The 72,089-nt window shown below is 40.6% G+C and overlaps 1 protein-coding gene across 2 annotated transcripts; it reads right to left on the bottom strand.

The window, feature by feature from the left end:
- Window positions 1-1,321: 1,321 nt before the first annotated feature.
- Window positions 1,322-44,005, bottom strand: RASGEF1A (RasGEF domain family member 1A; the record flags this gene model as incomplete). Of its 2 annotated transcripts, none has more annotated exons than XM_079535479.1 (13): window positions 1,322-1,346; window positions 2,286-2,358; window positions 2,637-2,760; window positions 3,623-3,814; window positions 4,764-4,843; window positions 5,138-5,240; window positions 6,092-6,184; window positions 6,395-6,469; window positions 6,758-6,979; window positions 10,399-10,536; window positions 15,376-15,504; window positions 21,695-21,871; window positions 43,964-44,005. In XM_079535479.1, 13 exons carry the CDS (start codon window positions 44,003-44,005, stop codon window positions 1,322-1,324), a joined length of 1,473 nt encoding a protein of 490 aa, XP_079391605.1. The 2 variants fall into 2 exon arrangements, with proteins under 2 accessions (XP_079391605.1, XP_079391606.1); XM_079535480.1 differs by lacking the exon at window positions 43,964-44,005 and adding an exon at window positions 23,448-23,474.
- Window positions 44,006-72,089: the final 28,084 nt, after the last annotated feature.

Genomic DNA, 72,089 nt, shown 5'->3' on the forward strand with positions numbered 1-72,089 from the left:
GGACATGATGGGCATTATTTCTAGCTATCAATGAGTTTATAGATCATCTCTAACCTTGACATAGATCCAAAGGCTTGATTAGTTCCTTATATTGTTTTCCTATAGATTTCAGTGGGTCCTGCCCCAGACTGTCATGGCTTGCAAAACACTAGAACAAGTTCATGATGTAAGTCAGTCTTTGCTTTGGTCTTGAAGTCCGGACTAGCATTTTTGAAGGAACCAAGGGGTTTAAATGCCCAAGTCAGTAGAGATGAGCTCTTGACCCTCTTTGGCAATTTTAGCCTTAGTTGGACATCTGAGTTAACTTCCCTCTCCTTTATTTGTGCATGATTATTTTTTTTCTGTAAACTGTTGGCAGAAATACATATTGAACCTGTTTTGCAGAGATAATCTAGGTTAGACATCATTCTCTTAAAAAAAAAAAAAAAAAAAAAAAAAAAAAAAATTTAAATCCCTGATTTTGGAAAGGAAAACACAAACTATTCTGACAATCAGAATTTGAAGGATAGTTCCCAGAAGACGTGTGCGAAGTCACACATGCACACACATATGCACACACAGACACACAACCCTCAGTAGTTACCCCATCTTCTCTTTAAATCGTGTAACAAAAATACGTTTGCTGCACCATCAATGTCACAGGCAGGTATACTCTACCTCACGTGTCATATTCTTCATTTTAATTAAAAAGTACGTTGTGGCTGGTTTTGAGACATCCATATTTTTATTTTCCTTGCTTCCAATCCAGCGTAATAGAAGGTACACTACACAATGTCAGTACCTTGTAAGGCACTATTTTCTGATGTAGGAGAGGAACAGGCTTACTGCAGATGTCTAAGGCCTTGACTCTACAAACACTCGTATGTACGATCGCTCTCGCCGATTGGAATGAAACCACAGGTAGACACACAGAGTGTTGTGGAGGCTATTGGTCCAATGGAGTATTTAACACCGGCTCTAGTTGAGATGTGTGTTTTAACTTTTGTTTGTTTTGGTGGAAGTAATAAAAAATAAAAATTTGGATGCTGATAGAATAAGGTCTCCCCAGGGATCCCACCTCCCATGATACGCTTCATCTCTGAGAACAGGGCCCTGCCCTTTTTTTTTTTTTTTTTTTCTTAAATAAAAAAACAAAACCCTTCACTTAAGTGCCTTAAGGTTGACATGTGAAATATTTACCACATTTTGTTTCATAAAAGGTACTGTATATACAAAACAGACCTCAACCAGTGAGGTCATCTTAACTCAGTCCAAGTCTTTCAGGTTGTAAAAACACATTCATTCTGTGTGCTTTGAAGTCTGCAGATCAGATCCAAAAATCTCAGGCCCTGTTAAGCAGAGTAGTCCTAGAGAAAGAAGTAATAGAAATAAAAAAGCTTTGTATTGTGATAGTCCTTATAGTTTTGGTAAAGGTTGGCAATGGACCTGTCTTTCTTCCATAACTGGAAGCCTTTCTTCAAAGGCTGTTTATGGGGGAGGAGTGATAAGAAAAGGGGGAATGGTTTTAAACTGAGCCAGAGGAGGTTAGGTTAGATCTTAGGAGGAAGATTTTCACCCAGAGGGTGGTGAGGCACTGGAACAGGTTGCCCAAGGAGGTTGTGGATGCCCCATCCCTGGAGGCATTCAAGGCCAGGCTGGATGTGGCTCTGGGCAGCCTGGTCTGCTGGCTGGTGACCCTGCACATAGCAGGGGGTTGGAACTGGATGATCATTGTGGTCCTTTTCAACCCAGGCCATTCTAGGATTATATGAAAGGGTTGATTTTTCAACAATTACAAATTAGTTTATCTCTCTAAATTCCAAAATAATACTGACTTGACATAAAGATATAACCTTTGTAGCCTTCAGAATGTGCTCAGGCAAGTGACATAAGTTCCCTTCTCGTCTTCAACTATTGCTTGCAGTCCAATAGAGACTCAAATACAGACTCTAGGGCTATGTTCTCTCATGGTCTCAAGCAGTGCTCTTGGAGCCTGAGTTGACTAGAGAAGTTTTATCAGAATTCTATATAATTTTCAATTGGATTTGAATTTTGAAAGAAATGAAGTACATTTAGGCCAAAATGGAATTATTTACTGGATGGACATGCAAGCAGGCAGGAATCTTTTCACTTTTTCAAAAAAGTTTCTTTTCACTTTTTTTCCAAAAAAGCTCAGTCTTTTGTACCTGTTTTTTGAGGTTCTCAGGCTGCAGATAAAGCTGAGTTGAATGTGCGACAGTGCTTATGAAGAGTTCACAAGCATGTATGTGTGTCTGTAAAAATCTCATGCTGAGGAAGCTTCTTACCTGAGTGTTTTCCAGCTGTCTTTTTCCATGTGATTTTCTGGACCTTCACTTTCAAAAGATGCAATAAACAGAGCTGGTAAATAAGAAAAGAACAATTGGATTCTTTAAATGAAACCAATATAAAATAATATAACATATTGCATATATTTCATATGTTATATGAAATATATATATATAATATAACATTTCATATAACAGTTGTAATTTAAGACTTTACTAGTGAGGTTTACTCCTATCAGGAGCCAATGTGGAACTGATAATACATGCTTATGAAATATTGTTCTTGTCTGCTAACTGTTCACTCTGTACTTTAAATAGGAAAACGATATAATGTTCAGTAAGGGTTTTTACCTTCTTCACTGTAAATGGGTGCAGTGAGTAGATAACTCTGGATCTTCTTGTCCTTTTCAAAAGGACACTCGACCTGCTTCCATGTCAGGAAATCGTGAATCTGTCTTGATATTTCCCAGAATTTCTGCATGAGGTAATTTAAAAAACTTTACAATCACTTTTCCTTCAAATACTGATTCCTCTCTGTAACTTCAGAGCCTCTGTCTCATTCTCATTCACGTTTCTGCTCTTACTATCCTTTATTCCACCTCTTTCCTTGTTGTTCTTTCCTATTACATTTTTAAGACGAAGAAATTTCTCTGTACTGTGGCCGTTACATAGCTTTCAAAGTTTGGGGTTCTGAACGTATCCCAGGAGCACAGCTGGGGAGTGACAAATGTTTACTGTTCCAAACAATTTTCTTGTATTTGCCTTTGCATTTTTTATTTAATTTTAAAACTTGCACGGGTGTAACCGTCCTTGAAGGCATCTCCCTTCTCAGTTGGCAAAGATAAGATTATTTAAGTTCAGTTTTTAATTGATTAACTTTTTAACATTTGAGTTTTGGCTTCAAAATTCTTATTTTTCTTAACCATCTTCATCTATCAGTTCTTTCGTTACAAATATGATTTCACCTCCTTTTGTATTCATACAGTTCATGGTTTGCAGTGTGCTTTTTTCATTTCATAACTAACAGAAGTTAATCTCTCTTTAACTCTGTTTTAAAACCCTACCTCTTAACTGAAGGCAATTAAATGCCAGCAGTCCTGTGGATTCTCTTCTACACATGCAACTGTGTGTGGTTCTGCTGGACACAGAATACAAACATAGCAACTGCAATCACTGGTCTTTCACAGAAACTTGGTATTGAGACCTTAATATCACTTCCCCTGGATGGTGGTATCATTTAGTCTAGTTGACAGCAATGCTTAAACATCTGACATTTGAAAACTGTAATGCATAGTGTTTGTCTAAGCGCTATAGATCTTATAAAAACCAAACCCTACCTTGAAGTTTATCTGCCCATTGGGTAAGCGGTTTGTGTGTATTTTGTGCAGGAAGTAGATATCTTTGATAAACAGGTTGAAAACTGGGATGACTATTTTCTCTCGATTGCTGTTGGCAGTCTGAGATCGCTGTGCTGCTCCTTGCAGGGCTGTGCGGTAATTGCAGAAGTTGCTGGATGGATCCATGTGATGCTGTTTTTATGGGGGGAAAGGCAGTCATGTCACAAAAACGACTTAAATATTATTTAAAAAAAACCAAAAAACAAAAAACAACCCTGATATTATCGGAGTACGTGCTGTATGCTTTCACTGGGTACCTTTTAAGCTTATAAAATAGAGTACCTTATGTTGTAATCAGGTCTGGATTATCACAGAAATCACAGGATGGCCAGGGTTGGAAGGGACCTCAAGGATCATGAATCTCCAGCCCCCCTGCCACGTGCAGGGCCACCAACCTCCACATTTAATGCTAGACCAGGCTGCCCAGGGCCCCATTCAACCTGGACTTGAACACCTCCAGGGATGGACGGGGCATCCACAGCCTCTCTGAGCAGCTGTTCCAGCACCTCACCACTCTCTCTGTAAGGAATTTCCCTGGATTCAGAAGTTTTGTTTCCTAATTCTTGTCTTGTTTGAAAGGAGGGTTACATAATAGCTTTACTCTGTGCTTTCATTCCATTGCTAACACGAAGATGAAAAGAAATAATAAATGACTACTGGGGGGTAAGAAGAGGCAATTATTTCGACTTGCTGTCGTTAATCTAACGATTGCAATTAAATTTAGTTTTCATTCAGATTCAGGCCACTAGATGGAGTACTCTAATCAGTTTTATGGGATGCGAAAAAGCATTCACTTGCATGAAGAATGTAAGGTACTTTGATGCTGGGGAGGTAAAGATATGATAGGTAGCCTGCAGAAGATATGATAGCCTACAGGAAACGTACATTAACTCTTCTTTTGCAGTTAAGCAAGAGTTTTGGAATTCAGGAAACGCTCTCCCTGATGTTTATATACAGGTGACCATTGACAGAGGTCACAGATCTGTGAGCCTCTGTGATCTCTGACTTGATTTAATCCAGACCATCACTGTGAAATTACTATCTAACGGATTTCTAAATCAAGTCTGACCTTTACACATACCTCTAACACGTCGAATTTGGCAGTTTTGACCTTGGACCAAGTTTTCTTTAGCCGTGCCACAGGACTCAAGTTCATGCCAGCTAAATGGTGAGAAAAGGCACAAAACAAGCAACTGAGTTGAAGGAACATAGGGTTAATACATACTTTTATGGCAGCACCTTGCTTATACTTTGGAAGGCAGTTCAGCTTGACAAACAGAAGATGTAGGTAACACCCTACCACCACACACAAGCATTCCTCTGTCACTGATGCGTACTGTGCCTGTAGAAGGGCTGGTATGGTGTGGTCAGCCAGCTTAAGGCAAGTATAAGCGTGGTCCTGACAGTTGGTTGCAAAATGTGGTGCCTTTTGTCATCTGTGTTCAGGTTACTTACAGATAATAGCCATCATTGAGTTGAAGTTTCCAATGTTGAAGCACTCTCTTGCCACATCAATGAAAAATTCCACCATTCTTGTACGCTGTTTTTTCTTTACAACCTGGAAAAATAAAGATCTGTTAAGAGGGAAGGGGTGGTCTGAATTTTGGTTAGCATTTTTGGTTGAAGGCGTTATTACAAGCTGATTGAAGAGAGGCTTCAAGGCTTTATCTAGTTAAGCAATCTGAGTATGTAGGCCTGAGGATATTTTATGAAGATGTTTTTTTTTATTAAAATAGTATGTGAGGCCATTACCAATTATTTGCCCAGTTGTGGAAGAGTGTAATTCACTTCCATGTCCTAATGAACTCGTATGAACAAGCCGGACACCTCTCAGCTGCTTCCCATTTCTGGGAAAGGGGCACAACATCAAGCTGCTATCAGAAGAATCTATGTCAAAACGCTTAAACCTAAGGAGGCAGCAGCAGACAGTCTTAAGAACAGGGTGTGTAGCCTGGATGTGAAGAGGAATAATGGCCACGTCTTGATATTCTTTTCCCCTTATATTCTGTATAGATGCCTATCATAGAAATTCATGCATGCATTTGAAAATAAATATGTAACAATTTTTTATATTCTGTATAGATGCCTATCATAGAAATTCATGCATGCATTTGAAAATAAATATATAACAATTTTAAACTTCCAACTCAAACTCCATGCAACTTCCATCTTGCTACGTGTCTGTTAATATGGGAGCTACCCAAAACTGGAGAACACTTGCAAGGGCAAATATAGCTGTGAACTCTTAATCTTCTGCTCTTAAACAAAAGCATGCAAATAATTTAATGCTTGAATGATGCAATTATCTTTAATTACATTGCTTCTGTTTAAATCTCTTTTAGACCACTACCTACCACTTGTGCTTAAGGACAAGATTATTTTTCAATCTTATCTTCTGCTCGTACCTACCCTGCAAATCTCAGTGGCCACCAGCATGCTAAGACAGTTGAACCAGTTGTCATAGGCCTCCAAATTGTAGGTTTTGGTAACATCGCCTCGGCACTGCAAGAGAAAAGACCATGTATTTATTAATCTTCATTGTGATGAGGTTGGTATACCAAGGGATACGCTTTGTCTTGTTCAAAATCTTATTGGATTTTGTTTAAGGCACGAGCTTAAAGAAGGTTAGAAAATGAAAACCCTTCATGCACAAAGCATGCAGGAATCCTGATCAGTCTTTACTTCTGTTTTTCCCTGTACCCCTTCGTGTACCTTGTGATTATCCAGAGAGTCCATGTGGCTGACAATCTGCATCAGATCCTCTGGGTAAATGTTGCTCACCCGTTCCTGAGTCAGAAAGATTAGAGATTGTCATTGTACAGGCAGACAGAGTTCAGTGCACCAATAAGACCTAAGTTATTAGGCAGTTTTATAACTTTAATATTCTTTAAGCTTTCTTTACTCATAAATACCAAGTGTTTATATGGAAGTTATCTAGATGTTCTCATTCATCACTTGGTATATTATTTAATGAACGCATTAGGGGCTTTCACTGAATCCTGCAGCAAAATACAGCAAGTAGATAAATACTTAATAAATGGAAAACAAAATAACTCACGCAAACTTATGTCTCACCAGTTCAATATGGGTTAGCTGTTGTGCCAAGATCAGAGGGTCACAGCACACACTCAGAATGTCCTTTTGAGTAGACTGTGGCTTGGTTTTGAGGATGGTGCCTTTGTCTGTAGCAGGTTGCCGGAATTTCTCTTTGATTTCCTGGTACTGGCTCCGTGCAGAGAGAGCCATCAGGAGATTCTGTGTCATCTGGCTAATGATCTTTTTCACCGTGCCATTTTCCTATAAGAAAGCCAGACACAACTTCTTATACCATATAACTTTTGCATACATTTATATGCTTAGGAAGGATACAAACAGGAGGGGGATTGACTGTTTACGAGGGTGGATACTGATAGGACAAGGGGGAATGATTTTAAACTGAGACAGGGGAGGCTTAGGTTAGATATTAGGAGGAAGTTTTCAGCCAGAGGGTGGTGAGGCACTGGAACAGGTTGCCCAAGGAGGTTGTGGATGCCCCATCCCTGGAGGCATTCAAGGCCAGGCTGGATGTGGCTCTGGGCAGCCTGGTCTGCTGGTTGGTGACCCTGCACATAGCAGGGGGTTGAAACCAGATGGTCATTGTGGTCCTTTTCAACTCAGGCCGTTCTAGGATTTAAATGAAAAGCCTTCCTATTCTGATCAGACTCCCTGATGATCAAGTCTACTTGGCAAGTGTAGAATCCAGGGAATGCATATCACATCCAGAAATATAGCCCTAAAATATCCCCAGTGTGGATTTGAAAAATTAAACCCTCCACCGATCTAGGCATATCTGTGTTCTTTGATAATTTAAAATGCTCTGTGCAGGTTTTATGTCCTTATAGATCCAACCCTTAGATCGGTAAAGCAAAAAATATATAACCCACCCAGTCAGGTTTGGTTTTGTTTGATAACTAAAACCACTGAATTATTTTTGCAGCGGGCTCTTTGTGTCCTACAGACATTTCCTTCTGAAGTCAATCCCAAGGAGCTAACCTTAATTGCATTTATACTCCTCTGTCCCTCCTGTTGCCTCTTCAAATGACTTGAGTTCTCTAACCTAGCACTCTCTGTTGCTGGAAAAACTAATTATTAACAGTCCTTTTCCTTTCCATTATGCTGTTGTTCTCCTGCTTTTGTGCAAATTATTTCTCTTGAAATTAGCCACAGGTTGAGATCTTAGCTTACAATACGCTGTATTGCTTTCTGCCAGTCAACTGGATGCACTAGAAAGAGCTGCAATGACTGTGATGGTTCAGAAAGCCACTAATGTGCAGTGATAATGGAAATTATGTAGCAGATGTGAGAGAAGATGACTACCAAATACTTGTATATTGCATGCTATAATTAAGCAATAATAGTGTCAGAATGTTGCTTTACAAGGCAATAATCCAACTCCCAAGTGGAATAAAATGAAAAGCTGGAAGCAGTGTAGCTCATCTTGATGAGCAACTGGATTACCACTAAACAGCAGCTGGCTGGAGCCATTTTGGATATTGTGCTACAAGTGCTTAGAAATGCCGAGGGAACATGGTAGGGGGACTAAAATAGAGAGCTAATTCTGCTCTCCCCTATACTGAGCTTTCTGTTGAAATCACTTGACCTCAGCTGCTGTGCCCGACTTGCCATGCCTCTGTGAGGAGAAAAACTTTCTGGCTTTGGATCGTAGGGAATCAAATCTGAAGGCAGGTGAAATTCAAATATATACTGGGTGTAAACATATGAAGAAACTGCAGTGATGTTAAAAACTATGGGTTACTTAAGCTACTGGGAATTTGTCATACCTTAACATTTAGACCAAAGCTCTTAGAGAGTTTTGGCTGTTTTCTTCTTTTCCTGATCTTACCCTAAATTTTCTTATAACTTCAGAAAATAAAGCTGAAAGTTTCAGCTGCTCTGAGCAGGTGTGACATGGCGTTTAATTTCCAGTGTCAATGTGTTGAAAATAACTTGTCTGTGTCTGTGTTCCAACAGTCCTGTGCCTGATACACAGCCTTGTATTATGAGGATGAGTGTGACTGCTGTGTGTCAGTTCTTGTTTGATTCTGCTATCATCTATGTGAGAATAGTGCTCTACAGGGATTGGAAAAACTTTAATATAGTAACTTAAAAAAGAAATCTGAATCGTTACTGTAATTCCTTGCAGAAGCACAGTATGGCTCTTTTCTTAGAACAGGAAAGAGGCAACAAACTGAGAGCAAGAGCTGCTTTTATTTTGTCAGTATCGCGTTCTGTCTCCTAGAAGACAGAAGTGCATAGCTCTTTCCTGATGAACTTGCAGCTTTGTGAAGGGGGTAAATAATATGATGCTGTAATTAATGAACATCATCCCAGGAGCTTCAGACACCAGCGTGCTGAGCCATTCTGAGGTGTTTTCTCCTGAGTGAGAATTTATTCATACATACAAGTGAGAGGAAAGGGGAAAAGAAGGTAAGGTCACAATGTTTTTCTAGTTTAAAATGGTGGATGAATAAAATGCCAAGATATACATGCTCAACAATCACTGTTTTGCCAAGTTCCCTCTCACAGTTGCGTGTCTGCCAAGGTACACCTCTCTGTCCTGTTTACAAGGGAATAGAAGGCATAATATAATCCTATCTGCTTTTCTCTTACTAAGGCAGTGACATTTAGCAGCAGCCAAGTAAACAATTTTGCTGATGCAACACAACTGACATATTTCCTTTTGGCAACCTGGTAACGCCTGTCACTGCCCTACCACTGATTCACACAGTGCTGAAAAACCTGTTGCTCTTCATTTTCTCTGTGCTTGGATCAACAAAAACAGCATACAGTACAATTGTCTTCCCATTTCCTGCTAATTGTTCTCAAGAGTATCTTGAAGTTTTGGCCTTCAAAAGAAGGAGAAATTTCTGCAAAGTAACCCTTCATGTTCACACAAACACATTACAGATGATTCCCTTGCCCTTCTTGGGAGTCCAAGGGTGCTTTTGTTTCCCCATCCTCCCCCCTCCCTAGACTGTAAACTCAGACCTGGTCGGATTAGTGACTGGCTGGCTAGCATAGCTCTAAGAACATCCTTTGTGAAAATACTGTGCGTGGCACCCTAGAAGTCCCTCATAAGTATCGTTTTGAGCTGGAGGACACTGACCTATCTCAGGTGGTGAGGTGCTGGAAGAGGTTGCTTGGCAAAGTTTTGGATGCCCCATCCCTGGAGGTGTTCAATGCCAGGCTGGATGGGGCTCTGGACACCCTGATCTGGTGCCTGCCCATGGCAGAGGGTTGGAACTACATAATCTTTAAGGTCTCTTCCAACCCAGGCCATTCTATGCTTCTACAAACTAGTTGATGTTTCTGTGGGACCTGAATGCAGAGCAGTAGCAAAGCACAAAGGATGGCATGTAATTCAGTATGCAAGTTAACTACATCGTGCCATTAGCATCACTGTTCTTTCCTTTCTCCTTCTGCATCTTTTTTCATATTGCTGTGAGTTTTGTCTCTTACGCTTGGTGATTATACATAGTTCTTGCTAATGGACCATTAACTTAATTACTCAGCCTTTGTCCTGCAGCTACAGGGCAGCCTAGTAGCTGCTGCTGTAGTCCATTCAGAAAACCCTGTGTGTAGGACCAACAGTTTGTGCCGCGATGAATCACCTGTAAAGGTGGACACAAATACTGTTTTCCAACTTAACGTTTTTTCTCCTGCCCCTCCATCCCTACCTCATCACACTGGGTGATCCTGTGAGCAATCTCCTTCAACTCCTTCATGGATTTTTCATCTTGGAAATCGTAGGGGAAAGTTTCAGTCCATTCCTTCAGGAGCTGGATGATTTTGGCAGCGAAGGACTTCAGCTTTGCCTAGAAAGAAATACGGAGTTAATTACCGACCATAGACCTTTCTGACAGCAGAACCTGATGAAGGCTTACATAAATTTAGACAAGCTTGAAAATACTTTGCACTCGTGGCAAATGAAAGGGAGAAAAAAGAACACACTGAACTTGAACCATACTTCTGAACAATATGATTTAGCCCCCGTTCAAGATAGCTTGGTTGTGTCTCTTAGCAAGTGCTTTGAAGATATTTTCAAGGTTAATTGTATAGAGCCAGGAAGATGACAGGATAGTTTAAGCATCTTATTTGATTAAAGCCAATGGGACTTGAGTTTGATTTCTGCCATCTGGGGCAGTGGTACCTTCATGTTTCATTTCAAATGCATACCTAATGCAGCATGTACCATGTATAGCTTGTGAGAGAGGTTCATAAAGACACTTCTGTTCTACAGAATTTATCAGACCCTCCATATGAATCTGTGTATCAAAACAGTAGGAAAGGTGGGTCTGTGTTCTCTCCATGACATCCAAATAAAAATGGACTTTGAAAATCAGTATTGACTGTTACTCAAAAATATATCAATGACAGAACAGGAAAGGACAGCCATTTTTTAAGTTCTTCTGTTACTTGTGAATATTCTAAACCTTTCCATCAGTTAGACCTGAATTGGATGCCAGTAGTGCAAGTAGTATAGATTTACTGAGGCTGCTCTCTCCAACTGAAGGAGCACTCTTGCAAAACTGGGGGAGTGTGCTAAGAAGACTTAAAGAATAAAAAGAATCAAAACTTAATTCAAGTTATATTTATTTTCCACCCAACTTGTGATACACTGAGGGGAAAATGGGGAAGCTTTCATCTGTTTACCTCCCTGCTTGCGTAAACTGATGTTCCATTAACAGCAGTTCCTTCTCCTTATCTGCAATACATTGCCCTTGTTGCATTCCTCATCAGCAACTTAGGGGTTACAGAAGGTGATTTTGGCATGTGTGCGTTGCTACAAGAAATCAGTGAATCGCCTTCTAAGACCAATAGATAATGTTTTACAAGAACTGATGGAGCTTCCTGACCAAAAACATCATCGATCAGATCTGAAAGTTTGGTTTCTGTGAGTGCTGCTGCTGTGGGACCCAACTTCAACATCTTTCCAGACAGAGTCTGAGTTCTGTATTATAGCTGTCAGTCCACTAAACTCCCATTGTCATCTGCCTTGAGGAAAATACAAGTTATGCTTGTTCACTAGAGGATGTGTGGAGCCTATAATTATTAAAAGAATGAATAATTCTGTTTTGATATAACTAATTAGCTAGCCAGTGTGCTTCCATTCCATCAGAGCTAACAGAGGAGGTACATGCTTACTGCACTGATCATCAAAAGCTGCTTCAAAATTCCTCTTGATGGTATTATTATTTATTACCTTTTGGAATTGAATATGGGAGGATGGGGGAACAAAGATCCCCAAATCCTCTGGCTATGATGTGAGCAGCTCTGTGTGAACACTGACTTCCTATTGCACATAGCAATGCTCAGCAGTCACTGTGATTTGCTTTCTTTGCAGCAGATAGCCAGGCATCCTTTGCAGGACAACAGCAAGCAGTTTTTCTCTTTGGGATTACAGGTGTAAAAGGCTCATTGTTTTATCTGATGCTATTAATGCTCAGGGAAAGCAGATGTACTTTGAATGCAACACTAAAGCCAGTAGCTCAGCAAAACATGAGATTTCAGTTTCAGGTGCATTCTAATGAAGCCCAAAGCAGCATGACAGGCTTGCCACCTGCAATCTGTGGTAACCTAGATAGAAATCACAGATACGTGGGCAACGGTGTGTTTTTCTTTTTGTCATGCTTGCAATAAACCTACAGCTTCTATTGCTGTGCTCCAGGTGTCAGCCTTTCCCAGCAAGGCCTGAGTTCTCTGAAATCTAGGGGAATACTTCTCCCAGAAGTACTGTTTTGAGAAGAAAAATACCTCTGTTAAGTACTTTGGTCATCAAGTAATACTGTACAAGGGTTTTTGTTCTCTGTGACCATCTTGTTTGAGTCCCTCTAATTTCTAACATATTTCTAGAGAGTTCAGTTTGACGTGAAGGGATGAAATTAAACTTGAGCGTAGCTATAGTGGCAAGTGTATGATAATTGATATCTTAAACTGTGAAACCCTTTGTTTTTATGTTTGTCCAGAAGGGTGCCAAGATATCCCATTTTTCTTTTTAATCTGCTTTTCTCTCAGCTGTTTTTCTTCTGGACTTCTCTGTTAGCAAATGATGTCAAAAACAAATGAACAGCACTGTGGTTCCTAACCTCAAAACCTGGCTCGTGGCCACTTCTCCAGCTCACACACTACCCGGGCAACAAGTCAGCCAGCTTCTTGTCTTAGTTTGTTTATGCAAACCTTTTATCAGACATGATCAGAGCTGCTTTAACTACTTCTGCCAGCCATTTCCTGCTTTGGAGCCACTTAATTAGAAGGTGCTGGTAGCTGATGATACTCCAGTGAGTTATGACAGTGAATAAGTAGAATGGCTTGGAGCTGAGAATTTCCATGCTGCATGTAAAATGATCTTGTATTTGTTTAAAAACAAATGTTTGCAAATGCTAGGAGCTTTTTATTTCCTGTAAAACATACAGGTGCTTGCTATGGAGGTCTGCAAAGGAGTGATTTGATTGGGATGTCAGAAATCTTAGGTAGTGTTTTCCAATCATGTTGTGTTTAGTAAGCAGGAAAAGACTAGAGTTCATACTAAGGGGGTAGAAAGGAATCAAGGGCATAACAGGAAAAGCACCTAGAAAAGCATGTAAATTAAGGCAGCCTTCCAAACCTTGTGTTTTATCGTCACCTTGCTGTTGGCTCTTCTGTAGGGCTGTTTCCAAACTGCCAGCAGAACGTCTGACATTGTGGATGTTTTGCAATATGAGCAGCTCTATTTCACATCCTGTTGTTAGAATGTAATGCTATTTCGTGTCAGTGTGGAAGCCATGATGTTTCTTAATACATTTGCTGAATAGCCACAATCACACTACTTTAAGTTATCAGAGGACTGGAGCACCTTTCCTGTGAGGGAACTGAGCTTGTTTAGCTTGGAGAAGAGAAGGCTCTGGGGAGACCTCATTGTGGCCTTCCAGTACTTGAAGGGAGCCTATAAACAAGAGGGGGAACGGCTGTTTACGAGGGTGGATACTGATAGGACAAGGGGCAATGGTTTTAAACTGAGACAGGGGAGGCTTAGGTCAGATCTTAGGAAGAAGATTTTCACCCAGAGGGTGGTGAGGCACTGGAACAGGTTGCCCAAGGAGGTTGTGGATGCCCCATCCCTGGAGGCATTCAAGGCCAGGCTGGATGTGGCTCTGGGCAGCCTGGTCTGTTGGTTGGTGACCCTGCACATAGCAGGGGTGTTGGAACCAGATGGTTATTGTGGTCCTTTTCAACCCAGGCCATTCTATAATTCTATGACTTATTGCCCAGCTTCTCTTTTGGTTTTAAAACTTTTAAGTGTATTATCATTCACAGAAGAGTTGCATCTTGTAATCCTTTATTTTTAAATCCAAGTATTGCAGATGATATATTTTGATACTAACTACAGACAGCTGTCAATTGTCTTCACTTTTCTGTAGATAGCTTTACCCCTTGTTTCAGATGGTCCCAGAATCTCTTGCAAGTTCCTACCTCTGCTGTTTAGTTAGGCAGAGCTGAGGAAACACTGCCATTTACAGTGTACCAGGTTTGGGGTGGTAAGTTGTGAGCCTTTTGGGGGTGGTGATGGGAACTATTCTAAATGCAGAATGATAGTTCTTGCATCTGTCCTCCCTGACCCCATAACCAACATAGCTACACAGCTGCTTAATGAGCGGATGAGGTAACCAACCTGCATAAAAGTCAATCTGCATGAAGTGGTTTGTGTTGGTTTTTTTTATCCTGTGGAGGAATGTTGTGATATAACATGAGACTGCAGAGCAGGAATAGTAAGTAAGAAAGAAGCCCTTAGGTCAGTACTGATGTCAAAAACTCTGTTGCCAAACTTCAAGGGCTACTTTTCATGCTCCCTACTTGGAGTCTTGCTGCTACAATGAGAAAAAGAAATGGGACTATCGATGTGCTGAGAATCAGGAATGTGAGCTTATTATTTCTCATAATAGAAGAATGGATCTAAAATAAGCACAGGATTTGAACAGTTCAGATCTTTTAAGTATTTGCTGATTTCATCCTTGTTTCTGCCACTTACATTTGCATCCCAGCTGGGACTATTCTGGTACTTCATCTTTAGTCAGGTCCTTCAGTGCACTTTCTCCATATGGGGAGACTTAAATGGATATCAGTGCATATCATAAACTCACCCAGTTGGGTTTAATCAGTTGTGGTAAAGCTGTGTAATCAGATGTGCAAGCATAGGCTACTATTTTAAGTACTGCATCCCTTAATTTTCATCAGATGAAATTTCCTTATTTACCATCACGCTGACTTGTAACGCTCCATCAAAAACAGGTTTTATGCACCTACAGCAGAGCTCTCAACTCTGAGAACGTGACAGGGGTGACTGCAATAAGATCCCAGACAGACCTTGCTTGGCAAAAGCCCAAACAGCTTGCTGGGCAGGTCTGTGGCCGATACACATTGCTTTAAGCTGCAGGTCAGTGCTGCATGCTGGAGCAAAGTTGCATTATTTCCAATCTGAGCTACTACACAACCTACATTAGTAGTTCTCAGAGAAGCAATAGAGCTTCAAGGAGGAAGACCCAAATAAAAGCATATTCAGCAATAAGTGCTGATGACGATTTCAATTTATTCTTTATCAATCTATCTAGCTTTACAACGAAAAGGAAAGGGTGGGAAATAAATGCCACTAGCACTGCCAGCTGAAGTGGCTCATTTACCTTTTCTGCCTCGGTCCCGGCTTCCAGCTGCTGCTTCTGTTTAATGCAGATCTGTCCCACTTTAGCCAGGAGCTCATGTGGGTGAATGAAGACTCGGGAGCTCAACAGGAAAGTGAAGATGTAAGTCCTCTGTGGGAGCAGAGAGGGGAAAAAGCAAGTTTGAGTAACCAGTGAGAATCATCTGTCTTCCCTGGAGACTTGTAACAAAAACTAGTCTATAAAACAGGAATGTAGCTTTCTGTCATTAAACTTTGAGTAATTTTTCCCTCTTTCAGAGATGTCGTGGTGTTTTCTAGCTCTGCATTTCTTCTTCACAGTAGACTTTAAGAGTGCTGCTGTTGTTTTCAGAATTCCAAACGTAATATGCCTAACTAGTTATCACTCACCAAAAAGACAAATGAAATACATCCAATGTAGGATGTTTATGTCACACAAATACTGTAATTTCTTGATTTCTTCGGAAGTGATTGCCGTCCTTCAAGCAAGAGAAAACTGCTTTGTGTGTGTTCCAAACCACAGATATAATTTTTTCATGTATGGTTTTTTTCCTTTTTCCCCACAATCATTGACACAATCTGTACCTTAGATTGAGGCTGTATGACAATAATTCAGTTTTAGGCGTGACTTAATTGGTATGGGGCCTGTTTCAGACTCTCCTCAGCATGAATAGTGCTAGGAAGTGTCAACAGTTATTATTTCTCATTAGAAATAGCCTATTTCCATTTTAAAAGCTGTAATGCATTATATTCCAAATGATACTCTGTGCAGTCATATTGATGTGAGAACGAATGCCTTCACGTCCTGATCTTGCTTCAGTGTTTCAGACTTGTCTTCTGTATTGGATGTAATTGCTAGAGTAACAATAGTAGCATCTCAATAAGGACTTCTGTCTTCCTATTGAGGCTTTCTGACAAAATCTGTAGTTGGGAAATTGTAGGGCATCTCCTTGACTACAGATTTCATTTACCCTATGTTACATTTGCAAAGCGTGCTGTTGCTTTGCCATCTGCACGTGGTATATTAGAAGTGTGACTTGGCAGACCACAGCCAGGTGTGCCAACAGTCAGTGAACTACCTTGGATTAGGCAAGGAAACTTAGGCCAGATGTCTAAAACATAGCACCTGTGCTATTAACAACTGAATTTTGCTGCTTGTAGTCTCTATAGCACACTTATAGATAAACAGTGATATCTCAGACTCCAGAAAAGACTACGGAGTTTCTCTTTAACTACAAGGAATTGCTATTAAAGAAAAATATTTCAACTTCTCAAGTACCTAGAGCATAAATCTAACACTAAAATATGCCAAATATCAGAAGGGAGGGGAAAAAAGAGTGTTTTTTTTTGTTGTTGTTGTTTTTGAAATAAATGAAGTTAACTAGAAATCAATGTGTTGAGAATGTGCGAGTGCATGAAGTGTGTAATAGATTAAGCACACGTCTCTGGAAAATCTAGCTCTGTCCCAAACTTGTGGAGGAAGCTAATGAAGAAACAGACTGTGATACAGCAGAGGCGTTTAAAATATGCGTTCTGATTTGAACATCAGGCTGAAGAGCTAAAATGATTCACAAAACAAGACACTTATCAACGTATCAGAACCTTTTATGCTGATGTATGTGAGAATGATCCTTCAACTGATACAACCCACATTGGGAATTAAAACATGAGAGAGAGCAGTGTTGGTTTTGGGGGAATAATCTGTACCTGGTTATCTTGACTTCTTTTTAGCCAATTTCTGTGCTTGTTTCTATCAGTGCATCCCTGAACTTGGAACTGTGAGTCTGGCCTATCTGGGAAAGGAATTTAGCTGTTGGATACAGCAGCTGTTGTGTGAAAATGTCTGTTCTGGAAACATGAAGCAGCTCTTCATAGCTTTTACCCTATTTTCCATTTAAGGAAGAAAGAGGTGAAAAAACAATTATGGACTTGTGTACTTTCATCTCTTCCCCATGTTCATGTGTACTTGGGAGTGTGGAACCCTGACAGAAAGATGCCCGTACATTGAAGTGGCGAGAAACAGAAATGCAAGCTGCCCTGCCCTGTCAGTGACCTTAGCTCTGATAAACTGGATTTTTTTTTTTTTAAGGAAAGATATAATTTTGCTTGTTGTACTAATTCTAGTGTTGGTCTTCTTGGTGGGAGCCTGTTTGATGTGGCATAGTGTTTGTTCAGAGTAACTGCAAGAAAGCCCTGCTCAGAGTACATTCCCCTGTTTTTGCACTGTAAGAAGAGAGCAACCTAGATGACCTATACTTCTCTTTGGTCTCTGATAGTGCTGTGTATGATGTCCAAAAAAGTGCTGAATTGGAAAGACATGCGAAGATACGTGGCCATAAAAGCACAGCTTTCCGTTCAAGGCTTGCTTTCTCTCTTAATCCATGGCATCTGCACTGGACATGTGCAGTATTTTTCCAGACCACACTGAACTGCTAAGTTTTAGAAACAAATTATCATATTTCTGGAACCCATCTGCTGTACTTTCACTCCACTTTTCAAGTCACATTGCTGGGATTGGGCTCAGTTTGTTGGCAAACGAAATTGTTCTTCTATGGTCAATTAAGACACACTGGTTTACAATTCATGAGGATCTGCTCTTATTCCTCAGCTTGCTTTTCTTTTTCTTTTTTGATACTAGTGTTGCCTATGCTGGTTAACAGCAAGTAAGAAATGAGTTGAACATGTCCTAGAGCAGGGCTGAGCCTCATCTCTGCCTCTCTGCTAATAACCACTTCCTGTCCAATAAGGAAAATTGAGGCTGAACTGAGCCATGCATTGCAGCTTAGCAGCAGGTCACAGTTGTTAGGAATATGGTTGTAACGGACAGCAAATACTCCATACGAATGTCAGATGTCTTCTCTAGATCATGGATTTCTGTTACTTGTTACACCTGTACTCCACTGTAGGCCATTCCATAAGTAATGCCTCTTATTTATTTCCATGGAAGCTACAACAGATATGAAGAACTCAGTAACAGGATTTGATAGAGACACATGTTCAGCAAGCATCAGTGAATGTCACCAGATGCCATTTTTTCCATGCAGAGAGATTTAACAACACACCTTTGCTTCATATGCACTTCCATGTCAGACAATGTTCTGTCAATGCCCCTCTGCTGCCATCTGTCACACAGCAACAAAATGTAATGGAATACTGAGGGGAAGGTTCAGCCTCTACTGCCATACCACCAACATCTGCTTCTGGCATTGTGGGTCAAGATAATAAAATAGAAGGCATTACTTTCAGAGCAGCCCTCATATATTAGCAAGGTGTTATAACAGTGTAAAGACCTACACTCTTCTCACAGGCAGTCCCTCGCATGTGAAGACGGTTTGGAGAAGGCAATTTAGCTAAGAAGCAGGCAGCTTTGATAAAGACTGATTAAAAATGCTTCCATAAGCTGTGAGACTGAAAGTTAAGCTCTGCTTACCCCATAAAAGTGACAGGTATTTGAGAGAAAAGGCAAAAAAAAAATTCCTTTCTGCATTTAGAACAACTTAGCTGCCACAAAAAGGGTCTTGTGCTTTACAAGAGAAAAAGAAGGCGGATTCCTTTAGTGCCTAAAGTTGTTGCTAAGAGATGAGCTGAATTATATTTAAAAAAAGGCAAGCATGCAAGACTAAAGGAGGAATTGTTACTCTCTGACCCAAGAATGTACTGCTGTTGTCCGGGGAAGGAAAAAAAAGAAAAAAATCCCTTTGTGCGCTCATTGCTCAGTCTTATGTTTGTGAAATATTTTCTTAAAATGTTTTTTGCTTGGGCACAAGAGTTGCAGACTGATACATTCTATTCCTAACCTCTCGAACTCCTCTGTCTCACAAGTATACATTTTCCTGTGAGCTGAGCAAGTCCCTCTACACAAACAAACCTCAAAAGAGCAGTATACAAATGTAGGTCCTTATCTTTCCTGTCCTTTCTCATCTGTCTCTTGTCCTGCCAACATGGCAAATACATTTTTGTTTTCCTCTGTAACGAGAACAGAAAGATACTGTTTTGCTTTCTCCTCCACCCCCTTTTTTTCCATCTGGAAGGTGACTACAATCTTCAGCTTTGTGTGCCTTCTAAGCATTGCTTTCAGCTGTATTAATCTGGAAATTTGCAGCAGTACAGTAATTTATAAATGTGTTTCCTTGAAACTAAAGGTAACCTCTGCTAACACACCGAATATCTTCTCATGATGGAACTTAACTGCTGGTGCCTTGCTATCCTTTTGTGCGTGTGCAGCCAGAGACGTGAAGCTGGGAGGTGCTTACACCTTCCTCTTGAGCAAAAGGTATTAGTCCCCCTACTGACAGCACCTCGACACTAAATGGCTACCGCTCTAACTTCCCTAAAAATAGAAATGGGCAAGAAATTAAGTATAAACAGAAATCTGAATTGAAATCCAAAGCTTGCATTTGGAAACGACTCAAATACAGTTCCATCTCTGTCATTCAAAGCTTATTCATCCACTTGCTGTCAAATTAATTCTTTTAACTAAATTGGGTGATCTGATTTATCTAAAAGAATGTGTCCTGCTATATAGGAGATGAATTTGGTTTAATACCATTTTCCAGCTCCCTGTCCCAGGAATTCCCTCGATTGCTTCTGCTGTATCACTCAGCTGTCAGTTTGCTGTCCATTTGAACTGCAGCCTCCTGATGGGCTCTGTGCTCACATGGACTGTGATGTTCCCTTGCACGGGTTATGTGAGAGCACCATGGAAACCAACAACATTCCAAAATAACTCACAGATCCCTTAAGTACCGCTAGCTTTATGGAACCATTTTCAGACTAGTAGTGTTATATATAGATTCTATGTTACAATAAGGGATGTACATTAACAGCTACTTAAAAAAACTTAGTGATATTCCAGAAATCCAAGCAGCAAGTAACTACATTAACTAGTATTAAATAAAAGGAGCTGGAGCTGATTCCTTGGAACGTTTGCCTTTGGCAGTCTAAAGCTGTTTAACTGGTATACTGAATTTTGTGTTTCTCTTTGAGCTCTGCCTTCTTTCTACCCCACGTACTTGGGGGTGGAGGGAAAGTCAAGTGGAATGCCTAAGTACGGACATTCCTCTGTGCCTTATAGAGCATTTGGTACTTAGCATCTATTGAAGTTAGTGCAATTGTACATAAGCTTAATTAAATGAGAGCTTTAGGATTGAACCAGAACATTAAGACACTCTGATTTTCTCCTGTTTTTATCTCTCACTAATAATTGCTTGGAATTCTGCTGCTTATACCACTGAACTCGTGGGGGGTCTCATGTGGAAGGGGAGTGTATTTACTGTGTATAGTGATTGGAAACTGGGTGGTGTGTATGTGAGAGCTTAAGTAGGTTTTATTGTGACCAGTGTTAAAGCACAGTGAGTAAGTTCTGTGCTGATGAGATGGAGAAACGTTCCATGAGGTACAGGCTAGAATGGCCTGCTCTGCCACAGTTAAGTTCTACATAGCAGTCAACACTGACTGCAGACTCCTGTCACTCTGTCAGTCCTAGAATGAGTTGGGTTGTTTCTGTCATGCTGCTTTCTCACAGGTCGGATGGAATATACGCTATATAATCTGATTTTTGTCAGTTTGTTTAAATAATGTCTTTCATTGATGGGTACAAAGGGACGTTTTAAGTGATAGTGTGATCACTCAGTAGTATCACTCATTCATACTCTTACATCATGCCCTAGAATTACCAGCAACATTTACTTCGGGGGACTGCAGTGAGGACATCTAATCATTGCCAAATCATTTCTAGGCTCAAAAGTGTTATTACAGCACTTGCTGTAATAAGAAAATGCACAGAATATATATAAATATATATAAAATACACAGAAATGTATTGAGAGAGACAGCATTTTAATTACAATCAATGTGTTGTATTATTATTATTTTTTTTCTGATGATCTAACTAGGAGATGCATAGAAAATTAAGGGGAAAACAAAACAAAACAAAAATCCCTAGAGCTGATTTCAGCTGAAAGAATTGGTCCACTTCCCTAGGTAGGAGATGGTTAGACGTTAATCTTGGCTGCATTAGAGGTAAAGCAGCTTAGAGGGACTGAAAATTGTGGCTAATGCTGCTTTTAATTGGCTCTCAGGGCACCCATTTGGGTTCACATGGCTTTATCTCTCTAACAGGTGTTCTTATTAAAAGGCAGAAAGGAGCATCCCTATTGAGTAACATATTTAGTGAATGAGTATTACAAGCAAAAGAAATGCTTCTTTAATCTACATCTTAATCATGATTTGGATGGAGACAGAATTTCTTTTGTTTAGGATTCAGATTGGCGCTATCTTAGGAAAACTACAGGAAGAAAACAAACCTTTCAGTGCCTACTTACATCTGGATAATAGTCCATGGTGGGTACCAGGCGCTCTATCAAGGCCTCCAATGATCCAGAAACAATGTTCCCATCCTGATAAACAGGGTCCACGCATCTCTCTGTATCAGGCTGCACTTGTCCACTACAGCTGGAGCCAAGCATGCTGGAAAATATTGGCGTCTGGGGCATAGTTTCCTGTGGAAGTGGCAAAAGGAAAAAAGAAAAAGACAAGGTTGTTTTGAGAGTATGTTTACTGCATGGGTTTTACAGAGGCATACATTACACACAATTATATACTTGACTTCAATGCACCCTGGACATGAGAGCTGTGTTCTGAGTCCATACAGTCGCACATAATTGAGTTGCATTTTGGGTTTGAAATGCTCATGAAACTACAGTACTAGGGCTTGTAGATGCAGAAACTGTAAAAATTCTCCTCGCTGTGCTCAATTTTCCTTTTCTCTCCTGTTTTCCCTTGGCTCCTTATGCATAAAACAGGGATGAAAACGCAAAATGTTTTTTGGACTCTGCCTTACTGAGCAAACAACAACTGTGATACAGCATCTCTCTTCCTACTTCTTTGAGGTCATCTGTGGGCAAAACACCTGACTCACGATAATAAATCTTTCCCCATTTCTGTAGCTGGATGTCTTTGCAGAAGGGCATCTGCTGCACAGGGATATCACTTGCAGCAGCAGGGCTGCACCTTTCCTCACACCGTGGGCTGCGTGGCACTGCGTGCTGTAATATGGACTGGCTGTAACATACAGCTCTAATAACAGTCTCTTTGGAGATTTTTGCTTAGGAAACAAACCTGCTGTCGCAACACTAAAACCACACAAAGCCTTGGGGTTTCCACCTCCCTCTGCTTGGCCGCAAGTTATATCTGTATCCTGTAGTTACCAACGGCAAATAAACTGTGGGCTTTGGGGTTGGTTTTAAGCTGACTACAAGCTCAATGTACCCAGATGGCCCAACAAAACGTGCAGCCACTGTATGGAAAGATGGAAAGAGACATTATGTGTCATATCACGGCTGTTCCCCTCACGCTGCTGCGAAGGTGAAGCGAGAAGGGGGCAGGGGGAGCTGCTGGACTCTCTCTCGCCCTGTATGAAACTAAGCCGGCACCGTCACATTGGGAAAAGCACCGATGTACACGAAAGGGATGAGGCTGTGCTCGTACGCTAGGCTGGGTTTTGCGGCTTCACGGGCAGAGCTCGGGGCGGGCATCCGTGCTGCTGGGGCAGCGCTGTTTCGTCCCGGAGCAGCACCACGATGCTGAGCAGCGGGGCTGCGTGCCTTCAACTTGTCAACAAGCGAAACACGAAAGAAATGAGAGCTGCCGATTCAGCCCCGGCAGGTGCTGAGGATGCTCGGTATCCCGCAGCTCTCCCTTAGGCTTGCAGTGCGCAGGAATGTGCCGCAGCCCCGAGCCGCCGCAGCCCCGAGCCTCCGCAGCAGCGCTCCTCACCCATCTACAGACGCGTTTTTTCCCTCGTAAGGACCGCGGCGGTCCCCGCGCCAGCTCCTACTCGGGGTGTAAGGCAAGCCGACTGCCGTCTCAAACCCCCCATCGAGACGCTCCTCGAGGCGCCGACCGTGATGAAGCCCTTTATCGGACGGGACTCCTACCTCCCCCCGCTCACGGTGCTCCCCGCTGTTTACAACGGGCGCGCCCCTCTGCCGGGCGCGCCGCTTCCGCCAGCCGCTCCTACCCCGCCGGCCGCCCGCTCCCCAACACCGGCACCTGCCGCCGCCCCGCCGCGCTTACCCTCATCTTCCTGGGCGCCGCGCACATACGCGAGTGCCGGGCGCGGGCCGGCCGGCAGCACAGCGCCCCGCTCCCGCCGCCCGTGACGTCAGCGCCCAGCGCGGCGCCCGTTGGCTGAAGAGCGAGCGTGGCCCGTTCAAACGGAGCCGTCGGCAGAGCGGGGGCGGCTGTGCGAGCGCGTCCGTCCGTGCGGCGGGAGGCGTCCCGCCGAGGTCGTTCTCAAAGCGCCCGTTCCCCGAACGCCCGTTCTTCACGGCGCTTTCCGTGAGGAAGAAGCGCCAGGTCCCGACGGCTTGGCGGGAGGAAAGAGCTCTCCCGCCCGCTCGTTTACAGACCGGTTATTAGCGCCGTGCTGACAGACGGCTCCGAGCCCTCCCTGTTAATCGCCGGGCTGGTTCCTCTCGCTCTCACAGACGCTTCGCGTTACCCAAGCGCAGCCGCTCGGCGGCTCTGCGGGCGGATTGCCGGCCCCCGCCGCACGCCCACCCGCCCTGCAGCTCGGGAGTAGCCGGGGCTTTCCGTTCCGCAGCTTTCTCTTTTCTCCCGTAAACGCGTTTTTCCCATCCTGCTGTTTCGTTTGCTTGATTCGGGATGACTTAGAGTTTGTCCCGTGGTCTCCAGGCATTCATTCGTTTCGTGTTGCTTATTATCAGTGTTTATCCGACGGGTCCGGCTGACTGTAGAAGGCTTCGCTGGTTTCCATGGTGATTAACGTGGGAGAAGCCCTGGGATGGCAGTGCCGGTGCGGGCAGGAACACGCATTGGGAGGGTGCCCAACCCGGGCTGTGAGGAACTGCTACCTAATTGCTCCATCCCTGGAGGCATTCAAGGCCAGGCTGGATGTGGCTCTGGGCAGCCTGGTCTGCTGGTTGGTGACCCTGCACATAGCTGGGGGGTTGAAACCAGATGATCATTGTGGTCCTTTCCAACCCAGGCCGTTCTATGATTCCTCTTTTCCCATATTCAGCTCAGGTAGCATGCAGTAAGCGAATCATTTTACCATTTTGCTTCCATTTCTTTTTCTGTTAAGTGTGAAGAGTGGCCCTTAGCTAGCTGTATTCTAAATGTTGACATCTGGGGATACAGAAACTCTCCAAGGTTTAATTGTTTTCTGTAGTTATGTAAGCTCTGTTCCTCAACACATTGCTTGCATTTTGAAGATGTTTTCATTAGGCATTGCCTCATGTTATTGGTGGGTGGACCCTAGAGCAAGTTTAATCGGTGCAGCTTGTACTTGTTCTGTAACTTGCTGGAAAAACAACTTGAGGCAAGGCTGTGCTGGTTCAATGAGGCCGATCAGGGAATCTCTTGCTGCAGAGTGAGTCAGCAGCACTAATGCTTGCCTGTCTCAATCCTGCCACTTGCTTCAGCCTCATACCAGCTAACGTCAGCATAAAGAGCACAGCATCTTCTATTATCTACTGAACTGGATTGTTTTTTTTTCAGTATTTGGGTTCTGTTCCTGCTGCAGACTTGCTGTCCAAGCTGTCTAATCCCACTGTGCCTTAGCAAAAATCTGTTCCGTTCTGTTTTGTTTTTTTTTTCCTCTTTCTTTCTTGTTTTCAGTGGTCTTAGAAAACAGTATTTTGAAAACTTACTCAAGTATACCTGTGTGTGCATCTTAAACACAGGTGTACTTGAGAAATGCAAGTAACTTTGGATATCATTAATACTGATCTGAGGCTCTAACTTGAAGTACAAAGAGATTCTCTCAGAAATGATGTCTTTGTAGTTACTATTGTCAAGCTACACACTTGATGGTCACCTTCCACACAGATCTAGTTGTTATTATGATTTGGCTTTATGTAACAGAGTGTGTTGATACGATTTAAAGCCCCAGCGTCTGCAGTGGAGGAAGCAAAGAGGGACAGAAACCAAGGAGGCAAGAAGGAAAGTGGGCTTAACTGTGCATGGCATTCTTCACAGAGTCGTTTAAATTTGAAAATGGGACAAAGCCTTTGTCTTTGTCTTTTGAAGCACATTTGACTTTAACTCAAACCTGGTTTGTTACTCTGAGTCTGAACTGCTGTCCGGGAATCTACACAACCTTGGGAGTGGGCAGGATATTGAAAGGCTTTGGATTTTCACATTACATTCTGTTCCAACAGTGCGTTATACTTACATAACGCTATGATTTTGGAAACCATTTAGATATACTCATTACAGGCATAGCTATAGCAGTATATTCTTGGCTATTACATTTTAGAACACTTTGATGTATGTTGCCTAATACTGGCATTTAGAACATGGGAAAAAGTGGTGAATTAAATATGCACACAGGTTATGTTTGTGGGTTTTAGTCAAAAGCCAATGGTCTTGGCTTTTGACTAAACACTCTACCTGCATCTGAAATATGGCATTTGTCCAGGAAATGCCTTCAAACTGCACAAGCAGTAATAACAGTGGTGTCAGATGGGGCTTTTGCATGGAGTATTTATAACAACTTAAGAAGCAGAATGCAGGTAAAGCTTCAAAGCCTCCACCAAACATCTTTGCGGCACAATAGATTTTTAGTCTTATTTGGAGGGCTGCACAGATGTTCCAGGTTTCCTTGCTGCATACATATTTTAAGATTTGAAATTTGTTCTCAAGTAATTTTTAGGCACATTTGAACAGTTATCAGTTTCAGAGAATCATGCTGCAGAATAACTTGATGGCACATTAATAACTTGGCAGCAGATGGGAGTGGGAGACGAGCTTCTAATCACGGTTCTGAACTGAGCCAGGCTTTGTAAGCTTGGAACTTGAAGTGGGGTTGAGTGCTGTAACCATCAGTCTGTGGTTATTATCAACCATACCTCTCTGACCTGAGACACAATGAATCTTTCCACACAATAGTTTTGTCAGAGCCAATGAAGTTTGTAGTTGGAAATGGCATTTTCCTTCTTTTGAATTGTTTTCTTGAATAGGTCTTGACCAGCTCTACCCCAAGACATCCAGTAATTTTCAGAGCAAACCAAGCCAAAAATAAGAACAACTTGAGATGTCTTTCACTGCTGTATGCTTTCTGTAGTAAATGAGATAGAAAGCTAGTTGTAAAAGTCACTCACCTACATGTTGAACAAACTTTCCTTGGCATGAGGTCGGCTGCGTGACACATCACTGAGAGTACCTGTGTCACTGATGCTCAGTTCTCACTCTTGGATTGAGATGAAAGCTATTCCCCAGGATTTAGAGAGGGCACGTGCTTATTCCCAGCTTTTTTGTGCCTATGCCAATACAGTGAGCTTAACATAATACGGCACGCTTTCACTGTGATACCGATATGGCTGGTAATAGCAGCTGAGATGCTAGTTGCTATTTTGGCATGGTTGTCTAAAGAAGCTTGCTAGCAGCAAGTTTGGTTCCTGATTTTCGTGCGTATTTTGTTCTTAGAATTCTGTTCTTCATAGGAATTACCCTGCCTGCTAACTTAGATTTGAGTTGCATTCAGTTGGGAGACATCACTGTGATGTATGGTGGGTGTCTCTGTGTGCCTAGTGGTGGGGATGAATCAAGTTTAAGAAACAAACAAGAACAATGAAAAACAGTACACCCATTGACAGGTGCACGAGTATAGATGAAAAGGGATGATAATCATAGAGCCATAGAATGGCTGAGGTTGGAAGGGACCTCAAAAATCATCAAGTTCCAATCCCCAAACTTCAGGTCATGTAAGTGCGTACTAACAGCTAGTCAAAGAGTGAGTGGCAGACAAAGATCTTGGAAAAACATAGTTGGCTTAGCCAGCTCTACTTGAAGGGCTGCTAAAACATGTCATGCATAAATGCCACTTTAGGCAGCCAGGGTGTAGCTGAACAGCTGCTTCTACTACAGTTGTAGATTTGTTCCATCCCTATTCGTGCTGTGCGTTTTCTGGAGATGTGGGAGGCTGCTCAGCATGTCTAATGCCTCGTTTTCCAAGAAAAGATACAAGAAGCACATACAGGCTGTTTTTTAGCATTCGTGAGCGGTTCGATCTGATTTTGACACAATGTGGAAGAACAGTATGTTAATGTAACATGCACTCTTTTTATTAGTTTTCTTAGATTCTTCTAAAACTGAATTTGTAAAAGCAATTGATAGTCAGTTTTAAATTGGGTTCAAGCTTGGGTTCAACTTGAAGCAGTCCTGGCCTAATTCTAGCTGGTTTGCCCTTGGCTTGCATATTGCTGCTTGCTACTGTACCAGCTATTCCAAGAATATGCCACCATGCAGAAAGTGAAAATCAATTATGCCAAGAAGGGAGCATGTACATACATCAGCATTTTGGTGCCCAGGGGAAGAAAAATCTGCATGTCTGCTGATGTCAATCTTCTTGATATGGTATTTTTGTCAATGCATGTGGGTAGCCTTTTTTTTTTTTTTTTTTTAGAAAATAGCTTAACAAAAAAGAAGTTTATTTTTAACATCACGATTAGCTGATCAAAATTGTCAGTCTGGAAAGTCAATCTTCTGTTAGCTTTGGCAGAACCTGTTACAGCAACACTGTTAGTGTGCTCAGTTGTATTAATGTATATGTATATTTGTTTTTTTTTTTCAGTCTCTGTCTGGTTTTACATGTCTTATTTTAGATTTGATGGTGAGAAATTCTGGAGCGATGAGATAATTTGCAGTAATTCACTTGTTTGTATAAAGGTACAGCTGCAAGCAACATTCCATTGAACACATGATGTATCTGTCTTACCTGAATTACCACGAGTAACTCAATTCCCATGCACTTCTACTGCTGGGATTCCTTCTTCCTGATACTGACAAGAAGGTCAGCAATTATGAAGGAGATCTTAGAGCAAGCTAAAAATCTATTCTTTTTACAGGCTAACAGCTGTTTACAGTTAACAGCTGTTGGTTTTGTTCTGATGACTTTGGAGCAGAACCTAATGAGGAACCTCAAAGCGTGCGCCATAGTAATATTTTGAATAAAATATGAAAATATTGAGAAAATGAAGCTAAATATGAATTAATTTCAGAAACTTGTCATCAACATTTTAAGCATTCAAAAATGAACTTATTTTTATGAAACCATTTTGATGACCAAGGAGAGCTGGCAAATGCTTGTCTGACTCTCCAGGACTGCTTAGAAATGCACGTGACCTTTAGATTATGAGCAACACTGAGTTTCAGTATAGTTGGAGGCATGTGGAAAGGACTTGCCCTGTTTTATCTCAAGCAAACCGAATAAACAAATGTATATTGATTTGATGCCAAGTAATATAGGATAAGGGATATTGTACCAAACACCTGTGTATTTATCTTGTCTTACGTATTGTAGGACACAACCCAGACTATCCAAAAATAAACTTATAACATGAAATGCTATATATGATGATCCTGTGTGGTCAGTTTTTGTGCTAGAAGAAGCTGAGGACTGATCTGCAAATGAATACCCCCCTACTACACATGCATTGAAAGTAATATATATATATATTTATATGTATGTATTCTGTGATCATAGAATGATATCATAGAATGGCTTAGGTTGGAAGGGACCTCAAGGATCATCAAGCAAGCTCCAACCCTGCTGCTGCAGGCAGGGCTGACAACCTCCATATCTAATGCTAAACCAGGCTGCCCATGGCCCTATTCAAACTGGCCTTGAACACCTCCAGGGACAAGGCATCCACAGCCTCTCTGGGCAGCTGTTCCAGCACCTCACCACCCCCGTAGTAAAGAGAAGATCATATTTTTGTTTTGTTTTCTCTTTGGCTGAGATGGAACACTTGTTTATTTTGATGTGGATAGGGTTGTAGGTATCGAAATTCTCCCTCATTCCTTTGCCTTTTTCAAGTTTGTTCTGTCAATACTGAAGATCATTAGGGAACCTATTTTAATTTTATTTGAAAGCTATGATTTCTATTCTCCAGCCCCATCAGAATAAGGATGACCAAAGTGTAAAACAGAGAGAGTACATTCAAGAGCCCAGAGTTCTGATTTGCCGAGTCTCACCCTTACTGTTGCTGTTTACCTTACTCCAATGGTGACAAAGAGCTGTCACCTCAGCAAGCAACTTCAAAGGGGATTCCCCAGGCATGAACATGTGGGAAACTTAAAGCTGATGTTGTTTTCTGAGAGGAAGCACATTCTTTCTCATGCTCTCTGATGTTCCTCCTCAGCTGTTTGGTCTGCAAGAGCTGTACACACATTGAGTAGAGTCTGTTGTAGTCCTAGCCGAGTCTTAGCTCGGCTTTGGGGATGTTTTAAATTGAATTTTTAAATTTATGGTGGGTTTTTTTTGCTTTTAAAAATGTTGTCGCTTGACTGAGGATGCGAAATCTGGAAAAGTGACCTCCACTGGTTCAGGAGAATACGCTCATTCTAGTTATTTAATTTTCCTTCCATAAACAACCTGGTATCCCTCTACATGCAATATGAAATGTTATCTTAAACTCTCACTAATATATAGTAGACATTGCATAATTTTTAAAAAGCATAGCCAAAAATTAGTTTTAAATTACTTTGCATAGGAAGAATGAAATGGATTTTCCCCTTCCCTTTGCTGGTGTGCCATATGAATTGTTTCACGGCTGCTTGCTGTCCGAGCAAGATATGAGCTGGTGGCATAAAAATAAAACTTTCCTATGCTTCCTGTGCTATTGCAGATTTCCTGGACAGCCTTTTACTTTCCCAGTTAAAGGGAATTTTGATTAGGCAGTACTCTTATATTTCTGTAAAATCTATATGCAGGAAATTGATTTCCGTATGCCTTGCCTTCAAATGCAGCTGTTTAATAGTAATGACTTATCTGTGCTACAGTGGTAATTGATAACATTGAAAATCAGACTTTTTTTCTTGTGTAAAAGGATATTGAGCGTTTTATGAGCATGCTATTGTTTGCTCTTTTTTCACTAGCTGCCTCCACAGGGATTTATGCATGGCAAAGATGAGCTAGAAATCTCAAATTGACAAGACATCACAATGGGAATTACTTGTGCTATAGATTTAACTGAAAGGATATCAGGCAGCCTAATCCTGGAGTCACAAACACAGCCTGGTTTGCATGAAGTTGAATTATTGAATAACTATCTTTTCAAATTCACCAATGAAGTCAAGCCTAAATTTTAATCCGTGAGATGCAAAACTGCATTGTTTTGTGAATTCAGCATGTTTTATAGATATAAGCGCTTTATAGACATAGCTAGGAGAGTTATCTACTAGAAAAGGAGATAAATGATATTGTCCTGACTTCCATGTTTCTCATTCGATCTGCTGTGTTCCACTGGCGTAACAATTGGTGATATAGGGGGACTGCCATATGCTCTTGGTACACAAAGTCAGACACTTCCTGCCTCTAACATCTAACATTGAAGCAAAGAATGATTTGCTCAAGTAGAACCATTTGATTCTAGGAGATTGAGTGGTAATTTTGAGGCAAAAGGTGAAAAGGACTGTACGTTAATGGTTTATATTTGTAGCTTTTTTCTAAAGTAAATGAAAGCCTAGAATTGCCCTAGCATGTCATGCTTCAGTAGATGATATTTCATAATAACTAGTACATTAACTAGCTTCTGTACCAGATATACTATGAATTTGTTTATTGAAATGTGTGCTTTACTGTTTTGTAGTTCCCAGTGAGTCTGTTGACTGATACAATTTTTATTGTTGCTAAAACATATTTACTTCTGCTGATATCTAGGGAATGTGAGGTTGTTTTATACAGTCACTTCATTTTTATGGTTTGCAAAACACCAACAAGCACAAACTGAACTCAGTGAAGGAAAGCAACGTAGGATTTTAGCAAAGGCTAAGAAGAAAAGAATGGCACACAAAACTTTGTATATAAACAAGGAAAAGATCTTTGTGACTCTGGGCAGCCTGGTCTGGTGGTTGATGACCCTTCACATAGCAGGGGGAGTTGAACCTTGATGATCATTGTGGTCATTTTCAACCCAGGCCATTCTATGATTCTGTGATTCTACGATCGTCTCTTGCCTGTTGCCAGTTGCCCTTGCCAAGGGTGTTACTCCTCAGTGCTAACGGTGCCCAAGTGCCAGCCATTGCCTTACCAGAAAGGCTTTGTCAAGTTGCTCACAATTATAGAGAACATGAGACATTGGGGTAGACAGTGGAAAACCAAGTACCTTTGAGGACACAGCAGAAGTATGTGTGTCCTCCCATTCTTGCATTCTGCAATATTGTGATCATCTTCTGCGATCCAATCTTTTTCACAAAATCCACAAAGGAATGTAGAATTGCAGTAATAAAAGACAATGCTGGAATGCTTACTGGGACATTTACCTGGTAATCTAATACAGGCATCCAAGCAAGAATAGCTCACGCAAGTAGAAGCCTTTCTACCCAGAAATAGTTTATGCCTTAATTGAAACGCTAGATTTTTCAGGATATTGGTCGGCCTGTTGAAATTAATGGAGAGAGTCTGTTTAGCTTCCTTTGAGGATCTGGCTCAGTGCGTGGTGGTGCTGGATAAGGAGCCTCCTGGGATGCGTTTTGACTTGGAACCAACTTGTAGCCCGCCATGGCAAATGATAATGGCTCTGACATGCTTTTTACAAGAAGTTGTCTGTATGAAAGAGTTAGAGGAAGTTTCATAGGAAAGTTAAGCTTCTAATACTGCCTTGAAAACATCAGGTACATGCTTGAAAGCGATTTACAATCTGTCACCGAACTCTGTTTTGACATGTGTTTTGTTAATTGAACTACTGAGGATGTGGGACTCCAAACATATCTGTTTAAGGAAGCAGTGTTACATACCTATTTTGCATTCTCACAGGTAAGCTAAACTTTCATCTTTATTTTACTCAGCATTACTGTTTCTACTAAAACCTGATACATTATTCATAACTACTTCTAATTTTGGCCTAACTTTGAACTGGAGATAATTGGAATGTCTCCAATTGCTTTATGTGTTCACACATCAAAGAACATCAAGTCAGCAATCAGCATTGTTCTTGTGGTCTATGTATGCACATTTTAAAGAATGAGGAAATGGTTTTTGCTAGTGATATAGGGACATTCCCCATTCTTCCTTCAAAAATGAATCATAATGATATAATTGGAGAGGTGACCTAGGTTATCGTGTTTGCAATGTATCTGGATCTTGGTAGAAAACTCATTTTAAGCAACAGAACTAATCTGAATCATGGAATATGCCAGGTTGGAAGGGACTCATGAGGACCATAAAGCCCCAGGGAAAGGCAGATTGCCAGTGTTACCTGACTACCCCTCCTGGTGCTGCAAGTCTGTCATCCAGGAGTCAGCAGCACTTCCACATATCCACTGCTCTGTGAACAGCCTCTCACTAGCATGTGCTTACTAAGACCTGCAGTGTATGAAAATCATAGAATCATAGAATGATCTGAGTTGAAAACAACCACAGTACTCATCTGGTTTCAACCCCCCTGCTATGTGCAGGGTCGCCAAACACCAGCCCAGGATGCCCAGAGCCACATCCAGCCTGTCCTTGAATTTCTCCAGGGATGGGGCATCCACAACCTCCTTGGGCAACCTGTTCCAGTGTGTCACCAACCAGATAAAAACTAGCAAAATAGTTAAAACTGGATTAAGACATCCATAGACGCAGGTAGGACTTGCAGCTATAACTGGAAATTTAATTCCTTGTTTTATAAATATATCCTATCTCTTAGTTATTAATTAGGTAGGTTTATCTATTGCTATGTAGCACTTTGATTTCTTACTTTGCATCAAAAGAGATCTTTTGCAGTTGATTTTTGAAGCACTGAAGTGGTTAGAAAGGGAGAGATGTTTAATTATCCTCAACTGCTCTCAAGTACACTTTTGAAGATGATAGCTGTAATTCTTCTTCTTTTTTTTTTTTTTTTTTTTTTGTGCTACTGTTTTCATTTGTGTAAATTATGTGCCATCCTAGGTTTTATCCAACTTTGGGCTTGATCCTGAGCATGCAAGCATCCTTTTGGCCACAGAGCTGCAGTAGTTATCTGTTTGCCTTTATTTGGAAGTTTTGTGAATGCAAATCAAATTGCATCCTCAGTTGGTACAGTGAACTCTGGTCTGAGAAGTGGTCTGAAATGCTGCTGTAGGATAAACTAATCTATAGTTTGTCTTTGGGGAAGAAAATAACCCTTCCCCAGAAGTACCCATTAAGGATTTGTCCGAACACTGCAATAGCAAGACTTCTTGCTTCAGAACATTTGGCTACAAGGGAATGAGTTCAAAGCATTTGCTGTAACTGCATAGCTTTTGAAAGCTTTGAATATTAATTCAACCACTAATAATTTTATATCTTGTAAAGGCATCAATCGGGTCTTTAAAATTTGGTATTTTACATGTTGTGTTACAAAGGAAATATACTGCTGGTATGGTAATTATAATGATATTTCATACAATTTAAGGCTTTTTTATTTCACTACAGACAATTATGCCCAAGTTATTTGAATGCACAATTCAAGGTTCTGTCCTTTCAAAGTAAGTGTCAAAGCTTAGGGAACTTGTTGGTCTGCTGCAGCTCACAAGTGAGTAAATACCATGAGCCTCTGTCACAGGTGGGAATTTATTTCAAGTGTATTTCTTGCCTTTCTTTTCCTTTCTGTCATATCATTGTAATGTTTAACAGAAACAGCGATCTGGCATTGCAGTCCTCAAAACTGAGCTAGCTAAATAATCCACTTGCATTCCTGATTGCTTTGAGGAGCATTCCTGTATGCTCATGGCAAGTGTCCCAGCCACCCGTGTGTTCTGCTGCCCATCTCCTCCTCCCACTGCTCCATTCCCCTCCCTCCCCTTCCCTGTGCCTTTACTAAAAGAAGAGCAACTGGGAGCCTCCAAGTCACAGCCTCCTGCTTTCAGTCAAAGCAGAGCACTGAATAGCTCCCACTCACATAGAGCTCAGTGGGTCCATCGTAAGGCCCTTGTGTTAATGGGAGAGCAATCTGCCCACCTTTGGAAACGTTTCAGCACTCTCTGAAGCTGCCTGGACCACACAGTTTGCATTTGCCATAAATTTCCACCCCATTTTCCTTTCTCTCCTTCATCTCTTGAAAACTGAATGTTCAAGGTTATTTCTCTGCTCTTGCACAAGTAGATCCTTCACTTTCTGGTCTTTATTGGCTCATTAGGAGATGCTCCTTCAGATTTTCTCCTTTCCCTGCCCCGCTGATTGCAGTGTGAACATTTAGGATAATTTAGTTGGACTAGGAATTATAGACCAGGAAAATTAACATCTGTGTCAGGCTTGCCAGGCGAGTGCACAGCACAGGTCCAAGCACTGGTTTTGGGTCTCAGGCTCAGTGGTTTCCACTCAGCCTTTTGACGTAAGCCTCTTGATTCAGTTCACACCCAAGGAGTTTCATTTTGATTTTACAGGGGTTAGAATGAACCCTGAAAATCCAAATGCCAAGCTCTAACACAACAACTGTTGTTGTCTGATCTACTTTACCAACTAAAGCATTCTGAAACTTAGCTCTGGTTTAGTGAAAACTTCATTAGCCTAGCGTTTAATACTTCAATGAGTCATTATGGCTGCTTGGCTTGGGGGGGGCAGCGGTGTTTATTAGCTGATTCTTTTTGCACTAATTCTCTACCATAAGTATTATTGTGATCTTACCACTCAACCATGTCAGGAATTATATGTCTTAAGCCATGTGTTGTCAGACAAGGAGTGGCAGTCTTTCCAGTGCAGCAATGCACAGGTGCATTGCGAGATACCTGACGATGGCCCAGTTGTAGAATAACAGAATGGCCTGGGTTGAAAACAAACTGGATTTCTTTACAATAACCTCAACCAGCCATAATGCATCTTGGGTAGCACTGCTTATCTATATGCTGATCATGTCTGTAGAGATAGTGCTGACTCACATGTATGTATTAGCTGGCTGTACTGAAACTTTCCAATTTATATCCGGAATCTAGTTTGGATTTTCAGTGAGTTCAGCCTGGGGAAAAGAAAGCTGTGGGGTGACCTCATTGCAGCCTTTCAGGACCTAAAAGGAGCCTACAAACAGGAGGGTAATCAACTCTTTGAAAGGGCAGATAACAGCAGGACAAGGGGAAATGGTTTGAAGTTGAGGGAGGGAAGACTTAGGTTGGATGTCAGGGGGAAGTTCTTTACTGCGAGAGTGGTGAGGTGCTGGAACAGCTGCCCAGAGAGGCTGTGGATGCCCTGTCCATCCCTGGCAATGCCAGGTTGGATGGGGCCCTGGGCAGCCTGGTCTGGTATTAAATGGGGAGGTTGGTGGCCCTGCATATGGTGGGGGATTGGAGCTTCATGATCCTTAAAGTCCCTTCCAACCCAAGACATTCTATTATTCTGTGACATGTCATTTTCTATTACTTTCTGCCATATCTTTTGATCTTGCTTTTGCCACAAAACAAACAAACAAACACACCACCAAAAAAACTGAGAACAGTATTTGCATACTTCAATAAGAGGGGGAACTGGAGTCTCCTCACACACTTCATCTCTGAAGGTCTTCAGGGAGGAGTAAGGATGAGTAGTAAATGAATAGCTGAAGTTTAAAGAACAGGCTGTAAGCAACTTTGCCTCTTGAAAAAAAAGTAGTGTGATTAGCAGCTCAGGAATTATATCAGGCACCATGGCATTTTCTGTAGACTGATGATACCCAGGAGTAAAGAGTCTCTGCTTTGAATAAGAACATAAAATTTAATTTGTGTAGCCTAAACAAATAAATAATAATCTCTTTATATAAATAGATCTCTTTACAAAAGCAGCATCTTCCCACTTTAATCACAACTGAGACGGGAAAAAAGTACATGAAGAAGTTGAGCAGTCTTTGAGTGTATGGAAGGAAAGGAAAGCCTGCAGAAGGCAGACCTCTTCAGAAATTAACCATGGCAGACAGACATTGCATCTTCCTGGCACCTTCCAATGTCTGACTCAGAACCACACCATGGAAGCTTCTTACACTGCTAACAACTCCTTTCTGAAAGGGCTTAAAGGGAATACTGGTCTAGTATTAAATGGGGAGGTTGGCAGCCCTGCCTGCAATAGCAGGGGGCTGGAGCTTGATGATCTTTGAGGTCCCTTCCAACCCAAGCCGTTCTGTGATTCTAAGGGAGACTTGCCAATAGATGAGGAAAGGAGGATTTAGAGCTTCAGTTACTGCTCAACAAACATGACACCTCAGAAACCTCTTGGGCTGTGGGGCTTGGCCCACCTACTTGGCGTTTCCTCACCAAGCAGCAATGCTCTGGGGAGTGGCCTTCATTGGACAGAGCCTAGCAGGCTGCTGAACTGCTAGAGAGGTGCAATAAATAAACATATCAAACAAAACCATTGGGTACTGGCCTTCCATTATTTGTAAGGAGCATATAAACAGGAGAGAAAATTATTTTATGAGGAGGGAAAGTAATAGGACAAGGGGGAATGGTTTTAAACTGAGACAGGGGAGGCTTAGGTTAGATATTAGGAGGAAGTTTTTCACCCAGAGGGTGGTGAGGCACTGGAACAGGTTGCCCAAGGAGGTTGTGGATGCCCCATCCCTGGAGGCATTCAAGGCCAGGCTGGATGTGGCTCTGGGCAGCCTGGTCTGCTGGTTGGTGACCTTGCACATAGCAGGGGGCTGAAACCAGATGATCATTGTGGTCCTTTTCAACCCAGGACATTCTATGACTCTATGATTGCATCTGTTACCAAAGACTTTGGTTACCAGTTTAAAGTTGCTTTTTGTTGTAAGGCAATCCACTACTTGCAAAAAAATGAGTGGTGTTCATTCTGTTGCTTGCTGTGGTGGGGTGCCTGTTTGTGATGATGAACATTTACAATCTCTGAAAGCAAATAAAATTTTGGCCAGACTCTTCCTAGACCATGTTTTCCTAACTTCTCACCTTCCAGTGGCTAAATTATATTGGGTTTGTGTCTTGTGAATTGCTTTTATTTAATTTTAAGGCCTGCATCTCCTTCTTAAAAAAGGATTTTAACTCATTTTAAGAATTTGAAATCTGATATTTTTCACTGTCAGTTTCCTAATCTATTTCCTTCCTTAAGGGACTTAAATATATGAATTTTTAAATAAAGAGACATGCACTTTTTTTTTTTCTTTTCTATTTCAGGGAATTTTTTTAGTGTTTATAAGGCTGGAGTTCTGGAGATTTCAAGCCCCTTCCATCCTCCAAAATGTCAGCACTTTCAAAGCAGTGGGTTCCTCTGCACTACTTCATATGTGCTTTGCTGCACTCCTCAAACTTGACTGCAAACTGTGCAGGTGAAGGAGGAGCGTGGGCAGGGTGTGAGTTTACACCTTGAACTGACAGAAATGGGCATTGGGGAGAGCCAAGCACCCCAGCACCAACAGGCTGGTTCCAAGTCAGAAGCATGGCATTGTTTTTGCATTTCCATCCTCTTAATTTTTTTTTTTTTTTTCTGGCTTCCCTCTGAAGTTTGTAAACTGCAAATGGTTGCAGCACACAGCCAGCTGAGTTCTGGATCTCTTTGCTGGTGTTTCTCAGTCTTGGGTGATAGATCACCACAGCTGGTAGAAGTGCTGGTCTGTGAAGGATCCCACTGTGGCTCGTGGCTGGCCTGTGCACACAGATCAGCACACAGGTGGGCAGGGAATGAGAACAAACCCTGCTCCATGCAATCAGACCCAGCAGTTGCAATGAGGAGGCCAACAGCTGCTGGGAAAAGAATGGAATTGAGAACAAGACAACAAATCCAGGTTAGTGAGACAGAGAGAGAGCCTGTATGTGCTGGTGGGGACAGCGGGAGAGATGGATGAGATGGGAAAAGCTGCAGATGCAGGAAAGAGAATGAAGTAGGAAAGAGGAAGCAGGACACAACAAGTAGTGCAATATTTTTTGGCTTGAAAGTATTAAAGTCCTTTAAAACTTGTCAGCAGTTATCCTTGTTGCCTCTGTGTCAGATTATATCTTTGGTCAATGGTTGCTTTTTTCTTTTGCCTAACTTCTAACTTGTAGGAGCTCAGCTGCTGTACTACGTTAATAGGGTGAGTAAAGACGTAAGTGGAACATGTTTGGTATAATTGGGGAATGTTGTTTGACCCCAAAGAGGTCAAACATTGTTAGTGTATTTCTTTGAGAGACGTTCCTCCAAGGAAACTCTTAATTCTAGCAGAAACCTCCCAGCAGAATTTTCATCTGCCAAAGCATAGAAAACTGGCTCCTTGTCATCAGGCAATTCTCAGAAGTTGTTTTCTTCACGTTCTCAAATCTGAAAACTATGGTTTGCACATGTGAGGGCTATTATGAACCTTAATGGAAGTCTGCATGGAAGCTGGATGGTGGTGCTTTGCTGGTGGCTGTGTGTTGGCTGGCCTCAGTCACTGTTCCCAAGCCTGACCAATATTCTACAATTTTCCTCCAGAAAATGGGAATGCTTATTTTTTACTTACAGGGCGCTGATTGTTTTGCAGTGGTATTTTGTACAGCAGTGTGAAGATGAGGAGGAGGAGGAGGAGGAGGCAAAGAAAGGAAAAATCAAAGCATCGTTGTGGTGCTGTCAGAGTTGTGGGTGTTATGTGTGGGAGGTAAAGGCGTGGGGAAAAAGAATGACATTTGTTGACCTTACTGCTAAGGTTCCTTGTAGTTCAGCTGCATGTGTTGATGGTATTTATAGGGGTAACCTCTGTATGAAAGAGGGAAAAAAATGTTTTTATGCTTAAAAAAGGAAGAACTCACCAGTGTCCATGCTGTGTAAAATACAGAGCGTATTTAGCAATTCAGAGCAGTCCTTTGTGCCTGCTGAACTGTCAGATCTGTCACATACAAAGGCTGCATCAATGAAAGGACAGGTATTACGCTGGCATTGTTTAATGGCAGCGAGTTAAGCCTGTTGAAACATAAGGACAGGTACAGGGGCTTTGAGCTGTGTGCTGCTGTGGTTAACTGAGGGCTGCACGGCTCAGCTGCACCATTCTCTGAGATGAAACGTCATCACCTAGGCTGTGAGCAGCCTAATACCTAGAATGGAACATACTGCAGAAGGCAGTTGATATAAAGTTCCACAGAGATTGATTCTGCCAACTTCTTATTTGCTTTTTGAAATTTTGCTGGGCAAAATGAGCTGAGGACTTTGCATTGTTCGTATTTACTCTAGAGAACAGAGTAAAAATATTTGATGCGTTATTTTGATGCTGTTAAGCTCCCAAAAGCTTACTAGTTGGTGATGTGATATTTAGTTAGTCTGATTTGGGATTAATGGATTAGGATGCACAGTTTGTAAAAATCAACACTTGTCACACCCAAGTCAGTCCCATGAGCTATCTCAAACACCTCTGTTGCTGTTGTCATTTCCAATTCTGTGTCCCGCTCTGCAGAATTTCCCTGGAGATGTGATGGGTCAGTAGCAGGCCAAAGATGGGCTTCAGACCTAATCTAATCAATATTGTGACAAATGTAATGAAAGCAGCTGTGTCACCTTGGAATCCCAGCACATTTTATCAGCTCGCTCCTAATGGGATGTGACAGTGAGGTTGATCTCTGTCTCCTTAGGAGGGGAGAGAAAAGTGGTGCAAGGGCTTGTGCAAGGATGGCTGTGTGACAAAGGGCACTGCAGCTAAAGGTTGAAATGAAAGGTCCTTACTCATACTTCAAACATTGAGCAGTTATTAAAATAACCCTTAATTTACCATGAAATATTTATATATTAATTTTTCAGCCCATCTAACACGTCATCTGTCTTAAAAGAGATGGCTGCTTTTTCTGTTTCAGTATAAAGGCTCTGAAATTGATTTCACCAATTAGAAAGCAGCACTCATTCACTTCGTATGTATTCCAGGTAAAGCACTTTCACTTTGGTTCTTTGTATTTTATTCTGAAATATTACTATTATTTTTTTTGCTTTACAATACAATTGGATTACTTGTTCCTCCAATCTTTCATAACTTTAGCACTCTGGTTTCTTCTTTTTGCTACCTTGGTGGTCTTTAGCAGTGTGTTTTTGTTGGTGTACACTTGTCAAAACCTTGTGCCATTCTAGTTGATATTATGGCTTTGCTAAAGATCATTTTTATAGAACCACACAATGGCTTCGTTTGAAAGGGACCTCGAGGATCATCAAGCTCCAACCCCAAGCTGCAGGCAGAACCACCAACCTCCTCACTTAATACCAGACCAGGCTGCCCAGGGCCCCATCCAACCTGGCCTGGAACACCTCCAGGGATGGACGGGGCATCCACAGCCTCTCTGAGGAGATGATACCCTCACCCTCCATGCTGAGGGTTTTACATAGCATTATCAAATCTGACAGTTTGTGCTCCCAGTTCTAATCAGCCTAGTTTCTCCATTTGCTGGATTCATCCAGACCCATTGTGTTTTGACACCTCTCATGTATTGTCTAAAGTAGTGTTGTCCACATACTAGATGATACCTGTACCACGTTATTCTCAAGGTGTTTGTTTGCTTTGTCTCTCTGCACTTAACTTTCCACCATGGGATGAATGGCAGTTAGTGTCAAAATGATCTCATGCTTAGAAATTCTGTGAACATGTGGACTGTAGTTTGGATATGCAGAGCTTGGCAGAAATATTACTATCATAGTAGGTATTACTGTTGGTCAAGAACCTCTAATATCTTATTCTTTTCCTCGGTGAGATTACGTTTAAAGTATGTCATGAAAATTTATTATTCTTCTCTACATGTTATATTTTAACATTAAAAAAAAAAAAAAAACAACAAAAAACCAACATAACTTGTCCTTTAACTGAAGAGTAAGCTGTTTCTGAATCTCATTTTCAATTATTGAAGTTTTCTGTGTGAGGATTTCCATAAATCGCCTTGACGTGTAAATAGCAGAGCAAAGCTGCCTTATGCTTTTTACTAATCCTGCAATTATGTTTGCTGTAGAGCCTTTTTACTCTCCTTGATATGAAACTGAACCCTCCTCTCACCTACTCCTTTACATAACCAACGCACTAAGAATTATGGACACGACAGCTAAATCCAGCTCTTAATTCCCAGGCCCAGCAGCTAACTGTTTCTCTCTAATAAGCTGTAAGCGGTACAATATCTTATTAGTTAATTTGAAAGTCGTTTCTCAAGGGATTGCAGGGCTTATGTGCAGCAGGTCCCTACCAATCCACTTAGAGCTTAAATTCTCCAAACTGATCAACAGTGTGGGACCATGCTGGATGCAGCATAAATGCCCCTCTCCTAGTAAAGCACTAGGATAGCACTTATGATCCAGCAGCAGTTGCACTGAAAACACCCCTGCTTTGTGGAGAAGTTAAATGTCATGGATCTGAAAATAAGAGCTCTTAGTACCTACTTGGTTTTGCTGTTATTGATGCAAAACGTGCTACTTTTTGATTGTAAAGAGAACATTCTTCGCTGGGTTGTATAACCCAACGGAAGGATGACTCTGTTGCAATTCAAATGCTCTTTCACTGAGGAAATGTCAGCATTGGTATGGTTTTTCATTTAATTAATTATACTGGGCAAAAACAGGGACTCAGAATGAAACGTGGGAGGCAAAATACGTAACTTTGGTGCATACTGCATCACTTTAGCCCTGCCTGCACACTGCTGACACTTTGCACCTGCTGGGTATTTGCTCAGATCACTGTTTCTGTCTTTTCTGGTACTCCACACTGAGAGTTACAAAATATGCACCACGGTAATGTGAAATATCAAACATTGCTTGTATTTCTCCACAACCAAATTGCATAAAGCTACCACCATAGAATCATAGAGTCACAGAATGGCTTCATTTGAAAGGGACCTCAAGGATCATCAACCTCCAAAGCCCCCACCACAGGCAGGGCTACCATCCTCCCCACTTAATACTAGACCAGGCTGCCGAGGGCCCCATCCAGCCCGGTCTTGAACACCTCCAGGGATGGATGGGGCGCTCACAGCCTGTTCCAGTGCAATCCTTGTAGATGTTGTCAGCTTGTTTAAGATCCCTTCCAATCTAAACCATTCTATGATCACATATGATCTAAGTATGATGCAATACACAGTGCATTCACCTGCATCACAATTTAAAATGTGCCTCCTCTGTAGCACATTATAAAATTGCTGCCTGCATGCCACAGAAGTCCCTGCCTACAGCAGCAGTGCCTCGCACCCAGAAGTTCTCGCTGCGCAGGACTTACCGGGGTTTCTAACAGCATGTCTTCTCACTGCCGGTAACCTGGGGCTGTTCCTGCTTTCTGCTGCTTCACTGTGTTCAGGCAACAGCATCTGCTGGGGCCTGTGGCAAGTGCTGTGGTTTCCATTACAGTTATACCCCCACAAACAGAAAGTGATAGGGGTGGCAGCACCCAAGAGGAAATTCTGACTGCCCCAGTCTTCCACTACGTAGGTGTCAGGTGGCTCTGGGAACTTCCATCCTGCCTCGGGCTTTATTAAACTGCAGTGAAACCAGGGCTGTTCTGCTGCTTACCCTATATATAGACTTATAGGAACTCACATGCCAGACAGGGCAGTGTACAGATGATGTGAAAGAGAGGAAGTGATTTTGGGGAAGGAATTTCTCTTTGGCTTGCTGCTTTGTATCATCACTGCTAAAATCTCTTTTGGTTTGGTTTGGTATGACTTAAGAGCAGCATTTCTCTTGATGTTTCAGCTGGATTTTCTTTTGGGATAGAGATACAAAAGTACCTGGCAACTACAATATTTTCTATGGAAAACTGACAGCTAGGAGGCAATAATCTGGAATTAAATGTGTTGGATTTTCTTTTCTTTTTTTTTAATCACTTTTAAAGTGACCTTTCTTTATACTTCAGTTTTTCACAACAATATCCACAGTATGCCATGCACTTTCAGAAGATCAGTTAAATCATAAAGAAACAATGCTAAATGTTCTGATTACAAACCTGAATGGGCTTCCCACACAGTATCATGCTTATCCTTAGCAAATAAAATAATAAAGATAAGTCATAGAATCATAGAATCTAGACATAGTCAAGAATGAATTATCTATATCCACATGTCTCCTGTATTAATTATTGCAAACAGAGGTAAATCAGAAAATAGCAAAAGGAATTTTCTGTGTAGGTGATGTTAATTTGTACTTGATGAAGTTGGCATGTCATTTTAAACAAAATTACTATTTACCTTTTGCTTCAGATTTTGTATAATGATACAGAAATAACTACGTAGAAATGAGGAGAACAGGAAAACTAGAAGATGGCCATAGGAAATGAGGAAGAAGACACAAAGGTGTCATCATTAACAGAGAATGACATACTTTGTGCAAACGGATGGTATCCAAGACAAGCAACAGCACGGGAAAGGAAATGTTGGACTTCTCCCAGCAATAGGTGTGTGTTTAGGGGTGATCTAATGAGTCCCTAATGAGTCTCTTCATCTAAACTTTGGGGTGGATTAGAAAAGTGCTGGGAGCGTATACCAGCAACGCGGCACTGTACAGTGAGCCACTGCTGCTGCTCACTGTCATGAGCCTGCATTTCCCAACCCACAGCCAGGCTTCGGATCAGTCCCAGTTTCTTTCTGCACCTGATTACTGTCGTTTAACACTGACACTGATTTTTATTCAAGTACAAGAATGGCCAGTGTGACTTGGGAGCAATATAAATCTCTAACTAGAAATTAGTCTGCATCAGTGCTTTCAAATAAGAAAGAAACTTTTCTGTAAGAATCGTAAGTAAAATTATACTTACTTTGCATTTCTTTACAGCAGCATTGCACAGTGGTTCTGCCATCCAGCCTTTCCCAGTGGGTGGACTTCCAGCTATTTCACTCTGTGATTTTTGTCATGTGTCTTGCCTTCTTCCCCTTAAAAGGAGGGATGCAATGGGTTACAATTCAGAATAGAGTGTTATTTGCCACTGAAAATGCATTATAGAATCAGAATAAGATTTGACATGCATAGTTTTAAAAGAGATGAAGATTGTAAGAATGAGGAAATAGCACAAATTCCAGTATATCAAAAAGGGGATAAAAGCAAAAATTTTAATACAAGCAAACAAATGCCACCACCCCAATAAAATAAAACCCTCAAGCCTTGTAACAGCCACTGAGAAGTAATACCTAGAATAATATCAATATAATTCACATTGCTAAATTGACTGATTATTAAAGTACATGCTGAAAAGTGTTTAACAGAGGCTTTGGAATTTATGATTTTATTCCTTAGTGCAGTTACCGTGATAGAAGAATTACAAACCTCTTTTTCTTGAGGAGTACAATGGCAGCACAAAGGGAACTGACAGCACAATCATATCTCATCAGAATGATGGATAAATCATTAACTACGTATTTCTACTAAGCCGTCTTAAACGTGACGTAAAAATAAATATATAAAGAAACTGGCAACCATTTTGTCGGCACCTACCTGAAATATAGTTATAATAACTATAGAGATAATTTACTGCAGATCAGCTTTGGAACAGACTCTCATTGCTTTTTAGTAAGACTCTGGGTTTTCTTCAATGTTGCTGTGTTACTGAGGTGAACTTAAATTGTGATTCTGAGTTGGGTGCTGGTGTTTGTGGTTTCAAGGCATTTCACTTTTTATTTTATTCTTGTTAATGAATCGTAGAATCACAGAATGGCCTGGGTTGGAAAGGGCCACAATGACCATCTAGTTCCAACTCCCTGCTATGTGCAGGGTCCCCAACCAGCAGACCAGGCTGCCCAGAGCCACATCCAGCCTGGCCTTGACTGCCTCCATGGGTGGGGCATCCACAACCTCCTTGGCCTCCCTGCTGGCCAGCCCTTTTTCAGTGCAGCCCAGGACATAAGGAACTTAAAATAGTTTGCCTTTTAAGAGAGGCATGACAAGAGGAGGGGAAAAAAAATCTTAATTTACTTTTGTGTCAAAATAACCTCACATTTTTTTCTTTTTATTTGGAGATATTTTTTCTTTTGTCCTCTCCTGATTCAAGTAACCGATGAGTACTGAATTCCTGTGACTGTAAATGTAGGTTTCCCTTCTAAAGAAAGCATAGCTAGGAAGAGCATGCCTTTAGCTGCAACCACTGATAAGGGAGCTTGAGGACTGCTTTCAGCAGATCTCTGTTGTGCCTACAAAATGCCTGTGGTTATACAGTTATTCCTTACTCCAGTAGCTTGTATGTATTCTCTGGTATTAATGTAGGGAATTTGTGCTGTGTATGGCAAGTCCATGGCCATAAAAATCTGAGGACCAAATCTTCACATACTAGCAACTTCAGGTCTGATTTTTCCACAGTGGTTCATTGTCACCAATTAGCTTTGTTTCCTGTTTGCTTAAACCAACTTTTAAAAAACTCTTTGGCCTCTTGTGGTCTTTCCTTTGGTAAATTTAAACCAACATTTCTGTCTGCTTTCCAAGCAAAATATGATTCCCTTGATTTTTATTATCCAAATGTAAGGAAAGGTACAAAATGAGGAAGAAAAATGAGAAATGCAATTTTGGATTGGATGTACATTGTACATTGTTCTTTAGCATGATCCAAGGGTTTGCCTTGTTAGCAAGATGAGTGAAGAAATGCTGCTTCAATTCCATGTTAACAGCTGCAGATTTTGCCTGGAAGCAAAGTGAAAATGTGATTTTGTTTTTTGGTAGAACTTTAAGGCAGGAAAATAAAAGTAAATCAATAACTATGTTCCTGACTCAGGAGAGCTTCTCTAATGACTTTGAGGATGAAGATGACTTCCATATAAATAATTCACTGATGTTCTGGCAAGCCTGTGTCAGCAAAAGCCATCAGAACCTAACGCAGTAAGAACACACATTTGTATTTAGGTTGTGTTAGCAGTAAGTAAGCTTTCTCGGAAGCCAGCTATGTTTATGTAGCTTCCTTGTAAAGACTTTTTTTGCTTGGAAAACCCAAGTGCTCTAATGCCACTCGTACTGACTTTCACTGAGGGGAGGTTCTTCCTGCTGAGGATGACACTGAAGAACCTCGAGCAGGACCTACTGCAACTCACTTGAGAATCAGATAAAACCTTTTAATACCATAGCCTACATAAGATTCACAAGCAATTCTAGAGCCGAGTTGGCCCTGACCTTCAGCTAGTGAGAACTGACCTGTTGTGGTTGCTGCATTATGAGTTGGGCATGTGCATGGATGCCACTAGTACTTGCTCTGTCGTTGCTCATCCTACCTCTTGCAAGCACGCATTGCCCTTGAAAACACTGAACGAGCTCAGTTTTCATGGAAGCTGGGTCTAATAAAGAGTTAAATAAGGCTGTGACTTAAGAAAAAAACAGCAAAGGCAGCCGGTTTCCTTTTTGGTGAAGAGAAAAGCTTCCTGCTAGCACAGACAATGCAATACACCAGCACTCAGAGAATGCGGAAACCCCCGTCCCCTTCAAAATGTGATGTAGTGGAACCTCTAACAAGTGTAAAAACACAGCGATATGCATGTTTTTAGAGAAGTGGGAAACTTCTGTGGGAGTGAAAAGTTCTCGTGCTTTTTTTGTTTGTTTTTTTTTGTTTGTTTGTTTTGTTTTTCACCATCCTTCCACTTACTTGAATATACTTGGCTTGGGGGAAAACAAAAGCAAATAAAATCCCAAGGGAACTGCTGAATTTTGGGGGATGTTTTTGAAGAAGTGAAGATAATACTTAGTATTAGAGAACACAATACCAGTGGCTCTTCTGCTGCAACTCCCTTCCTGAGATATTACAGTAATGTAAAAAATAATTCCCCGAATAGAGTCTATAAATTTACCTGTGCTCTTCAATGCTGAGAGCAAACAGATGTGGGTTTTTTTCCTGACAAAAAAGACCCATGTATGCTGCAAGCTTAAAATTAGAATTGTATACCTCCCAAGAAAGCTGTTAGACTCATGTTGAACAAAAGAGGTGTCTTCAGTAGGCAGGTAGTGATTAATACTTCTCTGTGGGAACACAGAGAAGCGTTTTTTTTTTGCCGTTGGATGTGCCTGGCTTTAGAAGAATCATTTTTTTTTCATGTGTGAAGATTGACTCTGTGTGTTTGCCAATAGAGTTCAGGTCAGAATGTTACTGTTGCAGTTTAGTTTTGATAGCGCGTTATCTTTGAGCAATGTTAGGGCACAATGCCATATGAATATAGATTTCATTGCATTTTTTATAACTACATAGCGTCTATATTTTGACTTGTACTTCATTATGATGCTAAAAGTTATCCTGGTGTCACCTCCTACACAGTGCTGGTTTGTTACAAAGATTCCTCAGTGCTATAGATTCAGTAGTTAGAAATAGGAAGGCAAATAAAACTTCAGGAAAGGATGAAAAGTCCATGGAGTTGAACAATTTCGTGTTTCGTAGACTTCGCTTAGGTTGAAAGGGGTCTCAAGGAACATCAAGCTCCTACCCTCCTTCTGCAGGCAGGGCCACTAACCTCCATATCTAGTAGTAGAACAGTGAGTTTCCAGTGAGTTGAGGACTGTGAGCTGCTGAATAGCAAAAATTGTATTGTTTGATGGGCAGGAAGTTATCAGAGTTGGTTTCTCGGAAGTCCAGCAGGAAGAGGGATGGAGTGGATGTGGTAAATACTGCACAGACCTTTTCTGTCAACTGGCTGCTGCTGGGGAAGACCTTCAAAGTTCATAGCCTTCTCTGTGATGGAGTGGTTGTGTTCACAATGGCCGTGTGCTATTGTACAAATGACAGATAACACTGTAGCCTGGAGAAGGTGGTGGTTGCTGTATCCTACTGATCTGCTGTCACTCTAGAAAGAGGGTTATAAAGGTTGAACTGTACTTGCACAAAGCATTATTTGATGTTGAAACTTGTATCTTATTTTTAAAGTCAACTTGGACTTGTAAAATTTAAAATAAAAGGGACAGTCATGATATGTATTCAGTATGCAGGAAATCTTGTATTTTTTATTTCAAATGATTTATTTTTTGAATTATTTTGAATAATGCTTGTTATCTTACTGGAACAATTTCTTATATATTGTGAATCAAACTGTGTTCCCTTTCAGCTTTATTTAAAGTAGGAAAGCAGAAGCACTCTAAAATAAGACCCGTGATATCATCACATGACGTCTGATTTGTGGCTTTCTGAAGATTACCTTTGATTCCTCGATGGAACTTGTCATTTCAGAGTAAGTTTGAGAAAGAGTAGTTTCTGAAAGAAAATCCTGTTAATCCTAATCATCATGACAATTGGATTGGAACTAAATTTGGCTGTCAGTCAGACTTCGAAAAAACAATAAACCTGGTGTTGCACTAGGAAAACATGGACTGTTACTGCTACCATCGTAGCCTTTCCTGTAAAATGGAGATGAATTTCTCTTTACCTGCTTTGCTTACAGGATAAGGCCTAGCTCACGAAGTGGAAGCGTGTGATTTCTCTAGCTCTTGTTTCATGCTAGAAGTAGTTTTTAGTCCAGCCCCTGTTTCATCCTATTTCGTTACATGCTCAGTTTTTACAAACACGGACAGAGAGAGACCAAGTCTCCTCTTACATATGGCTTCAGTGTGAGCTCCTTTATTTTGTTGTTACTAACAGTCACCGCAGACTAAGAAATTCCCATAGATTTTATGCAGCTTGTTGAAGACATGTTTTCATATCACACATCTTATTGTGGCATCGTCAAAAGAATACTTTTCAGAATTTTGCCATGTAAAATGAAGATGTAAATATTAGGTCCTAACTTGCATGGTCCCATCTCTGCCAGGGCCCATCACGGTTAGGCCAGGTGGTGCCGCACTACAGATGCCAGCTATATGGATGCAACATCTGGCAATAAAAGTTTTGGCCATCTGAACACAGAACAGCTGTGTGCCACTGATGGCAAAAGTTTGCTGCAAAGGCTGTGGGCCCCTCTTCAAGTGTTGCAGAATTTGTTCATTTATAAGAAGTACAATGTTTAATTAACCGTAATAATTGCAGAACATGCAGTGAGACACGCTGGCAGTTAGACATAGATATCCTGGTGCAATAAATCTGACTAAATGTAATCTTCGCATTGTCTGAGGAAATAAGTTGCATCAAGTCCAGTTTCCGAACACCCTTGTGGAATAAGATGGATGAATATGGCTGTGTGTCAGCTTCTTTCCCTCTGATTCACTATCTGCAGCTATATAGACATGGATTTTTATTTCTTATTTTTCTGAAGAATTCTTGGAGAATTGGAGGATGGAACATATATTTTCTTCATTTATTAATTACAGTTTCATTTTCGTGTCCTAGCAAACATTTGGATTTCAGTACTGAAAAGTAGAACAGTGCATGTAATTAGCAGGGCTGTGTTATGCCTATGTTCCTGTGTTTCATCATGTAGAAGTCTTGTGATCCTCAATATGGAAGTTAAATTCCTTGTATTGAGTCTACCGCTCTTTGTTTTTAAAGGGATTCCTGTTTGCAAATCAGAAGGGGAGCTTCTGGCTGCAGAACTGCTGCACTCTTCAGGAAATGAGCTATTACTGGGGATTTCCTTGGTGAAAAGGATTGCTTGGCACGGACTCAACGTTTGCAAGTTTTGAGCGAGGCAAATTTTCAGGACAAACAAATTTTCAGGAGGCACTATCTCCATTTTTGATCATTTTTCTTAACACAAATATGTATACTTGTATCACAGTGGAAGATTATTTGCCTCTAAAACCAAATGTAATCACTCGTGAATTACTTTATCTTTGCATTAATGACGAACTATCTTTTGTCTATTACTGAAATTAAAGATGAAAAGCTGTGTCAAAATGTAGTGGACATTTTTGTTTTATTTCTGGGGAGTTCTGCTGGTATGTTCATTCAGTGGGAGTAATCAGTGTATGACCTCTTGCACTCAGCTATTCCCTCTGGGCATAGCCTTTTAATGTCCTTCAGAGCAGAACGAGGATCCACAGAAGAGAGTGGGTCTTCTGGCAGTCACTCCACGTGACCAAAGCAGAAGCTGTGGAAAAAAACCAACTATGGCTATTTCTGAAAGGAAAAACCCAGCAGCTCAGCTGAGAAAAATCCAGCCTGGAAAGCACCAAATGATTTCTTCAGCATTTCCAAACTCTTTGCTGGCAAAATTATTCCTATAGATACAACACAGGAATTAATACAAAAGGTGCCTGAAAGTGATAGTGTGGAAGAAGGTGAACAGGTTGAGGCTTCATTCCAAGAAAAAAGGCAGTATGAAAGAGGATGCTAGAATACTTCTGGAAAAAAGGGAGGCTGGTGTTGCAGCCAGGATGCTTCACTGGACTGAAGTGAAAGGGAAGTTAAGAAAAGCCTAGGCTTGGCACATGTTGTTTAGCTGCGAAAAGCCTGGCAGAGTCTGAAATAGCATACTAATAAAATATTGCCCTGCTGGTAATACAAACTTACTAAATAAGCACTGGCAATTTGGGATCTGGGCTGAGGGCCAGCAGGCGGTGACCTCTGCTTCCAGAATGAATGACGATGTTGTTGTTGTTCTCAGTGACATGTTGTTTTCCTGGTGGATGTGAAAGGCTGATCTTTTGAAAAGTGACTTCAACAAAGTTAAGCTTTGTGACAAATGGGACCAAAAGAACCCTAACACTGCTTGGTCACCGTTCCACATCACTGCAGAAAGTCTGTAGGGAAGCCTGAGCCAGAAGCTCTGTCTTCTTGTCTTCGGGCTGGGCACTGTGTAGAGAGGCTTCCAAATCTGTGAGTTGTTCTAAGAGGGAGTAAAATTTATAATAAAGACAGTTTTTGCTGACTGAAAACTGAGTGGAGACCGTTGTTTAAAAGAAATTGCTTTCACTTGCTTGTGCACAAGCACCTACATCAAAACAAACCAAATGCAGATGATAGGGGTGTCTTCTTTTTTGAAGGGTTTGCTTGCAATCCTGTTTCTGAGAGAAGAATGCTCTGCTCTGGGCAAATCGTCATGGTAAGGAGGGATTTTCCTTTGCCTTAAGCCCAGAATGCATCTCCTTCTTTGGATGTCTTAAGTATCCCACATTACAGCTGTTCTTCGTTTATTTATTTTTAACAGTGAGTATTTGGCTGTACTCCAGTGTTTTGGGTGTGAAACATCAAGCAGAGAGAAAAAGCAGAGAGAATAGGAAACTGTGCCCCACATATTTCCTCTCCTTCAAGCAATTCCACATCTCTTTGCCCTCCTTTTCTCATAACCAGCAGGTGACAGGGTAGCTTGTGATTTGATGCTGATGGCTGTTGAGCCTTTCTCACATGTCAGCATTTATTTCTTGGAAAAGTGTCCTGTTAGTACTACTACACACTGTTGCAGCAATCTCTTAGTGCAGCAGCCACCAGCACCCGGTTAGTGGTTATGTGCTTTTGGGATTTCCCATAGCGCAAGGTAATGTCTTCTCAGGTTTTTCGGTTTGGCTTGCCTTTGTTTTCCTCTGTGCTGTTTTGGTTTTATTTTTTTTTTTGTTTGTTTTGTTTTGTTTTCACTTAGTTCCATGTTTCCCTGGCAACGCCAGTGTGGGAGGCAGCAGTTAGGTGTGCAGAGCACTGGTAGCCCAGTGGTGGTTTCCCAGCAGCAACACAGGGATGAGGCTCTCCTTCCTACTCCTTCCTACCCTGCTGTCTTTGTGCAGAAGAGTCAGCCACAACCTGGCAGTACCTGATCTTGATTTAATCCGACTAACTTATTTCAGTGGCCAGAATGATCTGGCTACCAAAAATGCATTACCCAACTCACTTCTTAATACATAAGCTGATGTGCCATGTATGTAAGGTAGCATTGGAGATTGCTGCCATCCCTAGAAATTGTCAGGGCCTCATGTGTATCTTAGTGCAAGGTGTAAGAAGAGTAAATTTCAAAGTGGCTGTTAGAAATGGCATTTTATTTTAATTTTTGGTTCCAAGGAGATGAGAATTTGTGATTCTCAGCTGAACTAAGTATGTTAAATTTCATTATAATTTTTTATTAGCTGAAAATTAGGCTCAGTGCTATCCAAGGTAATGTGTAGATAAGTGAGATAGGTGCCATGTCTCATGGTCTTACCTGCCACAAGGCTGCAGTTTGAATGACAAATTCTTTTTGTGTGCAGTCACCTATTTTTTGTATGCCAAAATAATAGCTTTGTGTGAACCCTCTTATTTCTGCAGTCAGTGTTAACCATTTGTGATTACTACCTCATCTATTTTCAGCCTACTTTAGCATCCATAGATGGTCTGTACTATGGGGAGTTGGACATCATTAGATTATTTTGCAGCAACTTGGTTTGCAGGCTAGATGTTGAACGAGGTACTTAAAGTAGGGTGCCAAGTTTCAGGAATGCTCTTGTAGTACTGTATTCTTTGCACTTCGTGTAATTCACACTTCGTGTAAAAGTAACGGTTATTTAGTACTTTTCCTTCTTCATAGAATGTGAAGGAGTCCAAAAACATGGCTGATATCAATAACTTTAATTCCCAAAGAAGGCAGTGGTTCTCTGCTTAGCTATTTATGTCAGGTGTTATCCCGAGCTGATGGCAGAGACAGGTAAGGAATCCAGTTCCAACAGCATCCCTTCCTGTGAGTCGTTCAGCTCATTTGCTAGTATCACACCCAGAGCAATACTGTCTCACTTGGCCTTTGGCAGATACAAGTGGGAGGACCCTTTGGCACACAGATTTTCAGTAGAGCTTATGTATCATTTGTACAAATGAAGTAATTTCAATCGTCTCCGCTTGCAAAGAACTCGAAGGAGACTTCATTTAAAGAAATAAATAAATAATCATAGCCCCTATAACAGTGAGTTTCAATTTCTTATGGACAGTTGATATGGTCTCCTATGGAAGACATGATTAGCCTGTGTTTAACAAGTCTGATGCCAGACCCAGCTACTGGGGTCGGTGCCAGGATGCTAAAATATTTTGAAATACTTTTTTGAGTATTAAGGCCTTTCTTATCATCGTTATGTGATACTTAATTCATTTTAGCTCTCTTGGAAGTCTGATACATGTATTCTTTTTATTTTTTATTTTTTTTTCAGTAACTGAGAAAGGATATTTCCCTTGGTTACTGGATATTAAAGCTGAATTAGTAGCAGAATTCTTTCCTCTTTTTTTTTTTTCTTTTTTTTTTTCTCATTATCAATGATAGAAGCTCTCCTGTGATTTTTTTCTGTGTTATCTTTCCATGGTGTATGCTTCTCTGGACTAGAATGTTAGATAATTTATTTTCAGCTGCTTGCAGATTAAATAGTTTTTCATTTTGATTATGAATAACACAGATTATCTCATTAAGTTGTTTTTCTTCCCAAGTCTGTTGGGTAAGCCTTTCCACGTTTACATCTATTTTATGCAATGAAGAATTTCAGTGAAGGGATTTGTTTTGCTTATTAGAAAAAACATCATTAAGACAAGGCCTAGAAGAGACCTGAGATATCACTTAGGATCAACCACAGATGAGGTACCTCAATATTTGTGCTGTGTATTTCAGCAATAGCTATTGAAAAGTTTTAATGAAGGAGTGATGGATTTCTGTCGTAATCTCTCCTCTCTGGATTTGTGTGTCAAAACAATTGCAGTGTGTGCTTGCAGGAGTCTTCTAGTATTTTTCATTTCTCTTGCTCACCACTGAAAGTAGTTTATTTTTTTATTTTTTTAGGTTTTATTTTTAGCAGTCACGCTGAGTCACATTATGGGCTCATACTATGACCCACTACACCCCTGCTCACCAAGTCCCTCTGGTTGTGTCAGTGTGTTTGCTAGCTGTGCTCCAGACTCGTCATCCACATGCCTAATTTGAATTTTGTCCCGTTATTTTTAAGTTTGTTAAGAACACTTTGAATTTAAATACTGTCTTCCTGAGTACATCTCCACCCACTCTGGTAACATTCCCAAGTCTCTCATGTGGAATTTATACCATTACTGATGATGTTAATGGAATACTGAATGCACTGGGCAGCATATAGCACAGATTCTTACAGTCCCACTTGATAACATGGGCTCCAAGCACTGGCTGCCATGACTCCATTAGGGATATCCATCTGATTTTTCATTCCCCTTACGGTGCTTCCCTGCGGAGGATGCTTTCTTCGGCTCTATTAAAGAATTTCTCTCTGACAGACCAAACAGCTTTAACCTAGTTAAGATTTGTCACTCCAGCTGCTCTCTGCTAGTCACTGGGCTGGTTATCCTGTCAAGGAAGGAAATTAGATTGTTTTGATATGATCTGTTCTTGACAAGTTCGCACTGGCTATTTCTCATCACTTTTTGTGCTGTAAGAACGTACAAATTGATTTTCTTCCTGGGTCTGTCTGAGCATTTCAGATAGCATCATTGCATGTGACACGGTGAGTCCTTGTGTCCACCTTCTAAAATACTGCATTTATCTTTCTACAGAAATGTTGCATCTCCCCATCTATGCTCTGTGCCAGTTACAAAACAGAACATTACGGAATTGGCACAAATGGAATACTGGAAAACTAATTAGGTATCTATTCTCATGAGCTTCTGAATACTGAAGCTATTAGAAGATTAAATGGCTTGAGAAAACATCAGATGTTTACAACTAACTAATTTTTCAGCTTTACATCACACACAATACTGTTATGCTAAACGTGTGATTTTTGCACACAAAATTCAGTAACAACAAATCCTTTGTACAATACAGCTAGCTTCCAGGAAAACTTTTGTTATTTCTGCACTGACAAGCATACTTACTGCTGTGCTAAGCTGCCCTGTTCAAAGACAGTTCAGCCCTTTCAACAACTCCTAAGAGAAGCATGCCTTCAATCTACCTTAGCAGCTGGTTCTCAAAAATGTCTGAGTATCTTTGACCAAAAATGGTCAAAAATCAGCAACAACTACACTGACCCTTTTGCATTTCCCAGACCTGATGGAGCACAAAAAAAAAAAAAAAAGAGAGAGAAAAGAAAATGTAACTGAAGTGTCAAAATCCAGGGGATAGGCTTTCTTCCATAGTTGCGTAGTTGGATAAAGCACACATGGTTGACATGGTTTTGCAGGTCTCTACAAAAATGTATGAAAACATTTAAATTATTTTTGTCATTTCCTTGAAATCAACAAGCTTAGCATTAAGCAGATTTCTCAGAAGTTGTAAGGATGTTCTGTATTCATCATTACTGCTTCCAGCAAATCTGTTCCATTTCTCGTGAGCGTTATCACAATTCAACTGATGGCACTTGAAAGAGCAAAACCCTTTGAATCTCTGTTATCCATTTGTGGTCTCCTGTTTCACGAACGGATAGATTCTGTTCTTGCCTGCTCTACCTCTCACCCGCAGTCTATATCCATCCACCTCACGCCCTTCAAAATCTCCATGTCATTTCATCTCAGGGCTACAGGTTATGATAGATGATCCTCTGGCTGCATTAGTTCCAGTCAAGACATTGAAATAAGGTATTCTCTGGATGTGAATTGCTTGTGTTATGTTTGTGGAAAGAATTCATTTTAATCTTTTAGTGTCAACTCTGTAATAGGATTGAATTTGTAGATGGCAGCTACCAACATTCTTCCTAGGACTTCACATAGCAGCTGTGAAGAAGCCTGTGCCTTGTTCAGGAAGTTTATTTTAAGGCGTCGCTGTCAGCCAAGGAGACGTGGTCTCTCATTTCCAGAGGGGAAGCCATTTATGCTGCATATTGAAGCACAATGACAGAGCATCTGACTTAGAAAAATGAGCGGCTTACTCTAAGCTTTCATCTTTTGAGTCTGGATTTGGATCCCCTTTTGAAGTCGGTAGCAAGATTGCTGTTGATATCAAGAGAAACTTCATCAGATGTCTCATGAGCAAATCCCAATAAAGGTCACAAATTTAATAGGATTGTTGTGGACTAAAGATCACCGGAATGCCATCAGCCTACCACAAATGGGCATTCCTTGACCCGCTTGTGTGATCTAAACACAGACAATCTTTGTTCTGTTGCTGTGTTTTTCTGTACAGGAGCAATGACCAGAATCGTTAATAACAGACACATTATGACTTGTTTTGCTGAGATTGTATAACATCATTCCAATTTCTAGAGAGCAGAGAAAGCTTCTTAGAGTTCTAATTCATTTTTCAGTGTTAATATAAATAAATAAATAAATAAATAAATTATTAATCAAAGTATTCTGAAAATAATGATAAGCCTGCTAGGAACCAGAAATACCACTGTGCATTATTCCCCAGCGTGGTTATGGGTGGCAAGGTGGGAGGCAGCCTGCAGAAGCTGGCAGAACTACTGTGCCTGGTGTGGTAAATAAACTGTCATCTTTCAGAGATTATGAATTTGCACTCCAACCTTTTGGAGTATTGCTTTATTTCATGTTTAATCAATTCCAAGCGTAATTTTCCATATGTTCAGAGCTAGATTTACTTCTCCTTGTGATACAATTTTTTTGTAATTATACAGTTAAATGTCTCCCTTTCTTTTCTTTTTTTTTTCTCATCTTAGAAAAGAAGCATTCTTTGTATGGAGATGTTTGCAATCCAACATAACTTCATTTATTTTAAAGCTTTTCATGGAGGAAATTGCCTTTATATTTTGTTTTATAAGAGTTGATTTGAGAGTTAGGAATTTGTAGTTTGATATACCACTTGTAAAATTTACTCTCTCTGTGATGTAGTAATGATGATATTTAAGATAAAAGTAATTAGCTTATAGCCAGGTTTTATATTTATTTTTGACTAACTGCTTGATCTGCCTTTCCATGAGTGCTTTCTTTTTTTTTTTTTATACAGATGCATAATACTATTTTTCTTTGTTACTCTTGGTAATTTTGATGCTTTTTAGTGGTAAATAATGTACTGAAGAAATAAGAAGGAAGAAGTCTTCTTGATGAAATGGTTTGTATATCAGACAACAGGAGATGATGTAAATACATAAATTATCTTGCTTAGGTTTCCATTTACAGTCTCATCTAGAGCATTGGCATACATTGGCTTTAAAAACATATTGCCCTGGACTGGGATACTAGATTTATCTGAGCTTACAGACAGCTGGTTTATCTTAACTGATAATAAGGGTACTGTGATAACTGAACTCTGGGATCTGCAAGTTTAGGTCTTTGAATAAGAAGCACTGTTACAGTCTGTCATTGGTGAGTCGAGAAAAATGTGCAAGATTCTTTGCCTATTTTGAATATTCTGCTATTGTTTGCGGCAAGATAAAAATTCAAAATAACACTCCTGCTAACAATGAAGTAATAGTTCCATTCAAACACCACCAGCATGTATTATCTTGTTCCCATCCTTTTCTATTCAAGTGAGGTTGGCTAGGTGCCTGAAGGAAGAAGGTCCGTGTTTGTGGGTGGTAACTTGGTGTAAAGAGACTTGCTAGCTCTGTTAAAGTTGTATGGATATTGATTTGTGTCTATGTATGCATATATACTACCTACGTACATGTTCATTACTAAAAAAATCTGCGTAGAGTTTTCAGTAATCTCATTTGGATTAACTAAATGTACCTTGGTGTTTTTACTTGTGAAATGCTGGTGGTGATCACGACGTAGGGGCAGAAAAGAGTAGGATACGATATCAACCACAGTTTACATTTTCTTAGTCACTCAGAAATATAGCTTGAAGTGAGCCTAACACCGATTGCACAAGTATTTAGCAGTAAATCAGTCCTTGAGAAGTACCCACAGCTCAAGCCCTGGAAATACCCGTTGGTGGGTTGTTGCCTGTTGGTTTTTCCAACGGAGATGCACTGGTCTCTGGAGAGAAACATGGCAGCAGCACAGGCTGGGGAGAGTGGAAAGATTAGCAGAGTGTTTGAAGCTAATATTACTGCCTTTTGAGGAGCATCACAATGTGGTGCTGGAGTGGTCTCTGTAAGATTTCTATCTTGGAAGTATGATGTCAAATACATGAAATCTTCTACTCCGCCACGTGTGGCAATGCAGAGGATAAAGAAATGATAGGGAGAAAAAAATTCTGCATCCAGAGTTTGAGATGTGTCTTAACGTGTTTGAATTAAAGAAATGCTCATGTCTTTATTATTCCTGTCTGCCCTTGGGTAGTGGGAATGCTGTCACTGCTTGAAACATTGATGGAGCATCTGGTGGGAGGGCAGGGCCAACCCAGGGGAGCTCAGGTGCATACAATGTATCTGAGTCACCAGAAGGTCTGGGGCCAGAATCCACCCCTTCCCAGACCTCATTTAAGGGTTGGCAGTGGAGGTGAGGGTGTTTTGCTGGAGATCTCTTCCTACCTGAGGGTTTCCAAAGGTAAGTAGCTTTTTTTTCCTTTCCTTTTTTTTTTTTTTTTTTTTTTTTTTTTTTTTTTTTTTTTTTCCCCCTACACGCACAGTACTGTATTTGGGTTTGTCCTCATTTTCTGCAGCCAAAGGCTTTGCCTCCCTGCTTTTATCATTGCATTTTCCACCATGTTGTAGAATTACATCTTGTAACTGATCATCCAGAACGGCAGATGTTAACCAAATGGCTATTGCTCGTTGTCCCTTGTCTTCCAACCCAAAATAGACTCTTTGTGCATTTGGCATATAGAATACTAACTTGATCACCTTGTTTTGCTCTTCTGTGTGTTATGTTAGGATATCTTAAAAACACAAAACAAGCAGGAAATAAACCAACAAAATCAACACATTCTTTTGGCTTGCAATGTGTCAAAGAAAAGTGCTCATTTTGCTCTGACAGTGTATTTTTTTTCTTTAGAAGGTGTTGCTACCATGCATATTTTGATATCTTGTAATGAATAATGAATGGTAAACCTTGCTGAAGCTGCTTTAAGTTGCTCTTGATAACTGTCTCGGGGAATTAAATTGGTAAAATCTGCCTTTTTTTTTTTTTTTTTTAAATACAGTTTCTATTCTGGGTAATGAAGGAAAGCCTTTACATCTGACCGGCCATGGGTTACTGCTATTTGGGAAAGTAAGTGCATGTTTTTTCCACCTCTCTTTGGGCGTATGTTGTGTGGGTGGGCAGCAGGGGTTGATCCCACATGGCCAACAGTTCCATCCTTGTTGCCTTTCTGAAAAGTGTTTACAAGGCTGTGGCTCCGGCCCTGCTTGCTGCCCACCAGCCCTTCAGGGAATGGGTGAACCACAGAGCATATAGCCTGTGGTGGTTGCAGACTGAGATGTCTGATTTGGGACTTCTGCACAACATTTGAGACCTTCTGTTGTTACAAAATGCTGTGAGAAAGCTGTTTGCTTTTGGATTGTTTGGTTAGCTTCCTACTGACGCTGTATTGAAATGGTTGGCTGAAAAATGTGCTCAGTGCTGGGAATCGATAGAAAGTGCCAAAACACAAGGCTAGGAGAATGGGGAATGGAGGCTCTGCAGGGGCTTGGGAGCGTTGCTTTTCTTGGGGTTGCTGCATGTATTCACCTCCTGTGAACTATGGTTTCCAGCGTGAAACAACTCCTTTATTCCTTGTCACTTGAGTTCAGCTGTTTTGCTAATGGTTGGAAGAGTAAAAATTAAAAAAAATTAGAAAAAGGATTTAGTGATGGATTCCAGGTCCCTAACTTTCCCAGGCATTTGATACAGTCTCTATACACATAAATCTTGATGTGACTTCTGGTGCAGTAAGACTGCAGTATGAAAACATAGGTAATGAATATTGATAATCCCTGTTCTTTACTTATGTTCCATTCAGTTTTTTATCCTTGATATTTTTGTCCAGCTGTTCCTAGTTACACCAGTGCATTTCATAGATATGTGTAATAATCCTGGTGCATTATTGATTTGCTTTTATAGCTCCATTTCTCACTTGCTAACTGTCACTGCAAAGATATTTTACTTGGACACTTATGAAAGTGAAATATCTGACTTTGCTGTTAACTGAAGTTGGATTTTTTGGCTGCCTAGCAGAGTTGGCTGTAGCATGAAGCACGTTTTTCCTGCAACTCAGACTGATAAATTAGACATTATAACTCAGCAAATTAATAGAAGCAAAGAGAAGTAGATTGATTCAAATTCATACAACTGTTTTCAAAAACCAAGACTGCCTGGCTGCCTTTTTGCCCAAAAGTAGATGTTGAGTAGTGAGGTGGTTTTACTCTCTGGGTTGAAAAGCCTGTTTGTTATCCTGCTTACACTTCTATGAGTTTGTTCTATCTGGGCAGGCTGAGTTGAAGGATAATGGGTCTGGTCGGATGATTGTAGGAAGGTGTCCCTGTCATAGCACCCAGGAGAAGAGCTTTGCTCCCAGCCTTGGCAGAGGGGCCAGGGAGTAACTGAGCAGGACAGCCCTTGCCAGCTTAGAGGTGATACCCAGCAGGAGGGCAGGGTGTGTAAGGGCAAAGTGGTCTTGGGATGCCTGTGCCTTGTCTGCCTGTTGGCTAAATGGGCTACTTTACTCACTAGAGCCATCAGCTGGTCCCTTCCCATATGGGTTATAATTTACTTTGAAATGCAACAGAAAATTATTCTTACCAGCTTTGGGAAGGCCACAGGTGCAAAAGAGAGGAAAGTGCAAGAATATTTGTTATATTCTGCTTCTATTGAGAGAGATAACAACCACTTAGGATCATTTTATGTGCTGGCTTGAATGACAATTTGTAGTTGATGTGAAGTAAACTCTGATGAGAAACGTCACAGCCATTTTCAGTGTTTGATGCTTCACAAAGGCATTCCACAAGCGCATTTAAAAGGATTTTTTTACAGACCTGATGAAATGTAGTCTGTAAATGGTCCATGACTGAAAACAACATGCTTGGGTTTTATTAATTATGAATTTCCCATAAACAAAAATATATGTGGTTTTAATATTAAGCCCTGTGAAGGGAGCCGTAAAACGTGCTGCACAATGATGGTGTGGTAGTTTAACCCCCTTCTGTCCGGACTTCTAGAGCCAGCACACTGGGATGATCCTGCCAATTGTTTTAAGTAGGTTTACAACTTCAAGTAGTTGTGTTTTGCCAAATTGTGTGAGTACATACTGAAAACACAAAGTGCTGGTCCAACCAAGTGCTGTTCCTTATATAGTTTTAGCCTGGTAAATCATTACCTTGTGTAGCTTGCTACAACCTTGCTGCTGTAAAGCATTAACGGTGTTTGTACCCCCACATCTTTTGTCTAATTCCTTTATAAATGCATTTTCTAATCACACGTATTTAGCTATAGACTAGTAAATGCTTTATCTCCACCAAACATTTCACTTCTGTGTGAAGGGCACTCCATGGTAAATAAAAGGGATAGAACAGAGTCTTCCCTGTTATTCTCTACACCGGTGCTTTGTCTGGAAACCTCATGGGTTCATTCATTGAACTCCAGAACCACCTGGCAATGATGAAGCAGAGAGCATACCCTACAGTTTGCACACAAAGCAGTAACTGGACATGAGAAATAATGGGGAATGAATAAATCTCAAAAGCGTAACTGTCAGCTGAACATCTACATGAAATTACTGACTGTGTGGCAGGGTTCTCTTGTTTTCTGTCATATAGCTTGTTCTTTTGGAAAGAAATGAAAGATGGAAAGGTTTGAAATAAGCATTGTATCTCATACTGTTTGTGCAAGTAAAGCTGAATGTAAACAGGTGCTCACAGGAACTTTGTTTGCATTGACCTGATTAAAAATAGCTGCTTTCAGAGTGCAATAAGTACAAATAAACACAGTACTTGATACTTCATATTTGATACCAGGCACAGATGGGAGAGCTGCCTGCAATGTGTGCAGGTAAAACTTGTGTGCAGGGTGTGGAGCCAGGAGCAAGTGCTCTGCTTCTCCAATTGCCCAAATCTTTAAAGAAGTTAGGAAGACACTGAGGTCTGCGGAAATCCAGGCAGTGCTTTGGATGAAATGGCTAGCTAATGGCACAAAGAAGTCCTGGCAGTGTATTAATTATAATGGGATTTGATTGTTATGGCTCTGAAATGCTGCATAGCATGAGTCAGTCCTTAGGAAACATGCCTGCTGGGAAACCAGCAACTTAAATGCAGCCCATTTGGCATCTGCTGATATTTCTGTACTTGCAGATAATTAGGAATTTGGAAGAAAGCTAATTTTTCCTCTGAGCTGGATTAAGCTAATAAACCAGCTCTTCTTTGGTTTAAAATCTTAAGCTGAATTGGTTTCTGTTCAAGGTGAGGAGTGAAATTTAAAACATACAAAGAGGGAACTACTGCTAACCGTAGTTGCTGATTGATCGTCTTATTTCAGAAGTAATTTCCATTATGTGGGTTAATTAGTTGTCAGAAGAAAAGAAACCAACTGAAAATCACTTGTAGGCCTCCATGTTACACCCAAGTCTTGTTAGGACTTAAGTCTCATTACTCTCTCCCAAACAACCTCAGCTAACGCTGCGCCTTAAATACTATAATGTACTCTTGTAAGTCATTTCTCTCCTGCATCTAGAAATAGATTAAATGAAAGGAGGACTTCCTTAATCCCAAGGGATTACTTACTGCAGCACCAGATCAAATTTGGGAAGAAAACAGATTTCTCTCTGTGTTTTTTTGGTGGACATTATTTGGAACCATTTTCAAATATGAAAATAATGCTGTCCCGAGGAAGGTTGCTGAACGTTCTCATGTTACTAGGGGCTCCTGCTGCAAGGAGCCTTTGCCTATTCCTCACGCCTCTTTTCCTTTTCTGATGCCCAGTGGTGAGTTCAGTCCTGCATTCTTCAAAGTTTGCACTCTGATCAAGATTTTGTGGTGCTCAGGGACATGGTTTAGCAGAGGGCTGTTAGAGTTAGGGCAGTGTGTTGCAGTTGGACTTGGTGATGTTTAAGTTTTTTTCCAACCTGAGCAATTTGATGATTCCATGTGAATGCATGCTCTGAGCAAATGAGTTGGTAGGAACAAGTCAACAGCTTCATAATATTTGATATTGATATTTTGTGCTGCAAATATAGTGATTCTTCCTTTGTAGCTTCCATTTTCCTGCCCTTACAAACCCCTAATGTTACAGGGTCATTGAGAACAATTAATGCTGTTGGCTTCATGGAAGTATTTTACTCATTGGAAGAGGAGGTTTGGTGCTTTTTACACAATCCAGCTGTATTTCCCAAAACACTTTTTTCACTTCTGCTTCTGTGTTCTGGGTGCTGCAAGTTGTCTCTTTACTTTCCGAAGTCTAGCTTGAGCCCAGAATCCCTCTTGATTTGAACATATCAAAAAGAAAGGCATCATTGCCTCTCCTGTCTTACATGCAGCATAAGATATTCCTTTCATTTTCTATCAGAACAGCTTTTAGTTTCTGTGCAGTATTACATAATGGACTCAACCATGATATTTTTTCACAAGTGTTGCTGTGTAGGCTGCCAAATCTGCACTATGTGCTTGTCCTCCACATTTTAAAAATGAATGCTACATTCTCTTTAATCCAGTGGATTCACTTTGCACTCCTTGCATCCCAAATGCACTTATCTCAGTAACCACTTCAGCCAATCCTTTAAGAATTACAATATCTATAACATCTTCAGGTCTTTCTAACTTCTCTAAGTCTTCTGAGCAGATTCTGAATCACATTGCTTCTATGTTAGTTTTTCTTTTGACCACCGTCAACATTTTCGTAGCGTTTGTGTAGTGACTGTTTCATTTTTTTCTATGGAAGCCATCAGCTTTATGACTCCATGGACGTAACTATCCCCCAAACTGCAACCAAGACTGTTAAGACAGCCCATGGGGCACAGACACCCCAGGTTACCCTGTGTTCTACAAAGTAATTTGTGGTCAGCGCTTTTCAAGTGCTCTGTTGTTTATATAGACGGTTTGCTTGTTTCTGGAGCAATGGTTATATTCATTCATTGTTTTTAACTTCAGGGTTGGGGGCAAGTTTAAAAAAAAAAAAAAATAATATATATATATATATATAGGGCAATTCAATTTTATATATTATATATAATATATAAACATATAATATTATATATTATATATTATATATATAATTATATATAATATATATAATATATAAATATATAAATATATATAAAAATATATAAATATATAAATATAAATATAAATATATATATATATATATATATATATATATATATATATATATATATATATATAATTGAATTGCCCTGTGAGTCTTTAGTCCTAACGATTGGTTAAGCAACTTCTGGTTTGCAACAGGAACATTTGGAGACTTTTAAAAAACGTGGCTTTCACAGAAATGTGTCAGACAGCAGAAAATATTTTCCTCTTTGGATATCTTTGAAGTGTGCACGTCCTGATATCTGTGTGGAGTTATCAGAGTTTTTTCCAGAATTTTTGAAGCCTTATACTCTTGAGCTTTTCCTTTCCTTAGGAAAATTTGAGCATTAAAGATGGAATAGTTGTACATGCCAGTCTACCAAGGGGAGCTACTTTCAGATAACAGTGATGCAGTTCGTTTTAAGCTAATAAATCTGTCTTACTGTTGCTTTTCTTGTCAAAAGTGCTCATGAATGTGACATCAGTGGAGTTGCTTAGAGCTTAGTGTGGGTTAAGATGCTGTGTGTGCAAGGAACTCATTCCACCATAGGTGAAACTAAGCCTTTGTGCTGTAATATACATTGCTAGTTGCCTCAACACAATTTCAAAGGTTACGAGTTTGTTCCATAGGTGACCAAACCTGGTTCCTGTGTTAGAAAATTAGGCAGGTATGGCAAAGTTTATAGAGATCTAGAAGCAACTATCTGTTATCACTTAAAGAGATGATCCATTTAAGCTACTTCATATTTGTTTAACAACATAACTTCTTTATCTCAGTTTCTGTCCAAGCATGTCTGGCCTAGTGCTGTCCTTAGAGAAATGTGTTCTTAATAGCAAGAGTGTCAAGCAGGTATCTTTTTTTCCCTGTTCTCCTTCCTGTTTTCCAATGTACACAATTCCTGTGTTGCTGGAATTACAGAAAAGGGGCTAATAGGTTTTTAAAAATCTTGCTTGGAGGTTTATTAGCTATTGCTAACATGAGTGTATTCCATTAGAAACCACTTGACTGATTTTGCTGCTTCACTCGTGGTGAAAATTGGTCTTAATTTTTTTAGTTTTGTTGATTCCTTTCTCTTGAAATACCCACTTATCCAAGTGTTATATGGCCCTGTGTATCAGCAAGTGACTTTGTGTTATGCTGTTTGTTTGGGAAATATCCTGTTTTACTCATGTAGACAGACAGTAACATAATTTGTCTTGATTAGGGTTCTAGTATTTCCTGGTCAAGGGATAAAACCTCTTGGATCACTGTACACTAGCAAACTCCCTATCCTTTCACAATTTCAGCTATGTAAACATATTTCCTCGGAGCTCCCGGGATCTAAATATTTTTAAAGCAATTCAGTGATTACAATAAACAAAGAAAAGAAACATGTAAATTGTGCTGACTTCAGGATAATTCTAGGACCAGCCTGAGGTCTCCAAAGAACTGTTGTAACCTGAGGGACTAGATTTCTCTCCAGACTATTTATTTTAAATTCTTTTGTGGCTAATTACAGCTATCTTTGCTGTCTTGGCTTGTCTGTGTTTTTCTTTCAGTAGCCAGTGCATGCTGGAGAAATGCATTAGGCTGTGTGTCAAGTCAGCCATAGGAGCAAAGGTGGCATTTGTGGAGGAATTGTCCAAGATGAGAGAAACCCTGGTGTGGGAAAGCAGACTGCTTTTGTCCTGGGTTCAAAAACAGTAAGAAATGAATGTGGAAGTTCAAGTATTTTGATGTCTACTAAGCAAGGAGAAGCTCACTGATTTCAAGTAGCCAGAGCAGCTGAATGGCCTGGCCAAAGTAGTCTCTGGGCTATAAAGGTTGAGTCCCTTCCTTGTTTAAAATGAATTAATAGCAACAGTCTGAGTTTATAAGCGTGTCCTGCCCAAACGTTTTCTCAACAAGAAATTCAGAATCGGGTAAAAACCATTTCACTTTTTTTTTTTTCCCCCCAATATTATTCACTTGAACAATTGGTCTTTCCTTCTGTCAGCAGTTAACGAATGCATGAAGAAGCTATTTTTGCAGCTGTTCTGAGGTGTTAGGAAATCTGAAGTACATTGCACATTTCTGCTTAGAGAAAAGCACGGGAAGATGTCAGAAGGCAGTTCAGTGTTTTTCAAAGAGATTTTTACCTTCACTTAGAAAGCTTTTACATATCTTTAAGCTTTTTCACAGAGTCACTCAACAGTTTTTGTAATAAAACACTGAACAGGAAAATGTGCTGAGTAGAACCCCTGCATGCTTCTGAGTTAGCTGCTGCATCTCTATCGGTTTCTCAAGCATTTGCTTTTTGAAGCCAAACAGTGTTGTTTTTTTTTTGGGGGGGGGGGGGGGCTTTGAAGCCACCGACTGAGACAGGAGGCATTTAAAAGAGTCCATAGAACAGGGACTGAACCAAACAGTGAACTGATGACTGGTTTGCCCAGTGCTGCCAGCTGTGCATGCAGGGGCCAGCAGGCAGTTATAGGGTAGGAAGGTTGGATCACAACACTCCAGAGGGTGAAGTCAGAATTATACAGACCTCTTTAATCACAGCTTTCCCTAACTTCGGAGTACTTCTGTGTGCAATGATTATTAAAATCATTCGACAGCCTTAACTTTTTCCCTAGCACAGTCTTTTGATTGAAATCTTACATGCCTTCTTTTCTTTCTTTGTAACGTGCAAAATAGATGTTCCATTTTTGCTCAGTAGTAATTTCTTCCAGATTTCCCAGTTAAATTGAATGGCAAAGAATAAGAAGTCAGGGAACTGTGACCTATGCTGCAGAAAAATTACTGTGTAAGATCCTGAAATATGTGCATGTATCTTTGATTCAGGTATGTTTGCATGTATAAGTGATCAAGAAAGTAGATCCTTGTTAATATGTATTATTTCAGTCACTATCATTAGTCATCCATCTTCTCCCTCCTCTCTTCTTCCCCCTCCCCCAACAACTTTAGATTGCTTTGGAATGAGAGATGTCACTGAAGCACATGTAACGTGGGGAGACTTCAATGCAAATTCCTCACATTTTTCAGGGGAGGAGATTTTTTCGGTTGCGTCTTTATCTTTGAAAATGCTGCAGTTTGTTTAATGTTTTTATTGTTTGGGATTGCGTGCTGAAAAATAAATGCACAATAAGTGTCCTCACTGTTGCAGTATTATTTTCCCAGCAATTAAACATAGAGACTTCCAATATCAAGATGTTACAAAAACTCCTATAGAAAGAGCTTCTTTAACAGTCTTGGTTTCCTTAATTGTCAGGCTAAAGTGCTATAAATTCTATGTCATATTATGAGCTTATTTCCTTAAATTTCTTTAATGATGTATGTTAACATACTGGAATGTCTGCAATGGCTGGTAACGGGAAGGAGTTTCCACAAATAGTTGCTTGTAGGAAGGAGGAAGGTGACTCTCATTTGTCTCTGTGATGTTCTGGAGAAGCAATTTATTTTGGAGTAACAGCATTGCTGGCCAAAGGGAAGGCAACTGAGAGAAGTCCTCAACCTGGACTTGTACAAGGCCTTTGTCATGGTCCCGGACCACATCTTTATCTCTGAAATAGAGTGATGGATTTGAAGGGTAGACTAGTTGGTGGATAAGGAATTGGTTGGAAGGTCAGAGCCAGAGGGTTGTGATCAATTTGTGAATCAAAATTCTGATTCCAGGTGATGAGTGGTATCCCCCAGGGCTCTGTCTTGGGACCAGTAGTCTTTAACATCTTTATCTATGACATAGATGATGGGATTGTGTGCACCCTCAGCAAATTTGCTGATGACACCTAGCTGAGTGGTGTGGTTGATGTAGCAGAAGGAAGGGATGCCATCCAAAGGGACCTTGAGCGACTCAAAATGTGTGCCCACATGAACCTAATGAGGCACAACAAAACAAAGTACAAGGCTTTGCACTTGGATCAGGGTAATCCCAGATATGTATACGGTCTGGGAGAAGAACTCCTTGAGAGTAGCCTGCTGAGAAAGACTTACAGGTCCTGGCAGATTAAAAGCTTTACGTGGGCCAGCAGTGCGTTCTTGCAGCCCAGAATGCCAATGGTCTCCTGGGCTATACATCAGAAGAGGAGTGGACAGCAGGGAGAGAGAGGTGGTTGTCCCTTTCTACTCTGCCCTTATGAGGCCCTATTTGCAGTACTGCATCTAGGTTTGGGGCATGCGTGGCAGAAAAAGAGTCAAGGTTTTGGAGAGGGTCCAGAGAGGGCCCACAAAAATGAAAGGAGGGCTGGAGCACCTCTCCTGTGAAGACAGGATGAAGAAGCTGGGCTTGTTGAGTCTGGAGAAGAGAAGGATGTGGGGAAATCTTATTGCAGCCTTCTAATATTTAAAGGGAGTTCATAAACAGAAGGGAAGTCAACTTTTTACATGGTTAGATAGTGACAGGACTGGGGTGAATGACTTGAAACTAAAGGAGTGAAGATTTAGATGCCAAGGGGAAGCTTATCACTGATTGAGCAGTGAGGTGTTGGAACAGGTTGTCCAGTTTTTCCGGATGCCCCATCCCTGGAGGTGTTCAAGGTCAGGTTGGATGGGACTCTGAACACCCTGATCTAGGTCTTGATCTAGTGGTTGACAACCCTGCCTGAGGCAGGGCAGTTGGAACTTGATGACCCTTGAGCCATTCTTTGAGAGGTTCTTGCTTTGGGCTGTTATGTGCTACAGAGTCATCTGATTTATCTGCTGAGGATTTGTTTCTTGCTGAACTCCAGTATTTATAGTTAGGCCTGGATGTTACTGTAGGGGAAGAGAGAGTGTTAATGGTATAAAAGGTGTCTTGTGTGGGAAAAGAACCATTAGGATTCTTGGGGGTTTGAGAGCCTTAAACTCTGCTTTGAGGGAGGAAAGTTGGGGTCATCTTCAAATTTCCAAATATGTTCCTGCTTCTGCCACATGGAACTTCCTTCCTCTGCCATGAGTTCCTCCTTTCTACTCTTTTACTTCCAGAGACTTTTGGAAGAAGCTCTCAATTAAGACCCTGAAAAAATTACCCGCTGTACTCCAAGATTACTTTACTGTCATGTAAAAACGAGCTGAAATTATATTACTGCTCTACATCTCTGTGCCTCAGTAAACATGGGTGTGAGGGCACATGAATGCAAAAGGAGTTGGAAACTTTCTTTTCTGGCAACTGCTGGCAGTCTGTTGAGGGCTGCCATTGGAAAGAAGTTCACTTAAAGGAAGGAGAAGAAAGCAGTAATGCATTATTTCCCTTAAAAATCCTCTGAGATTCATTTAGAGCTGTGACTGCTCCTGAATGATGCTGTGGAGCTGGAAATAATAATTAGCAGCAGGACTGAGCCAGTTTTCAATGTGTTGGCATTCCTGGGGTATCCATTAGGCAGCAGGTCACTTCAGCAGCAATGTCAATATTTAATGCAGCACTTCAGTGACAAATCACTCAAGTTTGCTTTTGGACCAGACTTTTCTTTTTTAGAAGCTGTTATTTAGAGTGGGGCAGAATTTTAATTTCAGTCTGTGCAATTTAGATTCTGCTCTGGTTAACACCAGAGCAGTAACAACCCTTTCTTGAGGCACTCTGTCCATTAACTGCTCATTTTTCAAGGAGGATACAATGCTGTTCCAGATTGAGATGACAAAATCATTTATTTCCTTAGGTTTAACTGTTGCTTGCACATAAGCGATCATCCAGCCTTCTCTCTATTAGACCAACAGCGTTGTCATTAAATGAGTACCAGGCTTGAAATCAATCATGTCCATTGCTGACAAGGAAGCTGAGTTGCTGTTATCATGTAGAGAAGGAAAGTAGCAGATCAATGCTGCTTTCCTTTCTAAGCAAAGAAAATAGTTTTAGCCTGGAAAAGAAAGTTGAATTCCTTTGATCGGTGCTGCATGCTCGAGTTTATAAAGGGCTTTTGTGTTCCTTCTTAGCTGGATCAAATTGAGAGTGGGGTAATTATCAGTGAGGAGTAGAAATAAAATAATCAGTTTGCTGTGTCAAAATATCTTCAGGTTTGTGTCAATCATCCTGTCTTTCTTGTACAGTGAAGATCAACTGTCGGTTCAAGAGCAACAGCTTCATAATTGAACTTAAACTCTTTGTTTGCACTTTGGTTGTGGAAGATGCTTGTGGATTTTGCCTTGGAGACAGGGGACAGGGTGTGTGTTTCTAACTGCAGCTGATATTTTGGCATTAAGGCTGAAAAGTTTGAAGTTGTAGTGCGTGTCCTACCATATACCTGTGTTTCACACCTACTGTGATTTCAAAACAAACAAACAGCAATTTAACTGACTTTACAACATGATCATTTTTGCATTATCATACGAGCGTAAGACTTGAGAGCAAATATCTGTCAAGATATAGTCCTTTGCTCCTTGTGATTTCATTAAGAGTCCATTGTTGAGTTTGTCCCAGGAAAATTGTGCCAAATTTTGGCACAATTTGGACCTGCGTTTAATTAAAGAGCTTCTGATTGCTTTAGACATGTTATGACCTAAATGCTCTTATAAAACCAAGCATCTCTACATCAATAAGAGAAGTACTGAAGTCTCTATTGTGGTTGTGCTCGTTGTACTGTAGTTTAATAAACTATTTTCAGCACAGCTCCATCGATTGTAGGTGTTGGGGAAAGATTATAGGAGATAGTTGCTATAGATGATTTGTATTGCCATGGAAATACTGTTCTTTCTTATTTTGCGTTATGGATTACTAATACAGCATGTTAAGGGGAAAAAAAAAAAAAAGAAAAGAAAAAAGCACATTGGGGAAGTAAATGAACTTACTGCAGTAACAGACAATAATTAATGTTCATTAGAATAATGAAAGAAGATACTGGATGGCAAAACTGCTTTTGTTATACAGTGGGCAGTAACACAGTTATCAGATGATTTGGTTTTGACTCTTTTCCAAAATTTGGTCCAGTAGGATAACATTCAGTTTTGGTTTTGGCACATACTGTTTTGTCTCATAAGATCAATGTGCAAAAAAATTTGTTTTCAATACTGTCTGATGGTTTTGTTGTTTTTTGTGTGTGTGTGTGGTGTTTTTCATCTGCTACTTCCCACCAATTTCACTTCTGTGTGTAAGATAATATACTAACTGTTGGTAGCTAACAAATCTGTCATGATTGGTAGAGAAGTAGCCTATTTGTTCTTCAGTCTAGTTTTAATTTGTATAAGAGTTGATAACTGCAGCTTTACAGGAAATGAATAATAGAATCAATGCTAGTGTTAAAGTGTTTGGGAAGTGCTCATTAGTGGAAGTATTCATTATTTTTCACTCTTGGAAATTACATTTATTAATAACTGAGACGAGTATCCTTTCCCTAATTTTCTGCCGTCCTGCTCAGGAAGCTTATTTGCAGGCAGTTTTTGAGAGTTTTATTTCCGTTGCACTGCTATTATTCATCTTAAAATAGTGGAATAACTTTGGGAAAGTTTTTGTGGAAATAGGCCCTATCTTGTTCTTTAGTCTTCTGATCACTAAGAGTCTATTGGTGGTTTGCACTTTCTGAAATGGGGAAAAAGATTTCAGTCTTCCTTTCTCTGTGGTCTGTATTATGGGAATGAAAGGAGATGAAGGGAAGCATACAGTAGCAATGGAGAGAAGGGTTAATATAGCTAAGTATTGAAAGCACTGCCCAAACGCTTTATCTGTAAGGCAAGCAATTTACTTTTGGTTCAAATAAGAATTACAGATACAGATTTGTTTCCTCAACTGGGATGCCAACAGAAGTGCCTGCTGAAGGAGGAGCCTCTTAACATAGAGATCAGTTGTGATTTGGACAACACTTTTTTTCAGAATAGTTTCTAAGTGGATGTGTTCATCATTAGCACTGCATGTCTACTGATTTTTTTATTTTATTTTATTTTATTTTTTTGTCTAATCCCAACAGGTATACTAAATTCTTAATGCAACAGTCATAATTTCAGTTACATTAAGAATGAGGGAACTTCTGGTTTGTTGTGATTGGTACGAGGTAAATGCTACAGACTTCATCCCTACTTTTGTTAGAGTCCTCCAGCTGTCAGTTCCCTCCCCCCACAGAGTATTGTGGTGTGTCATCTTTCCCCAGTAGATCTCTGCTCTCAAACAACTGAGGAGAGAAATCAGCTGCTAAAACAAAAAAACCCAACCAACCAACAAACAAAAAAACCACCAACCAAAGAAAGA

Source organism: Tetrao urogallus (assembly GCF_951394365.1).
Source record: "Tetrao urogallus genome assembly, chromosome: 5".
NCBI lineage: Eukaryota > Metazoa > Chordata > Aves > Galliformes > Phasianidae > Tetrao > Tetrao urogallus.